We start from the raw sequence: 72,089 nt of genomic DNA on the forward strand, positions 1-72,089 counted from the left end.
CCCGATCAACAAGCGTTGAAGTGGAGGCTCCTGAGATCAACCTAAACAAGGAAGATTCCCTCTCATCTGATACGGATTCCAAAGGTGTGGCTGGTCGCACTTCTGCGTCCACAAAAGAAGGGGCTGCAGCCACATTTCAGAATGAGACGCCATCCACAGGTGAGACTCATGGCACAACAGTGATACGTCCATTTTGCATCATGCTTTTATATCGATATTTATTGCATTATGGGATGTTATTACACATTATGTCATAATACTTATGCCTTTTCTCTCTTATTTACAAGGTTTACATGAAGAGGGAGAATGCCGGCACCTGGAATTCTGGGCTGGAAAAGGAGCAAATATTAGAGACATATTCTACACAACTCCAAAAGTCCTGAAAATCCATGAAAGTTAGTATTGGAATATATTAAAAATATTAGGCGAAGAAAGCACCAGAGGGGAGCCAGCCACTGTCCATGAGGGTAGGGGCGCGCCCTACCCCCCTGGGCGCACCCCCTGCCTCGTGGGCCACCTGGCAGGCCTCCGATGCCCATCTTCTGGTATAAGGTGTCTTTTGCCCTAAAAAATAAGGAGGAAGCTTTCGGGATGAAGGGCCACCGTCTCGAGGCGGAACCTTGGCGGAACCAATCTATGGCTCCGGTGGAGCTGTTCTGCCGGGGAAACATCTCTTCGGGAGGGGGAAATCGTCATCATTGTCATCACCATCGATGCTCTCATCGGGAGGGGGTCAATCTCCATCAACATCTTCACTAGCACCATCTCCTCTCAAACCCTAGTTCACCTCTTGTATCCAATCTTTGTCTCAAAACCTCAGATTGGTACCTGTGGGTTGCTAGTAGTGTTGATTACTCCTTGTAGTTGATGCTAGTTGGTTTATTCGGTGGAAGATCATATGTTTGGATCCTTTATGCATATTAATACCCCTCTGATTATGAACATGAATATGATTTGTGAGTATTTATGTTTGTTCCTGAGGACATGGGAGAAGTCTTGCTATAAGTAGTCATGTGAATTTGGTATTTGTTCGATATTTTGATGAGATGTATGTTGTCTTTCCTCTAGTGGTGTTATGTGAACGTCGACTACATGACACTTCACCATTGTTTAGGCCTAGGGTAAGGCATTGGGAAGTAATAAGTAGATGATGGGTTGCTAGAGTGACAGAAGCTTAAACCCTAGTTTATGCATTGCTTCGTAAGGGGCTAATTTGGATCCATATGTTTCATGCTATGGTTAGGTTTACCTTAATTCTTCTTTCGTAGTTGCGGATGCTTGCGAAGGGGGTTAATCATAAGTGGGATGCTTGTCCAAGGAAGGGCAGTACCCAAGCACCGGTCCACCCACATATCAAATTATCAAAGTAACGAACGCGAATCATATGAGCATAATGAAAATTAGCTTGACGATAATTCCCATGTGTCCTCGGGAGCGCTTTCCTTTATATAAGAATTTTTCCAAGCTTGTCCTTTGCTACAAAAAGGATTGGGCCACCTTTCTGCACCTTGTTTACTTTTGTTACTTGTTACCCGTTACGAATTACCTTATCACAAAACTATCTGTTACCGATATTTTAGTGCTTGCAGAAAATACCTTACTGAAAACTGCTTGTCATTTCCTTCTGCTCCTTGTTGGGTTCGACACTCTTATCGAAAGGACTACGATAGATCCTCTATACTTCTGGGTCATCAAACAGCTCCAGCTGCTGGTGGTCCAGAGGCTGCTACGGCGACCGTTGCGCGAGCTGGTCTGCCACCTAGGTGGCGTAGCCCCCGCAAGCATCCTGCAGACATATCCAATGCACCAGATGTAGCTAGGAGCAGCAGAGATGACTCTAGTTATGTGCCTGCTTCCACACTATTCCCACCTCATGTAAAAAGCAATGTTATGGAGAAAACGGAAGTCCGGGGTACAACTGATGCAAGTGGCAAGCCGTGCATAACTAAAGGAGGTGAACGTCCGAAGCAGACTGTGCCTTTCACCGCCGTGGAGAACCCCAGCTTAAATCTGCGCACTTCTAAGCTCCCAGTCAACATTGGCGTCCCCTACAACCCAAACAAGAAGATTGGCAAGAAAGTTGCGATTGAGACTGCTGACAGCACGCCCCACCCTACTAATAAGCCCGATGATTCTGCAGCAGACGAGGCAGAAATGTTTGTTGATCTGCCACCTCTGGATTCTGCCAAGCAACTTGTTCGCGATTCGGCTGGTAGGCAGGAGAGGCACCCAATGGCTTTCACCCCACCAAGCTTTAGCCTTGGCATCGATCGCAGTCAAGATGGACTAGTGGTGCAAGATGTTGTGCCTGTTGCCTTTGCTTCCCCGGCAGGCACGGCCCCAATGATGGCGTAGCCAATGGCTGAAGGCAGGAAGGCTGTGAAGTTTGTAGAGCCGATAGTTCAAGGTACATTTTTTCTGTGTTTATTATTTTGTTTCTACATTTTTTGTCTAACGTTTGTCACAAGCTTTTTTGGTTTCTTACCGGTGATGGCAAATCTCATGAGATGCACATGGCAACTGCAGTTTGCTACCACATGGCACCTACAGTTGTTGCCATGTGGCAATTCCATTCGAAAAGCACATGGCAAATGTAGTTGCTGCAACATGGCAACTCTAGTTCAATGTACTTGGCAACTGCGGTTGTTGCCACATGGCAACTACAGTGCAATGCACATGGCAACTGGAGTTGTTTCCACGTGGACACTTTCTAATTTGCACCTACAGTTCACATTCTACACTTTTTTCCACAATAACTTGTTGTTACCAAGTTTCTAACCCACTGTTTTATCTTTCCAGCCACCCCTGAGGAGATTTTGCCGTCACTTGATGAAGCTTACTGCAGGATTGAGGAGGAAGCATTGAAGAGGATGTCCTCACGGGGCCAGGGGCAATCAAGTTCTAACGTGCCCGCTGAGTCTGTATCCGAGGATATCATTAGAAGTGCCACCCCTGGATTTGTGAGGCGGAACAGGGTAGTTCACGCACCACCCGCGGATGACTATGAGCCCGAAGTTAAGGCCACAAAGGAGCAGAACCATCTGTACGATATTGTCAAGCGTTTTGGAAATGCGAGGTTGAACAGCAAGCACATGAAGGAGCTGAAAGCGTAATGTCCACACCACATAACCCCTCAATTGCTTTTCTCTGATATTTCCCTTTTTGTTATTGCAGCCACGCGTCATTTATGTTTTATTTTTTATTTTTTTAGTAGACATGATTCTTTCATGTTATATCATTTTCATACAGCTCATGTTTGGACAGAACCAAAATCATACAATGTGATGCGACATACGTCGACCTGGGTGATCTTGATGAGACCGTGAGGCCACTTGGTAAAATGTCCAAGAATGTAGTTGCATGTGGGATTGACTTCATCAACAGGCATATGGATATTTGCCCCGACAAGATGATTATGCAGTACAGCATGACCTGCAAAATATGGGATGGTGATCTTGAGGAAGCATTTCGCTGCGCATGGTGAATTAAAGCTCACACTGAAGAAATATGTGAGTGTTTCTTCTTGTTGTACATATTTCTTCCATGTTATGTTTTGTCAGTAGCCATGTTTCATATGTGGCAACAACTGCCATGTAAAATATGTTTGACCGTTTAATGCAATTTATGTGCCAAGTTCACTTAAAATATTGGGGAACTTTGTTTATACATCGATGGCAACTTCTTTTAATTACACATGGCAAAATAAACATTCGCCATGGGTGCATTTTTTGGACCCTTGCTGCTTTGTCATTCATGTACCTGTTACTGCATCCGACAATATTTTTACATATCATTATTCCAATTTACATCATTTCTATTTTTGATGTGAACTCTGCTTTTTCTTTCCTTCATTTTACTTGCAGGTCATGTTCCCCATGTTCCAGGAGCTTGCACCAAACAACCCAGATGACAAGTGTGGTCACCACTACGCGATTTGCCTTGACCTGAAGAACCAACGATTTGAGGTGCTCGATTCAATGCGTTCAGAAGCTGATGAAGACCTTACTACACATGCTGAATTCTTTACCAACAACCTGAAAGAGACATGGAACCATCACTATGAAAACTCAAGGGTCCAGATCAGTCCTTTTCCAATCGAGTATGTCACGACTACGAAGCAAGGAAACAGGTAATTACTATCTTTTTCATGTGTCCTCCACATCAATCCTAAACCTTTGTCACATCTGCATTGAAGTTTATGATTTTTTCTGCTCTTGAGTTCACCTGATTCTTTTCTTTATAGGCATGACTGTGGCTTTCACACGTTGGAATACCTTGCAAAGTGGGAAGGTCGACGGGTCCCTATCGTCACAGCTGCAATGGTTGTCGAACTCCGTAAAATATACACATGGAACTGGTTGATGAATGAAGATTTCAACACGCGGGCAAACACAAGAAAGTTCATATAGGAAGCTGTGAAAAAGGCCAACAAGAAGTACAAGTGATTATGTGATGCTCCATACCGCATGCCTACCTTACATTCTATGGTTGAGGAATGTAAGGTATCAACTTGTTCTTTTAAAACTATGTCTGTGTGCTATGTTATGACTGCATCCCCCGTAGTCTAGTATATAGTGGTGGCGTGTGAGTGCCATTGAATATTTGTAATATATGTGTGGATCTGAACCTGCTTAGGTGTGACAACAACTAGGTTTATGTTCAGTACTATTATGCGTTTGTGGTTGGTAGTACTAGTTGGGTGCTTGAATGCGTCTATGATGCCTGTCGTGGAATTGTCACGGAGATGTCCTCATGGAAGGACTTAGTCGTGGAGCCATCACTATGGGTTAGCTTGAAGGGGTTAAACCGGACAAAGGGACACGAGAGTTTATACTAGTTCGGCCCCTTCGATGAAGGTAAAGGCCTACGTCTAGTTGTGATTGGTATTGCTGGGGTTTCGAAGACCAGGGAGCGAATCCGCTTTGTCTGGCTTCGAGTTGTTGTTTTTTCTGTCCCTGAACCGCCGCCGGGTCACCCCTTTATATATTCAGGAGGATCCCGGCCGGTCTACAGAGTCCCGAGGCTGGCTCATACAAGTGTCCGCCTCGGTCTCTTCTTTCTTATCTTACAATGCAAGTTTATACAATCATGGTGGTTTACTATCATGGGCCCTAAACCGCCTGTGGGCTCTGGGCCTTTAAGCTTCATCTGTAAAGCGCCATCTTCTGGGTTTCCTTGGGCTTCAGTATAACTGAAGGTGAACCGGCCCCTCCTGGGCGGTTTACCCTCAATGGTTATATCCTCAACATTAGGCCCCAGATTGATTTGAACCTGTTCATGTCAGTCTTCAATCCTTGAACTTCTGGCAATTCTCGTAAACCGCCATATTGTCTTCTCCCTATGAACTTTGATGAGTCGCCATGATGTCATCTTCTGTTACTGTAGTAAATCATTGTGACATCATTCCTGTATAAAAAAGTTTTATAAAGATTCCCTTCTCTTTAATTAATTCCCGAAGATCGAGGCGACAGCTGCATCCTCTTTTGCCGCCTCCGATTCCTCGATTTTCGCGCCTGCTGTTTTATCCTACTTCCTTATAAATAAAACCGGGGCGCCTTCCATTTTCTCCCTTTCCAAACCGCATCGTCTTCCTCCTCGCGACCCGAAGACCTCAAGTATCGCCGCCACTGCCGTCGTTGATCTTCTAGTCCGCACCGACTCAGGCCGCTGCATCGACCTGACTCTGACCAGAAATCGACGGCGAACCTCCGCAGCTCGTCCACATCCATGAGTTCTTCTCCTTCCCCTTCTCAGATCTGCATTGGAACTTTTTGTTGAGTTCGTCGGCGGTCATTGCCGCCCGAAGCAAACCATTGTTAGTTTTCACCTCCAATACCCTGTTTAGATTGTAAAAACAACATAGAACTGCTGCAGCAATTGTTTGCGCTTATCTTGCATAAAAATAGATCTCATTTCCATTGTTTGGAAGCCCTCTTTGAGTGTATGAACTTCTCTGTACTGTTTTAGGTCTAGAAATTTTTCCTTCCAGAGCGATCGTTTGATCCAAAATAATAATTGCAACTTGTGAAACCTGTTTGATCCACACTTAACAAATTTCCAGCTTGGGGTTCTGCCTCCAAAAGGTGGTTTATCCTTTAGTGTTGATAATCCGTCGTATGTCATTAGCCCTCTCTTTAAACCATCATCTAGACTTTGAACGGCCATGCCCGGTTCACTTCATACGTATACCTTGAATTGCCGGTTTAACATTTTGACAAACACATACGAACCGCCAATCGTAAACCGTCCATTTTCCTTTTACAGATTTTGTAAGATGACGAAACAATTTGCTGCTTGCAACTGGGTTCCGTCTCGGATCACAGAAACGCAAATCAATGAATATATCACCACCGGCGCTTTGGCTTCAAAAAATGTCCTCCGTTGGCGAGTTCCTGGCCCTGAGTGCCCCCCTGAACCTCAAGATGGAGAAGTGATTGTATTCTTGCAACATTTAGCTCGAGGTTTCAGTCCTCCCGGATCAAAAAAATTCCGGGATGTTCTTGCCAGGCTCCAACTTCATCCTCAAGATATTGGACCAAATTCTGTGTCCAACATATGCAATTTCCAAGTATTCTGCGAGGTTTATCTGCAAGAAGAACCAACTGTTGACCTCTTTCTAGATCTCTTTCACTTAAACCGCCGGACGGAATTTTCTGATGGACCTAATACTGAACTTGGCGGTGTATTAATCCAAAAGAGGAAAGAAGTTGATTTTCCTCATGCCAACTTCATGCCATCCAAAAGACTGGAACCAAACCTGGTTCTATTGTCAGAATACCGCCCCTGCTGAAGAGAATCCCTTGCCGGGCTACTGTCCGCAACGGCTCAGCAATAATCACCCTTTACCTCAGAGATTGCCTGCCAAAGATCGACAAGCCTATGCACTTCAACTCACCAAACTTCGGGCTCTTCTTGCCAACGGTTTAACTAGTGTTGATCTCGTCCGTTGCTGGATTTCATGGTGCATTCTTCCTTTAAGCTGCCGGCCCGGATTGATGTTCGAATACACTGGCAACACCAATGATCCTCAACGGTTTAATTCAATAGAACTGACGGACGATGAAGTCAGTGAAAGTGTAAAGAAAATACTCGATGAACCGCTCGCCGTATGTACTCAAATTGGTCTGCGTCCTTTTTACGTCTCCAACAAACCGCCAGGGGTAAATATTTTAACCTTGTACTTTTCCTTATCCTTCTCCGCTTTGAAACTGCTATAATAATACCTTTGTGCAATCCCATAGGCCAGTAGCTCTTTTTGGAAAAAGAAAACTCAAGACAAAGTAGCTAAGGCTCCTCGTAGTAAGACCAAGGTCATCAAGAAAGCTGCCAAAAAGAAAACTGCTGAGTCTTCAGAACCACCAGAAGATGTCGATGACTCGGCTGAAGAGGTAAAGTTTGACTCCCTTGACTTCTATCCATATATTTTACTGACAATGATTATTTCCAGGATGATGTGGAGGCCAGCCATGCAGATCATGTTGAGGTAATTTGTTTTTCTTCTGACTCGAAACATGTGTCGGTTCAACGATTTGGCCATGCAGTTCAAAAAGTGAAATGCTCTCACCCTGTTGCTCATTTGGATCAAAAACTTTCTTTGAAGACATAGCAAACCGAAGGGCGTCGCACAACCCGGCACAATGGTCAACAGGTCACTTCTTCCGGTTTACCTCATACCCCAAACCGGAAACATTGTCCAGAGGTTGCTTGTTCTTCTGAAAAACGTTATCTTTTGAAAGTTTTCTTCCGATGCCCTCTCAATTCATCTAATTCAAATTATCAGGCATCTTCTAATTCGTCTGGCGGTTCATCAACCACTCAGCTGCCTCCACTGAAAACCATCCCTGGGTAAGTGTGTAGTCTTCCCTTCTCTTTCATAACTCAGTTGACCATGCTAATCTTTGTTTTAATATTAGTGCTCAAGCTCGTTTGAGTAAGAAGGCCAAGACCAGCGCCCCTACCTGTGAAGTTGAGCCGGAGAAAGCTCCTGAGGATCTTGATAAAAATCTCGATAATCTCATGGATGATTTTACCCTGCCAGAGCCAACTATCAATGCTAATCTGCCGGAAGCTGATCCGGCCATACATGAGGATACCTCAAGTCCACATGCTATGCCTCCAAGTCTGGCTGCTGATCCACTGAAGTCAAGTGCTAATCCGCCAAGCCCAGCCAAAGACGATGACGTTATTGTTACTGGCACTGCTTATACCGCTCCGGGTGATCCAGTTGTCTTGGCAAAACATACTGCTAAGGATGAGTTTATTTCAATGGGCAAGAGGAAGATGGAAACTGATATGTCAAAATATGCTAATCTTTCTGCCCAGGATCTTCATTCCGGTTTCTTGAACCGGCTTTATACAAGTCGAGATAATGAGGCTGACTTGGTAAATCTGATGAAGGAACGTTATGAGGTAAACATTTTCCTCCTTATCTTTGTATTTGCACTGCCTTGTATCATGTAGCCCCCAAGGGTCGGTTTAATTTGTAAAAACAAACCGGGACTTTGAATTTCCAAGCTGCACATTGTTGACTTTTAAGTTTTTTGAACAAACACACATTAGCCCCCAAGTGCCAGGATTGAAACTTGTATGAATCCTTGGGACTTTGAATAAGCAGTAAGAAAGAATTAATCCGCATTAGCCCCCAAGTGCCAGGATTAAAACTTGTATGAATCCTTGGGACTTTGAATAAGCAGTAAGAAAGAATTAATCCGCATTAGCCCCCAAGTGCCAAGTGTAGAACCAATTGTATGCTTGGGACTTTTGATAAAATATTGAAATGCTCCTCTTGATTTTGGCAGGCTGACATAAACCATCAACGGACGCAGATTGCTGATCTTCAAGAAATTATCAAATTTCAGCAAGAAGAATCTTCCAAAGCCAAAGATGAACTTCGAGCCGCTTTAACTTCCATAGAACGACTGAAAGAAGAATTCAAGACGGAACGTGCCAACTGGGACACTGAAAAGGGGACATTGCTGAAACGGGCTGAAGACGCCGAATCTGCACTTAAACCGGTGGCAGAAGAGCTTTCTGGGTTAAAGTGCCAAGTGAACGCCATGACCTCCGCGGTATTTGGTAAGTACTCCTAGCAAAGTATTTGAAATACCCATGTTGTAAGGTGCCGGTTGAAATATGAAATTCTAAAACCGGTGCAGGGAGCCGCATTACTCATCTGGGCTCAGATGTACGGATGAAGCTGAAAGCAGCATATACTCTTCTGGAACAACTTTACACCGGTGCTCAACGGGTTATCTGTGCAGCCTCCTATGACAATCCGGCCCCAACACTGATCAAGGATACTCTGACAAGGCTATCCATGGTACCAGCATAGCTAGAAGAGGTGAAGCAATCTGCTGCCAGGGCCGGCGCTTTGTTGGCACTTACCCGAGCCAAAGCATGGATAGCTGACTTGGATCCGGTTGACCTTGCCATAGGCTTTCCAAGCACACAAGAAAACGGGGAAGATTTTGATGATGCAGCCCTTAAAAGAGTGACAAGGGAAATGTGTCCTCTGGCGAGTCAGCTGGCAGAAGATGCTAACTTGACGGTTCACCGGTCTTATTATGATGCCAACAACAAACGGGCTAACCCTGTCATTCCGGAGGCGCAAAATCTTATTCCAGGAATCCGTAAGCACACTTATGCCCCTGATATTGATCCGTCAGAACTTATCAATGAAGAAGCTATCTTTCAGGCCTTAACCCGGATTGACTGGACCACCACAAACTTCTAGCCGCTAGGTGGGGAAGAAGAGGCTGAACCGACGCCAGATGACCCATCAACTTCGCATCAACATGGTAATGAAACTTGATCCGACAATTAGAGTGATGCTCCAGAAACCTTGTTCTGCTGGAAATACCATATTTTGGGCCTTCAAGTGCCTTGTAATAAGCTAGTGGAAATACTTTGATCCGTTGCCCTCATGCAGCAGAATACACTTTGCGTTGATTTATCATGAGAATTTCAGTACTGGCTTATGTATTTTTACAATATTATGCAATCCCTGTGCCTGTATAAGGAAAATCTGTCCAGGCGGTTTACCACCGGACGGGTCAAAATACCCAACACAACTTGGTAAGCAACTACGGTTGCAGCAATAATAAATCATACCTGTGATATAAAACATTGTTGTTGGTTTACCAATTGTGATTTGAAGAAAAGGTGAAAACCCAACTTCCACCATGCCATGTTGGCATATATGATATAAAACCGGGTTGTGATGAACACCGGCCAATTGTTGGAGACAAAGTGTCAAAGCCAGACCGGTTTTGAGGGATGCCGGATTACCTTTAATTGTATACTTTAACAGAAGATCCATAAGCCATGCCGGGTTAAGAAACTCCGGTTTAACGTAGACCTCACGAAAAACAAAAACTTGGCAGAAAAAAGCAAACAAAAAACTATAGTCGAGGCTTTTCGAGGGCTGCCAGGACCAAATCGAGGCTTTTCATGGGCTGCCAGGCCACTGAGTTAAACCATTTTGGCAAAGCCTTTTAAGATGGCCCTTCAACTAACCAATCATCATTTTAACTTTGACAAGTTCAGGGTCTCAATGAGAGTAACTGTCAAACGTTCGACGGGTCGTGCCAGGATTACCTGGATAGGAGTGGCTTACTTGATGAAGGCAGGTTAACCCGGGGGGTTAGGTGAATACACCAGGCTTCCAAGCCGTAGGTCGATACCCAGCTACAAGGGTCCTTTCAAACTCTTTGGTATTTGACGCAAAGAGCCCCCAAGTAACTTTGTGAGCTGTGCTCAATGGGTGCCTATGTTTGAGTTGTGCGTAGCAACAAGACTCTCTTTGGCCCCTTGGGTGTGAAGCTTCCAAGCTTTGTTGTGGCGTGATAGCTGCATCAGGAGGGTAGTAACGCTATGTTATCTTTGGTGAATACACCTATGTTTGAACAGGAAGACCCCATGTTAACAGATATTTGAAGGGAAAAAAACGGCGGAGGCCCTGCTTGATAGCAAGGATGCCGGTTTATTATATTAATCATAATATATACATTGTTGAAATATGTACATATGAAAAGCCTGTGGCTTCAAGTGTAATAAGGCCGTAGGAGAGCTATGTTCCATGGCCGCCGGGTCTCCTCCTCAGAGCTACTTGAGTCTTCTCGAACGTCAATGAGGTAGTATGATCCGTTGTGCAGATTTTTGCTGACCACAAAAGGCCCTTCCCAAGGTGGGGATAACTTATGCATATCAGTCTGGTCTTGAATGAGCCAAAGTACCAAATCGCCTTCTTGAAAGGTTCTTGTCTTAACCTGGCGGCTGTGATAACGCCGCAGGTCTTGCTGATAAACCGCCGACCGAGCCAAAGCCATATCTCGCTTCTCATCTAATAGGTTCAGTGCCTCTTGGCATGCTTGCTCGTTATCCGCTTCAACATAATTCGCGACCCTGGGCGAGTCATGACGAATATCACTTGGGAGGACAGCCTCAGCCCCATAAACCAGGAAAAAGGTGTATATCCCGTAGATCGGTTTGGGGTGGTATTTATGCTCCATAACACAAATGGTAATTCCTCCACCCAACAATCCGGCATCCGCTTCAAAGGGACCATGAGCCGAGGCTTGATACCCTTCAGGATTTCTTGATTCGCCCTCTCAGCTTGACCATTGGACTGGGGGTGAGCCACGGACGCTACATCAAGCCGGATGTGCTCTCGTTGGCAGAACTCCTCCATCTCACCTTTAGAAAGGTTCGTACCATTATCTGTGATGATGCTATGTGGGAAACCGAAACGGAAAATAATCTTTTTGAGAAATTGAACTGCCGTGGCTGCATCACATTTACTAACGGGCTCCGCTTCAACCCATTTGGTGAACTTGTCAACCGCCACCAACAGGTGGGTCTTCTTGTCCTTAGAACGCTTAAAGGGTCCAACCATATCAAGCCCCCAAGTAGCAAACGGCCAAGTGATGGGGATCATGCGTAACTCCTGAGCAGGAACATGAGCACGACGTGAAAATTTCTGACAAGCGTCACACCGCTTTACCAAGTCTTCTGCATCAGAATGAGCTGTCAACCAGTAGAACCCGTGTCGGAAAGCCTTAGCAACCAAGGACTTTGAGCTGGCATGGTGACCGCAATCCCCTTCATGGATTTCCCGTAGAATCTCTTGTCCTTCTTCAGGAGAAACACAACGTTGGAAAACTCCTGAAACACTAGAACGGTGCAACTCGCCATTGTGAACAACCATAGACTTGGACCGCCGGACTATCTGCCTAGCGAAAAGTTCGTCTTCTGGTAATTCGCCCCAGTTCAGATACGCCAAATATGGAACCGTCCAATCCGGAGTGGCATGTAAAACGGCTACCAACTGGGCCTCCGGATCAGGAACAGCTAAATCCTCCTTTGTAGGCAACTTGATAGACGGGTTATGCAAGATATCTAGAAAGGTATTAGGTGGTACCGGTTTACGCTGAGATCCCAGTCGGCTTAGAGTATCTGCTGCTTCATTCTTGCGCCGGTCGATGTGCTCCACCTGATAACCCTTAAACTGACCTGCTACAATATCCACCTCACGCCTATAAGTTGCCATGAGCGGATCTTTAGAATCCCAAGTACCAGAAACTTGTTGAGCCACCAGATCAGAATCTCCAAAGCATCGAACCCGGTTTAAGTTCATTTCCTTAGCTACACGAAGACCGTCGAGCAAGGCCTCGTACTCCGCTGCATTGTTAGTACAAGGAAACATTAAGCGGAGAACATAACAAATCTTATCTCCTCGAGGGGAAGTGAGGACAACTCCAGCCCCCGAGCCTTCCAGCTGCCTGGATCCATCAAAGTGAATGGTCCAGTATGTATTATCCGGTTTGTCTTCTGGTGCCTATAACTCAGTCCAATCATTGATGAAGTCCACAAGCGCCTGAGATTTGATGGCTGTTCGGGGTGTATACTTCAAACTATGGGGACCGAGCTCGATCGCCCACTTCGCAACCCGGCCAGTTGCCTCTCTATTCTGGATTATATCACCCAAGGGAGCAGAACTAACCACTGTAATAGGATGGCCTTGAAAATATTGCTTGAGTTTCCTACTTGCCATGAAAACTCCATACACTAGCTTCTGCCAATGCGGATATCTTTGCTTTGATTCGATCAGTACTTCACCGATATAATAAACTGGTCGTTGAACCGGATATTCTTTCCTAGACTCCTTACGCTCAACCACAATCGCCACACTAACCGCTCGGGCATTGGCAGCCACGTACAACAGTAGAGGTTCATTATCAATTGGAGCAGCGAGGACTGGCAGTTCAGCTAGCTGCCTCTTAAACTCTTCGAATGCCGTATCAGCGGCGTCACTCTAGACGAATTTATCTGTTTTCTTCAACATCTGATACAGGGGAATCGCCTTCTCTCCCAAACGGCTGATAAATCGACTGAGGGCTGCAATCCGGCCCGCCAGACACTGAACATCATTGATACATGCCGGTTTAGCCAAGGATGTGATTGCTTTGATCTTTTCCGGATTTGCCTCAATACCTCTGTTAGACACAAGAAAACCCAAGAGTTTGCCTGCTGGAACACCAAAAACACATTTGTCCGGGTTGAGCATCATTTTGTAAACCCGAAGATTGTCAAACGTCTCTTTGAGATCATTTATCAGGGTTTCCTGCTTTCTGGATTTCACCACAATGTCATCCACATAGGCATGAACATTACGCCCGACCTGCTTGTGAAGACAATTTTGCACACAACGCTGGTAGGTTGCTTGGGCACTCTTGAGCCCAAAGGGCATAGAAACATAGCAGAAGGCTCCAAAGGGAGTGATGAAGGCTGTCTTCTCCTGGTCCTTAACTGCCATCTTAATCTGATGATAACCTGAATAAGCATCCAGGAAACTCAGGCGCTCACAACCCGCCGTTGCATCAATGATCTGATCAATACGCGGGAGAGCGAAAGGATCTGCCGGGCAAGCTTTATTCAAATCAGTGTAGTCTACACACATACGCCAAGTGCCATTTTTCTTAAGAACAAGAACCGGATTAGCCAACCATTCGGGATGAAACACTTCGACAATAAACCCAGCCGCCAGTAGCCGGGCTACCTCTTCGCCGATGGCCTTGCGTCTTTCTTCGTTAAAGCAGCGAAGGTACTGCTTGACCGGCTTAAACTTAGGATCAATATTTAGGGTGTGCTCAGCGAGTTCCCTCGGTACACCTGGCATGTCAGAAGGTTTCCATGCGAAGATGTCCCAATTCTCACGGATGAACTCGATGAGCGCGCTTTCCTATTTCGGATCCAGATTTGTACTGATACTAAACTGCTTGGATGAATCACCAGGGACGAAGTCAATGAGTTTAGTCTCATTAGCCGGTTTGAACGTGAGGGCCGAGTCATGCTCCGTCGTAGGCTTCTTCAGGGGGGTCATGTCTGCCGGATCAACATTGTCTTTATAGAATTTCAGCTCCTCTGTTGCACAAACCGATTCAGCATAGGCCGCTTCACCTTCCTCGCAATCCAAGGCAATCTTTCGACTCCCATGTACTGTGATTGTCCCTTTATGACCTGGCATCTTGAGCTGTAGATAGACATAACAGGGCCTCGCCATGAATTTCGCGTAAGCCGGCCGTCCAAATAGCGCGTGATATGGACTCTGGATTTTCACCACTTCAAAGGTCAAAGTCTCAGACCTGGAATCAAACTCATCTCCAAACACAACTTCCAAAGCAATCTTTCCCACAGGGTAGGCCGACTTACCTAGTACCACACCATGAAAGATAGTGTTTGACAGTTTAAGATTCTTATCCGTCAAACCCATGTGACGGAAAGCCTCATAGTACAGGATGTTGATACTGCTCCCTCCATCCATCAGAACCTTGGTAAACTTATAGCATCCCACCTGAGGCGCTACCACCAAGGCTAGTTGGCCCGGATTGTCAACCCGGGGCGGGTGATCCTCCCTGCTCCACACAATAGGCTGCTCCGACCATCGTAGATAATGTGGTACAGCCGGTTCAACAGTATTGACTGCCCTCTTGTGAAGTTTCTGATCCCGCTTGCACAAGCTGGTAGTGAACACATGATACTGTCCGCTGTTCAACTGCTTGGGGTGACTCTGGTAACCTGACTGTTGCTGATTCCCTTGGTTATTCTGCTGGTTATTACCATGGTTATTCTGATGGCCCTGGTTGTTCTAAAATCCAGAGCTTGAACCACCGCCCCCATGGAAACCTGGGCCTGAACCGCCGGGTGGATCCTGATCATACCGGTATAAATCAAAAATTTTGAACTCCCTCATTATGTGACAATCTTTCCAAAGATGTGTGGCAGGGGCCTCCTTGGTTCCATGCTTCGGGCAGGGCTGGTTTAACAAACGCTCCAGATTCATGCCGCGCTGGGGCGGTTTACCTTTGCGACGCTGCATATTTGTGTTAGCCACCAAATCTGAATTATCTGCTTTACGCTTACTGTTATTCCCATGGCCCCCTTGGTTGTGGTGCTGCCCTTTTGCACCGCCGTTCTTCTTTCCCTTCTCCGGTTTGTCCTCCTCTGAATCCGGATCCTTGGTATTATCTGAATCGGCATACTTAACTAAAGCGGCCATGAGTGTTGACATGTCGTTGCAATGACGTTTGAGCCTTCCCAACTTCTGTTTCAACGGCTTAAAACGGCAATTGCCCTCCAACGTTAATACCGCGGTATCTACATTAATACGATCTGACGAATGCAAAATCGTCGAGACTCATTTAACCCAATGGGTCGTGGACTCCCCTTCCTCTTGGACACAAGCGGCCAGATCCACAATTGACATCGGCTGCTTGCACGTATCCTTGAAGTTCTGGATAAACCGGTGCTTTAATTCGGTCCATGAGTCGATAGAGTTGGTTGGAAAGCTCTTCAACCAAGTGCGAGCTGTTCCTTCCAGCATCATGGTGAAATATTTAGCACAAACCGCCTCATCCACATCTAACATCTCCATTGCCATCTCATAGCTCTCCACCCACGCCTCTGGCTGCAACTCGGTGGTGTAATTTGGTACCTTACGAGGTCCCTTGAAATCCTTGGGCAATCGCACATTACGCAGTGCGGGAGTTAAACATGGTACTCCTAGGGAACTGAACATTACCCCTGGCTCCACGGAGGCAGTGGGGTGAACCGGAGTATGATGTCATGCTTCGTGTCGAGCTGTCAACTCGGCCCCCCGTCGTGCGCGGCCGTGGTCCACAACATCTTGCGCATTAGCACCTCCCCCGGCCGGGTTGTTCTCCCGTGGCGAATTTCGGTGGCGTGCGCTACTGGATACGGCCGGTTCGTCCTCCACGTGTCTGCTATAACTCTGGCTTGGACAGGGAGTGGAATGAATCCTCTCACTGCTATGTGAATACGCTTGCTGTTGATTCAGTGCTGTCTGAAGGAGATCCCTGGCCCGACGCGCTTCCACTGCAACTGGTGATTCGCCGTCGGTTGGGAGAGCCGCCAGGCGTGAAGCGGCGGCCACAATATTATCCAACGGGTTGGAATAATGCCTGGGCGGCGTTGATAATACAACGTTGTTCTAGCGAGGCAGGTTTGTTGCGCGTGGCTGAACCGGCGCTCCTGCTTCCGGTGCCCCCGCCCGGTTTGGCACGGGTTGGTTACCAGCTCCTGCACCTGGCATGTTGAAAAGATTTTGCGGCTCATAAACCGACGGGAGACGTGATCGGTACCTTCTTCTCATGACCTCTTCTGAAGCATTCTGATCTAGTCTAATCCGGTAAGCCTGTGCTTCCAACTCGGCCCGCTCTGTGGCCATCCTAGCGTTCTCTGCTGCCAGGTCCGCTTTAGCCTGGGCTATCTGATCTTTCACTTTTAGAATCTCCGCATCGTGCTGATCCTTGGCTGCTGCGTCTACCTCCGCGGACATCAGTGCCGCTAGAGCGTCGAACAAATCAGACAAGACTTGGGCCGGAGGCGGCGCCGAGCTTCCTGCACCTGCTGGCGTGGCCGTCATTGAACCGGAGAGTACCGCTGCGGCGGTAGATGAATGAGGCGTTGGTCGTGTGCCGGCCATGAAGACAACGGCCCGGTTTGGCAGACCGGGGGAATCCGGAATACTGTTGCCCTCGGATGCTTCCTCAATCCGGCCGTCGTACAACTGGTAAAGCGATTCGGTTTCTCCGGAAGACTCATCATTACTGCGGACTACGGTTTGTCCATCGAAGATCGGTTCCTCCTCATAACCTGAACCGTGGACGACACCCACGAAAACATGCCTGGCCTCAGGCTGAACCGGTGAAGAACTTGCATGCCGAGCCGTCTCGATGATGTCGGTGCAGGTGTCCAGCTCGGGGGCCGGTTCGCCGATCTTGCCGATGAAGACGTGAATCCCACCAAAGGGGACCCGATACCCGTATTCGATTGAATTAGCCTCGAGACCCCATCCTGCGTTGTCTATGTAGAGCTTGCCGTGGCGACTCTTCGTCTTCCAGCCCACAGCGTATCCCCTCAGTCCATCGAAGTTGCCCTTCAAGAACTCGAAACCATCGTGCGATGGCCCCACGGTGGGCGCCAACTGTCGTGGAATTGTCACAACAGATGTCCTCATGGAAGGACTTAGTCGTGGAGCCATCACTACGGGTTAGCTTGAAGGGGTTAAACCGGATAAAGGGACACGAGAGTTTATACTAGTTCGGCCCCTTCAATGAAGGTAAAAGCCTACGTCTAGTTGTGATTGGTATTGCTGGGGTTTCGAAGACCAGGGAGCGAATCCGCTTTGTCTGGCTTCGAGTTGTTGTTTTTTCTGTCCCTGAACCGCCGCCGGGTCACCCCTTTATATATTCAGGAGGATCCCAGCCGGTCTACAGAGTCCCGAGGCTGGCTCATACAAGTGTCCGCCTCGAGTCTCTTCTTTCTTATCTTACAATGCAAGTTTATACAATCATGGTGGTTTACTATCATGGGCCCTAAACCGCCTGTGGGCTCTGGGCCTCTAAGCTTCATCCATAAAGCGCCATCTTCCGGGTTTCCTTGGGCTTCAGTATAACTGAAGGTGAACTGGCCCCTCCTGGGCGGTTTACCCTCAGTGGTTATATCCTCAACAATGCCTGAAACACGGCAAATATAGTTGATCAGGGACGGTTAGTGAAAGTAATCGTTCTATTTTTTTGGTTTTTGGGTTTTTTTTGCATCGCTAACTGTATCGGTTAGCATGGTAGGTAATCCATAAGCAAACCGTTCTCTTGTGTTTTTGCACGTGATCGTTTCAAATAGTTTGTTCATAGTATGTGTACAATACAATATGTGTGGAAAAAATGCGTATTCTGAAAATGGAAATGTACGCGATGGCAGATTAAGTAGAAATTACATGGCAGATTAGATGGAAGCTGTATGGCAAATTTAGTAGCACATACGTGGCAATTATAGTCATTCATACATGGCACTTTCTTTAAATTTTGATGTCCACCAACAGTCATTCTCCCATTTTTTAAAAATCTCTGACCATCTACCTTACAAAAATGTCACCAACACCCAAGTTACAATCCTCCACAGTTGCTTATGGGTTGCCATCCCTTTCTTTGTTTTCTTGTCCTTTGCTTGAATTTTCAACCCTGATTTGTATGTCACCTCTTTTGGACGCCCTTTTGTGATGAAACGGGGCAGGTTCCTGACCTGGGTTTGCGTGCTTGCTGTTCCAGACCCTACCTCAGAGTTTTCAGATGATGGACCCGTGGACGAAGGCACACTTGAGGTGCGGGGGAACCTGTGTAAGGCTTCTTCAACCATCCTCTTTTTGATCTCATCAAGCTCTCTTTTCAGGGCCTTCCTGTGTTTTTCTGCCACCCTCGCTGTCTCATCACTCTTGCATGCTTCATCTATTAGTTCAACATAGTTCTTGGTCAACACAACGTGCCTCACGGCGTCCATGGTTGCCTCTGGTCTCTCATCATAGCCAAAACTGCATTTGATGTTTGTGGCCCCAAGGCATCGTCAGCGTCCCAAGTCCATCGCTGCTGTATGAAATGGCGGGGCAATCGCGTTACCGCATGGATGTCCATTACTTTCAGTATGTGATAGCACATAATCCCGTCCCATTCGAATTTGCAGCATTGGCAGTAGTATTCGCCTTCGTTTACCGAGGCCTTCACAAAGTAGTTCCTTCCCTTATCCGGATCTTCAAGTTCTGAATCGGACATGCCCAAGAGAGAACACACCTTGAACGTATGTTCGTCCACCTGGTAAGTTGTGTACATGCTGGCACGCTTTATTTCTTCCCGGAATCTGCATGTTTTTGGGCTTTTGTTAAACTCTTGTATGATGTTTGTAGCACCTTATGTCGAGGTAGGTCGTAACATAGCAAACATATCTAAAATCAATGATGGCATGGAAATCCTTATTTTTCCCACATTTTTCTTGGGTTGTTTGTTTCCACATGGCAACTGCATGATATTTCACATGGCAACTGCATAACATTCAACATGGCAAATGCAGTTCATTTAACATGGCAAATGCAGTTCGTAAAACATGGCAAATGCAGTTTTGTCTCACATGTCAACTACATATCATTTTCACATGGCAACTATAGTCCATTACACATGGAAACTACAGTTCAACACACATGGCAACTATAGTTGATTTCACATGGCAACTGCAGATCATGCTTATAATGTACTCAGTGGATATTTTCGATAGATGAGCAAGTTAAAAAAGTTGGCAACTGCATTGCAATCTACATGGAACCTAATACCTTCATGCTTGTGCAAATAAGACAGTAAGATAATCCACTTGTTAAAAATCTTGTTGGTATATATCTTGCTCATCTGCCTCTTCATCGGTAAATATGTTAGCAATTTAGGTTGCTTGAGCGCAGTGTTTGCTTCTTGCTGTAGCTCAGATCCCAGTATTTTCTGTTGCAGAGCTGTGTACTGCTTGGAAAACTGCAGCAATGAGTTGCAAGGGCTCACATACCGCTTCAAAACAACAATGAACCCCTCGCTGCGCTGAGTAGTCTGCATAAATGGGAAGAAGCACTACATGAAGTAGGCCGGCACCCAATACATTCGCTTCTCCCACAGGCTAGTAAGTGTCTCGTTGTCTTGGACTTGGTATGTTTCAATCATAGTCGTCCAGCTCCGTTCAAACTCCTCCACCGTCAAGCTGTGGTCCACGCACAACTCGAATGCCTTGTGTAGCTCTAGACGGTCAACAAAGAATGGTCCTAGCGTCTCCTCAGCCTTCTTAATAGTATGTCACCTGCAGTGCATGTGCACTGCCAACGGCTCTATGCCTGCAAGCATGCTAAAATCCTGGTCTATTATTATGTTCATTGGAGCAAGTCCACCCATGCACTTCAAGAAGGTTTTGAACAGCCAAGTGTAACCATCCGTATCTTTGTTCCGAATGAGTCCGCAACCGAACTGCAATGACTGATTGTGGCTATTTATTCCTATGAATAGAGCATAGGGCATCTTGTACATATTAGTGAGATATGTCGCGTCGAAGTAAATGTAATCACGGAAATGTTTGTAGGCTCTTCTTGCAGCACCATCCACCCAATACATGTTTCTGACACGGTCCTCATCATCCAATCTTATCCTGTAGAAGAAATCAACATCTTCTTTTGCTTTCTCTTTGAAGTAGGCTATCGTGTCTTCTATGTCAGCCAACCTGCTCTCTCTACGGTACTTTGCCTTTAGGTTTGTGACGTCTGCTGGTATGTAGGGCATGCTACTCAGTCTACCATCTCCGATGTGAATCAGGGACAATATTTGTACCATTCTTGATGGACCGACGTTACAATCATGTAGCAATTTTACGAATTTCTTCTCGAGGGGGCTGAATCCTCTGTGGGCGCTCAAAAATTTTACCAGGTCAAACTTCTTTATGAGTTCGTGGTTGTGTTCGTCGAAATATCCGGTGACCACCCACCGTGATCCGTCTGTGTTTAGCTTACACCGGACAAGGCATTCCGTCTTGACAATGATACCTCTCTTTCGTTCCGGCACGACAGGCGCAACACCTTTACCCTTCTTGTTCCTTTGTGCCTTGCAGCACCTTATCTCACCTCTACTGTACTCGTTAGTTTTTTTATTTTCCTATGGTATTCAGTGTTAACCGCAAACCCATGGAACATTGCATATCTCTGGTAGAATTCCTTGGCATCTTCAAACAAATCAAATCTCTGCCCAACATATGGTGGTTGAGGTATCATGATTTCCGATTGCCCATCTTCTTCATCCCCTTGTGCTTTGTCATCTGTTTCATCATCCACTTCAGTATCGGCAGCTGTTTCATCTTCTTGAGTGTTGCTTGTGTTGGTGTGCAAAGGTGTGATTGTCGTCATTGCTGGAACGATTGCCAGTTCCGACACTAATTCTGCATTGTTTGTGGCAACATTGTCGACTTGCTGGTGGAACGCTCCTTCCGTGTGCTCAGAGGTTCCAGTAGTAGATGTCCCCGTGCCGTTGTTGATTGTAGTTGAAGGTCCTGCAAAAAAATAGGTACGTGTTTATGCATTGCTTGAATGGCAGGTTTATCGTAACGGAATATAGCAACTACATCTGATTTGGCATGATATCATTCATACAGCAAGCCATGTCATCTGCATCTGGCCATGCATGGCAACTACAGTTTTTTAGCCATGGCAGCTACAGTTCAACAAACATGGCAGCTACTGTTGTCAAGACATGGAAACCAACATCTTTAGCATGAAAACTTGCATTCTAGGTATGAGCCCACTAGGCAAATGGAGTTAATCACAAATGTTGTACACACGCAGACAGTAATTGACAAATCCTGTAGACAAGCCACTAGATGACTATTTTGCACGTGTCCACTTGGTAGCATTTTGTTGTTTTCCGCCACCACAGTGATAAATCTACTTTCCCCCATGCTTTTCCACAAAAGCAAATGCAATATTGTTTTGTTGGTTCACATATTTTTTACCTTGTTGTGTCGCATGTGCTAATCGAAGCTGGTCTGTCATTCCAATTTGTTGTGCTCTATCTGCAATAGTGTTGGCCTGCAACGGTGAAGCTTGCCACAATACATTTGCCGATGTGGTTCCACCATAACAACCTGCGATCATTAGCAGTTGGTCAATGCATGGCAACTGTAGTTTGTACAACATGACACATGTAGTGGTTGAACCATGGCAAACAGATTTGTTCACACTTGGCATCCACAGTTGTTTAGACATTGCAATTATAGTTGATTAGACATGGCAACTGCAGTTGTCCATACGTGGCAACTGCGGTTGTCCAAACACGGCAACTGTGTTTTGTCAAGTCACCATGTAAACACCAATGTCACCTATGTTCCTTCTCCCGATTCACTGTCCACAAAATCACTTCATACGACTCACCTGTGTACGACGTCAATGGCAGGTACATGGTTGCCACCTGTTGCCACGTGCTGCATGATGGTCCCACGTTTCTCCATAAAACTCGCAAGTCTTTGCCATCGTTGCAAGTTTAATTTCATGGCCACATCAGTATGCTTTTTTTGTATGCGTTACCTTGATTTGCCACATTGGCTACTTGAAGTTGGTCTCCCGTACATCTGTCAGCATTAGCGCCTTGTGTTTGAACTTGTCATGGAATCCCTGTGTGTGTGTGTGGTTGTGTCATAAGAACCTGCGAAAAATGACATCCATTTTCCTCGTCACAAACATGTCAACTGTCCCTTTTTTGATCATGCATCGTACCGATGCTCGTGTACTGCTCTAGTAGTGGCAGCAACGGCCCTGCGAAAATGAGTTGATTGTACTCTGCTGCATCCCAAGGGGGCGCTTCCGGCCTTTGAGAAAACCAAGGATCAGTGCTGTCTTCATGATTCATTTTTCCGCTTTTTCTCCCACTGTGTTTCCAGTCACTGCATAAACAAGAACGCATGAATATTCGAAAATGCATTCTTGCTGTTTGCACATACAAAAAAACACGACAATTTTATCACATTTCTTGCATAGATAACCAATACATCACGGCAAGTAGGACATGCACATTCATTCTCTTTCCTAAAATCTGGATGCCAACTATCATTTTGAACCGATGGCAACAGCCAAGATAATATGATGGCAAGTAACAACATAACATGGTGGCAGCTAACGGCAAACATAGGTGGCAACTAACGATAGATATAGATGTCAAATAATTTTCTCCCTCCCTATGCACCACACAAATTCCTTCTTTCTTTCCCTAATTTTAGTGAATCCTACACATCCTTCTGGAGCAACTACTCGCGATAACCCAACCCAGAAGCTTAGATCAATATATGATAGAATGTGGCAAATCTGGCGTATGTTGGTGGGCAGAGGGGAATACACACAAATCTGTGGTGTGTTTGCCATGATAGTGTGGATCTAGTCCCATCTTCGTGGGCAATCTGGAATTTCAATTTTCTGGGACAGAAGAAGGACGAGAAACATGGGGAGATCGGAGATCGACCTGTTAGCCCGTCGTCGCGGGGGCGGGCTGGGGGAAGGGGTGGGTGGGGGGGTTGGGGCTGGTGGTGGGTGTGGGGGGGGGAGGCGCTAGAGATCTGGTCTGGTTGCCATGGCAACTAGAGAAGAAAGACGATGGAGGTAGGGGATCGAGAGGTAGGACACGACGACGGCAAGTCGCACTGGGGTTCGAAGGCAGGCCGGGACGACGGCCGCGTTAGGTCATGTGGGCAGCGCGGTCGATCGTCCGGATGTGTGGGCGATTGCGCCACACACCAGACGTGTGGGCTGTGACTGCGTGCGCCCGGACGACGTCATGCGGGCGGGGTTGTCTCCGTGCCACACAGGGCGTGCGACACAACCCCCTAGATACCACACGTGTGGCAGTTATCGTCGTTCATTTCTTTATTACTTAAAGAGCCAAAACGATCAGTTCGGTTAGACCGGGCGCCTAGTCTATCCGAAATACCATGCAGTGACAAAAAAGAACAATTTCCATGCAGTGACCAAAGGGATCCATCAAGAGGATGACCAAATCAAAAGCATCAGTCAAAATCTCAAATTATAAACCCCAATTAATCGTGAGAGAAGCCTAGTGAATTAAAGTAGCACACTATGCTATACTGTTTATCGCTAAAGAAAGGGGCTAGGCTGTAGTGTGACAACCTGAGGCGACGCCGGGCATTGAATATTTCCCTTGGTATGGCACATAAGACGACCGGCCGGAGATCCGGTTGGTTTACCCGGAGTCGTCGTCGTCGTCGCCCTGTTGGTTCGCTGGTTGGTCACTTTTTCTTCCACGGCCAAGGTGTCACCAGGCACCAGCCTTGACTAACCGGAGAAAACCCAGCCATGGCTTGAGTGCGTTTGATCTTCAGCAGCGACATGCACCTACGCACAGTCTACCACTCATGTGCACAGTGCACGCGCCCATCTCTCGCTCGGAACGATGTGCTACGAACTTGATGCCTGTAAAAAAGTTAGTGGAAATTGAGGGGCCAGTGGCCACTGTGATCTTTTATTCTCTCCATCAGGATCATGTCCGTCTATAAATACGACCCTCCGGTAAACAGCAGGACACACGCAACGCAAACTCACACGAGCTAGCAAACCAGCCCACACGAGCTCCATCGGATGGGGTCCTTCGCCAGAGCTGCGCGCTTCCTGGTGCTCCTCCAGATCGTCCTGTTCGTCATCTCCGCCGTGCTCATGAGCGGCCCCGTCTGCCATGGAGCCCGCCCAGGGATCGGTGGTTAGTGCTTACAAACTGTTCGTTCCATCCTCTCGTCGTCTCCTAGCTACTTGAAACAAGGTTTTTATACCAGCCTTTCGAAATTTAGTACTCCCTTCATCCCATAATATAAGAGTGTAGTGTTAAAGAAAAAAAAAGACGCTTTTATATTATAAGACGGAGGGAGTAGTAGTTACTTGCAACTGAATATCCATGGATGTTTGTTTTTTCCTTCCAGGTAGAGCTCTCGACCCTAACCGTCCGACGGTTACAGTGCCGCCTGGTGACCCCTACACCGGTCGTCGGTGCAGCAGCTTGTACAGGTGCCCACCAAGTGTTCAGCCCTGATACCCGCAGAAACACCTCTCCCGAACAATGGAAGGTGTTGACGATTGCACCGCCTGGATGCATGCCTCCATCTAGTTAGCAATACAAGCTATTGCCACGACCTTATGTTGAACCCATAGTAATATCGTCTCGTGTGCTTAAATGTTTACTAGTCCGAATAAAACTGGATGTCTGTTGTTTGGTTCAGAAATAATAAAGATGGACGGTGTTTCTAACGAATAAATACGGACAGTGAGTGAGGCTGTCTGGTTAGGTATCTTGCTACCTATCAGACTCGCTCTATCTTTACAGGGCTCTTCTCACCCATGCGCATGAATAGAAGTTATGCTAGAAGGGCGATACGGTGAACTGCCAGCGGCGCCCTTTTATCCATCCATCCAACTTTTATAAAGGGGTCAACGTCATAAACGCAACAGAACATTGTCGAGACCTTCATCTTCGTCATCCACAACAACCCTAGCCACTGTCATTTCCCATCTTCATCACCATAGTCATCTTCACCATCATCACCGCAACATTCATCCTAGTTAGTCATAATTTGTAATCGTGTATCGCATCCAGCAACTATTGTAAGCCGTACTATCAATCACTTAATCTTCATGATGTGTTCTTCAATGGTTTCTTCTTGCGTTCTGATCGCTATATGTGAGTAATTCCCTAAGGTCATGGGTTGAGGTGTAACCTTGCAACCCGATCTATTTGTTGGAGTGATTGATCAAAGTATTAGATATCTTGTATGTGTGAAATAAATTTGTTTCGTAGTTGCCTTTTGTCTCGTTCACGGTCTTTGTCCTTGCAGGTTACCAAGGATCATAGAGATCGAGCCATGGAGAGGCTAAGGGCAGAGAGACTGTGAAACGCTATTCTGAACACAAGTGACAAAAGGTTTAGTACGGTAGCGTGGATCCTACCTCTGGGGATACAAGAGGTGTAGTCATTAAACGCTCAATGCTTTTGTCTGATTTATCATAATTACCTAGGTAATCTCGCGCGAGGGATAGTAGCATTTTTAGAGTACCGACTTTTTTTTGCCACGCCTTCTAGGAATGTGATTCCATGACGAATTTTGCCAAGCACTTGAAACTTTTCTCAATTTTGTCACAAAAAATTCAGATTTTTTTTTCGATTTTACAGTTCATTTGAGCTCGGGCTCAGAAACTCTGCGTCCCAAGCAGAACTGCTTTTAAAAATAGCAAAGGAAGAAAAGATAGGCTCTGCACGAACTAACAAAATCATCATTTAGTGTTTCATTAGAGGCAAATCCTGTGCATTTACAATGTCAATCGCTTGTGAAAAACGTTAATAGAGAAAATAACAAATACTATAAATATAAAATTAAAAAGCGTATAAGTGTCGTAACTTAATTACTACCTGGCAATTAAACGACGTAGGTGCTTCGTGTGGGTTGAAAAACAAGCACGTGCTTGATGCAAGGTCTTGCGCGGACGCTACACCTAGCACTAGGATTCAAGACATAATCGCCAATAAGCCAAGGATCTGATCCTGGCGTCGTGTTGGAGCTGCCGTAGCACTAGAATTCAAGACATAATCGCCAATAAGCCAAGGATCTGATCCTGGCGTCGTGTTGGAGCTGCCCTTACGTCCCGAGCGCGTGGTTTTTTTTTTTTTTGCGGGGGAAAACATTCATTAATCAAGTGGTAACAGTTTTACAATCATCTGTAATGATAGTGCTAATCTCCCGTGGTACAATTGCTAGCCAACAAGTTGTCCTATCGCAGCCATGGCATGTCCAGCTTTGTTCTGCAATCGGCTAATCTTACAGACTTCAATTTGTCGCTCCTTAAGCAGATCAGAGATATCTCTTACTTGATGCATGTTAACAGCCGAGCGCATGGTCTTAATAGGCAAACTCTCAACCAGCACGTCTGGGCCCGGTCTATTCTGCTTTTCAGTCTTTCTTTTCTCTTCTTAATTTCTTTTGTCAATTTTTTAAATCTCTCTTAATTTATTTTTTATTTTTATTTCTTTCTAGACTTGAACGTTTTTCCCGCGGTATGTATGATCAACTTTTCTAAAATGTATGTTTTTTCTAAAAAAAAGGACAGCAACGTTTAGTACTTAAATGTAACTTTTCTATACATGAACATTTCTCAAATGCGTGATGCAAATTTCATTTCATATATCAAAAAATCTAGGCCCATGAAAAGTTTTTCATTTTCCTCAATATAGTTTTTCCTTTTTTAATTTAATTTTGCCAACATTTAATAAACCTTTTTGAACAAAAGAATTCAAAATACATACTCCCTCCGTTTCGAATTACTTGTCTTGGATTTGTCTAGATACGGATGTATCTAGACTCATTTTAGTGTTAGATACCTCCGTATCTAGACAAATCTAAGACAAGTAATTCGAAACGGAGGGAGTATAAGCCAACAACTATCAGGTCGGTCGCCAAATAAGTTATGCCCATGGTAAGGTTACTTTAGGTGTTTGCATGACTATTCCCACAACTAGCACGGAATATAGGACAACTCTGCACCGGGTCTGATGCCAACATATATGCCAACAACTATCAGGTCGGTAGCCAAATAGCAATTTACAAACACAGTTCAAATCATAAGGTCACACGGCACATGGTGTCTTGGAATTACCTAAGGCCTCCCTAATTCAACGAGCTCCCGGACGCGGAGTTTCTGCACCCGAGCTCAAATGAGCTCGAGTGAATAGTAAAATCAAAACTAAATCAAAAAAAATTAAAAAATCCAAATTTTTTGGGAGAAATATTGACAAAAGTTCTAAGTGCTTGCAAAAATTCGTCATGAAATCACATTTCTAGAAGGCGTGGCAAAAAAAATAAAATCAGTACTCTGAAAAAGCTACTTTCAAAAGCATTTTGGAGCACTGAATTTGTTTTTTTGCCACGCTTTACAGGAATGTGATTTTATGATGAATTTTTGCAAGCACTTAGAACTTTTGTCAATGTTTCTCCCAAAAAAAAATTGGATTTTTTTGAATTTTTTTGATTTTTTTTTCGATTTTACTGTTCACCGAGCTCAAATGAGCTCGGGAGCAGAAAGGCACTTTCACGAGCTCCCTTACTTCTCCCTACTTATGATGATTCACCGGGAGCAGCGGAGCGCACCAATCCACCTAGTATGCATAAATGTTTGCCAGAGAGCACAATAGGCGAATACATAAGTAAATACAGCCGTGTTGTGTACGAAGAGCAGCAAGGTGGGTCCGTAACATATACACAGGTGGGTCCAGTGGGGACTCATAATCATCTTGGCACAAATATTAACCTCAGACGACCAGTGCTTCAACATAGAGTGCCATAACTCTTACTATAAGTTAATGTAAGTCTCTCCACGGGGTAACCAGCCAGCTTCTCAGGTCATTCTTAGGAGTGAGCGGTTTGTTCTCCATCAGCCTCTTGGAAGGGGTTTTTGATCTCCTCTGTTCCCTCGGTTGGCGATACGAGCATCACCGCTGTGCCCCTGCAGACCTGCAGTTAGTAGTTGTTAGAGGATGTTTTGGTTGCTGTTTAATTACGAATATGGTTGACAAAAAAGATTTCGAGGAAAAGCGGCCACGGCAACACTTCAGTGCCCTGAAAAAGAACCATGGAGGGCGAAATCCACTACTCCTGACATCACAATCGCCAAACCAATAGAGGAGCGATAGCACTTAAGTCGATACTGTAAAAAAAACTTACAATGAGACCAAGCTGTCTGGTTTTTGTCGACAGTTTCAGTGGATCATCTTGCTCTGCAAAACAAGATGACATGGGTGAAGTGTGATAGTCATCAGGCATTGTCCATATCTTTACAAGTGCACTACAATTAGGTATTTCTTTTTTCCATTCGATCCAAAACGGATCGGGTTCCACTATCAGTCGATAACGGAACATTGAGCAAAAGAACACAAAAAGCGTCTTGGCGCAGTGAAAACGAGAAGACAACAATTAGGTATTTACTGGTTGATAAATGCAGACACCAGTTATGGTATTTTGGCCACCTCATTTGTTCAAGCAGCGATAGCAGCAAGTCCTCTGTCTGGTCAACCAATATGCTAGCGTCGTGCTAACTAAGGCGATGCACGACCTATGGTAATTTTTCCGAGACCAAGCTCCAAATAAAATGCATAACTTCGCCTCTTTTAAGGGCACAAGATGAGATCAAATTAAACTATATCGAGTTGTACCTCTTTCAAACTCAATCGCTTCATCAAGCACCAAGTTCAGAAGCTGGTCATAGCCCTTCAAAGTTCCTGTAACTGCAGGTGTACAGATGCATGCCAAAGTCAGCACGTGTCGCGCTGGGATAAACTGCAAGGCAACAACAACAACAGTTTCTGCCGCAAGGTATACAGATGCCAAAGTCAACACATGCCGCGTTGCGATAAATTGCAAGGCAACAACAACAATAGTTTCTGCCGCAATGCATACAGATGCCAAAGTCAGCACGTGCCGCGTTGTGATAAACTGCAAGGCAACAACAACAATATTTTCTGCCGCAATGTATACAAATGCCAAAGTTCACAGCCTTTGTTGTGTTGCGACTTACTGCTGGATAACAAGACTAGTTTCTGCCTTCTGGCCTTTTAGGAAACCGGAATCATTCTAGGAGCATGCATATTGATATTGGATCAACAACCAACACACACACACAACATATCAGAAACTAACCCTCGCTTGACAAGGTATACATAGCCCTGGTACCAAATCCCGCGACATGAGAACAAATGAAACTAAAACCAAGTCACGCTGAATGCTGAACACCCACCTATCCCGCTGCCATCACAATCATTTTCACATTCATCACCCCTACCACAGTTCAACCAGTCATGTGAGCCAGCGTATGAACATCTATCTAGAGTTCTAAACTATCTAAACCAAATCGAGCAGGCAGTCCTGTAGGTAAAATGGTATATAAACTACTCCATTCAGATGAGGGCATTGAATAGCATGAAACAATTGGGGGAGGGGGATCTGGCGAGGGATGTACGGACGGACGGACGGACCTTGCCTGCCGCCGGTGAGCTTGACCTGGACGCCCTTGTCGACGAACTTGGCCAGGTCCAGCACCGTCTCCTTCCGCCCCGACTGCACAGCACAACAAAGACACAAACAAGAAACAACCCACTCCAATCAGATGGGATCGAAACTCCAATCTCCCACCAGGCGCGGGACTGGGGACGGGCGAGAAGCGGGATTGATCGATCGATCGATCCGAGCTCACTCACCATGATCGATCGGCGACGGCGAGGGCGCACCGGAGTAGGGATGGAGGCGGCCGCTGATGAGGGGCGCTCTGCTGGCTGCTGCTGTGCTGTCCTCCTCTCTCCTACCTTTTCTCCTTTTCAGAGTTTTTTTTCCTCTCCTCTTAATTCGTTCATTTTTTGACGGTTATGCGCTGGGCCTGTTTCACCGGCCTCGGGCCTTGAGCGCGGCCCATCTCCGCGTGTCTTCCTTCCCTTCTACTCTTCTCTTCTCTTCCTCCTTCCAAAGGAAGCCAGAGACGCACACGAACTGTCACTCACTCCCACTCGCTACTGCCCGTCTGCCCCTGCTCATCCTCCCATCTCACTCGGCACACCTCCAGATCGGGAAGGCGGGGGCATCCGCGATCGACAGCGGCCAACAGCCGGAAGCAAAGCAAGCGATGTGAGTAGTTCGTAGCTCGAAGCCATCCTTTTTGCCTTCCCCTCCGTAGCCTCTGTGGAGTTCTGCTATGGCTGTGACTGTTCTCATGCCGCGGCTGCTCCCAGGGTTGAGGCGCCGTGTATGGGTAGATAAGATCCACAATGCTTCCGCGTGATTTTACGGGGTTTTCAGTATGATTTTGGGGTTCATTATTCTCATCAGTCCGTACGTAGTTCTGTATTATTTATGCATGTATTTAGTTTAGTATGTTCATCTCCCTGCTCAAAATAAATTTAGTACGTACTCCCTTCGATCCATAATAGTTCAAAACTGCGACACTCACTATAGATCGGAGGGTGTACTATTCACCAACAAGCATATCGGTTTATTGGAGGAAAAATGTGATCCGTATAGGACACATTGCATCTAAAGTCTAAAGAAACTGGCCGGGTGTATCATATGTGCAATATATGCATACACAATCGATGGGAAATATAGGGTTGGAGCCTTGGAGGTACACGTACTGCTGAATTGCTGTGATTCCTCATACTGGTCATGGTCACTCCCACCTCCACATGACCGATCAGTATAACATGCATCTAGACTTACATATCAAGTTGATTTGCTCTAATAACATGCATGGTTGAACTGTTGCCCAAAATCTTTATGCGGATAGCTGTACTAATCATCTATACATGGCTTACTAAATCATTGATGGCGCGCATTGCCGCGCCCGTTCGTTTGTCTAATGTAACAACAAGAATTTATGTGAATATAAGGTGGCATGAGCAAGAGCCAATAAGCTCTTGATTCGTGACATCAATGCGGAGTCATATAAATGTGTATGTGTAACACACACATAAGCTGGACAATCGATAACAATGTTGTGAACCGATACCACGGTCTAGTATAGTTGCTCATGGTACCACACTACATACTTTGTATCATATATACCTCAATGGTATAAGGAACCAACTGTTTATCCTTATGAAGAAATGAACGCTAATAAGAAAAAAATATCACAATATGGATTGAGAATTTATACAAGATTATATAGTTACATGGGGGCTTGGGGAGCAAATATTGGAAAGAACTAGAGGATACCCCACGCATTTACCGCGGGAATTGGTTGATGAAAATTTAGGTTGATAATATGAGAACAAAAATTAAAAATACATATGACTTATTATATTTGATTATGTATAGTTGTAATAATATTAATTGAATATAAGTAGAATAATTGAATGGAAAATATTTTTTCATGCATGGTTGAATGTTGTAGTGGGTGCATGCTGAGATGGCGCTTATCCCATTCATAGTTGTATGGTGAGGTGGCATGATTGCATGTTGAGATAAATAAGTTAGTGAGAATGACTCTCTTAGCCTCTTAGGTGTATAGAATTAGTGAAATATGACCAAATCCACATTGTGTTATAAAGCAGTACATCTTGTTGGCAGATACAATGCCATCATGTTGTATCTGTACTGAACATCTTGTTAACATGAGTTCTGGACCTTGGACGACATCCCCACCAAACTTTGATCAAGAGTTAAGATCACTCCAGAGTCTTGGAACCAAAATTGTTGACCAAATTCCATGTCATAAGCTATGTGGTTTAACACGTGAGCAACATTCTGGAATCAAATGCCCCAAATTTGAAGAAATATTTGGAATAGCAACTTGAGAACTGTTGACAATGTATGATCAAGTAAATGATTGCCTATAGACGAACCTAGACAAACTTAGTAATATAGGAAATGAAGAAACAAAAACGACATTAACCTGAATGCCATATTCTGCTTTCAGTAAATTTTCCTAATAGAGGATGGTAAATGTAAAGGTAAACTAAAAAGGTATGTCTAAATCATTGCGAGTGCCCCCAATCATAAAGAAATCACATAGCTTAGCCACATTCCAATATTTGGCTGAAAATACACAATGTTTTGTAGGGTTCAAGTGAGGGTTTCTCATGATACAATTTCGAAACAATTTCTGTATGTTTCATGCCAAAATAATAAAGCTAGACTTCTCATTGCTTTCATCATATAAGTAACCATATTAGTTGATTTTCTCGGGTTCTAAAATTCCTTTATCATACCCATTGCAGGTGAGAGCCACTTTGTTAATAGAATCGTAGTAAATTCTCCTTCTACCAACAATTTATTTATACTACAAGCGTATATGCCTCTCAAAAGGTTCTTGGAGGTTATTATGGGGTGGGGGGGGGGGGGGGGGGGGGGTTGACGGGTACCAATTGTAGGCTAGCATATCTTTTACGGACCGGTAACCCGAATCAATGCATCGTGCGGTTTTTCTACCGGAATAGTTATGCTTAAGACATCAGGCTGAGGTGCTTCGACGGCCAAGAACGACCCAGTCAAACAATCATACAGCCCCGGGGGGGGGGGGGTGGAGACGTAAGAGGGCTGGAAAGTTTCTTTTTCGTTTTAAATTATAAGCTACAATTACATCATTGAAAAATTTAATTATCCCCTAAAAATTCAGATGATAAAGAGATGGCACTGTGCATCGATTCTTAATCTAGTGGCAGGATGCCATTTTATCCGTTTTACTCATGTCAGCGGGAGAGGATGACAGAGCATTATTATTGGATACAGTCCGAGTTTCTGTAAGGCCAGAGGTCGGATTATGTTTTCGCCTCTTGTCTCGATATACTGGGGTCATCTCAACATGAGTTGATGACTCATTTTAAACCCTTTGTGTTTGAAATACTTGTCTCGATATAGTGAGATCGTTGTTGTGTGCCTATGGTAGCAACATTTTTTCATGTAAATTTTGTTGTCCCTTGTTTTATCTTGATATAAATTTTTATATGCTTGTCGGTTTATATGATTATTTTCCTTTGGATTGCTAATATCCGTCATTGAGACTTTCTTCTGACTCAATCAATAAAGCTTAATTAGACATTGGATAAGCCCCGGGTTCATGGATTGTTCATCCATGGGTCTAAAATCTTAAATTATTTTGTCTAAGGCAGAAATCCTAGGCAAGCTTCCATTTTGCGAAAGTTTGCAAGGCAACTAGTAACTAGAATGAGAGTTTCCTTTGTTTTGTTGCTAGTACTCATCTCAAGGGTATTAATCGAGTACTCTCTCCATATCAAAATATAGTGCATATTAGATTTTTCCTAAACCAAGTTCATAGGAAGAACCCTGCAAAAAAAGTTTATTGGAAGGAAAATGAACATGTATAATACCAAATATATATGACGGGAAATAAGTTTGTAAATTTTGACCAAGTTTATTAAAAAATTATAAACATTTACAATACTATATAGGGTAACGCTATTCTAAGGGTGAGCGTAGAATAGATTATATGTATACATATAGCTTATACGTATAGCCAATTGGCAGACCTAGAAGATGCTACACGGATCTCAAAGCGAGATCAGATGGAAGACAGATGGGTGACAATGTCCCCGGGTGGCAAAGGCATAATAATCATGTATATATTGTCTATTGATATAGTATATTGTAGATGTTGACCATATAAATGTTTCCATAAACTTAATCAAAGTTTATAAAGTTTGACTCATACTAAGATAAATTTTGCCTAAAGAAAAAATTAATCTGACAAAGAAACATCGTTTTCTTCCCAAACAGACCCTAAACGCATATGCATTGGCAGCTGTACACCTGCTATATACTTACATCCCAAAATATTCCACCTGCAACAAATACTTGGCAAAACTGTTGTACTAAAACGCAGTTAGCTGTTGCATGCATGGGGTGTTCTTCTTCAGGAAGGCAGCAGGAGAAGCTGGAGGAAGCAGCACGCTGCGGATACTGGTGGCGACCGATTGCCACCTCGGCTACCTAGAGAAGGACGAGCTGCGCCGGTCCGACTCGTTCGACACCTTCGAGGAGATCTTCTCACTGGCAGAGAAACACAATGTCAACTACTGCTACCTATTGATCTTCCTGTCCTTGCATGTCTACAATTCTAAGTACATACATAAGCGTGTTCGACGATGATTAATTGGCAGGTGGATTTCCTGCTCCTCGGCGGCGATCTGTTCCACGAGAACAAGCCGTCACGCTCGACGCTGGTGAGGACGATCGAGATCCTGAGGCGGCGCTGCCTCCACGACCGGCCGGTGCAGTTCCAGGTGGTCAGTGATCACGCAGCCAGCCTGCAGAACTTGTACGTACTTGCTTACACCAATTAGCTAGCAGCAGTTACCTACTAGTCACCTATAATCGATGGCTGAACTCTGGACAGCCTATATTCTTTCTCTCATTGGTTTGAGGTTTGCATACATGCTTCAGGTTTGGTCGACCGAATTTTGAGGACCAGAACATCAACGTCGGCTTGCCTGTGTTCACCATCCATGGCGACCATGATGATCCTACAGGAGTGGTATGTATGCATACCCGGAGTTACATATGGAATTTATATTTGTTCAGGAGTTATATCCGGTGTTCAGTAAAATGGACAAAGTTAAATTTGGATTCATTTTATTGAACATCTAAAAGTTTCACCTTGTTCTCCATCACGTGCGTACCACAGGATAATATGTCCGCCATCGATGTCCTTGCGGCTGCCGGGTTCGTGAATTACTTTGGAAAGGTGGATATCGGAAGTTCTGGCATCGGTCACATGTCAATTCATCCTATCCTTGTTAAAAAGGTCAATTTACTACTTTGCACTCTGTAGTATTTTCTTTTTTTGGAAAAGGAGGCTCGTCCCCGGCCTCTGCATCTGAAAGATGCATGCAGACATATTATTAAAAAGTTCAAATAAAAACATAGTCTCAGTTCCATTACAGCTCGCAAAGGAGCAGAAATAAAAAAGAGAACTCATTGGCACAACCGGTAGGATAATAGGACTAGAACACTAGACGTCTATCCTATTATGAGACCGCCATCCAAACCGGTTGAATATAGCCCGTGCTACCAGTTCCCACTGGTTGCACCCAGTAACCAAAGGCTGCCTGGAGTCCGTAGGAGTGAGTAAGGACCACGTATGGATCCATGCCGTAGCTCTGAAGATGACCTGGAAGAAGTCCGTAGGAGTGAGTAAGGCACTCTGTAGTCTGTACGATGCCAAAGTACATGTTGCTAACTGGCTCTGGAACTTAACTGTGCTACTTCAGGGTGCAACTTCTGTTGCACTATATGGCTTGGGGAACGTTAGGGATGCAAGATTGAGCAGAATGTTTCAGGTATATTTCAGTGTATAAGATGGTCAATTGTCGCAGCCGGGGTGGTTGGTTGACTTGTTGATGCTGAATATATTGCATCTTATGTCTTATTCAGACACCAGGTGCAATAGATTGGATGAAACATGAGAGTACAGAGGATATGCCACTGTCCGACTGGTTCAACATTCTGGTTCTTCATCAAAACAGGTACACAAAAGCGATTGAACCGATCGGTCACAGTTGTTTATTTAACCGGTTTTTGAACTATTGATACTATTATGTGCTACTGCAGGATAAAGGGAAGTCTCGACAACGGCATCAACGAACATCTGTTACCGAACTTTCTGGATTTAGTAATATGGGGCCATGAGCATGAATGCCTTGCTGATCCCAAGGTAATGTTCTCCATTCTGTCAATCGTTCTCCATTTAACTAATTCTGATAAACTTCTTGTAGGAGGTTCCTGGAATGGGTTTCCACATCACGCAGCCAGGATCTTCAATTGCCACATCGCTGACCAGCGCTGAAGCAAAAGAAAAGCATGTGCTTTTGTTGGAAATAAACGTAAATATGTTTTGAAAATCACGGACTTAATGAAGATAAAAACTTCTGCAACTTTCTGTCCTAACCATCAACGTTTCCTATGTTCGACTCGATAGGGAATGAAATACAGGCCAACTAATATACCTCTGAAGACTGTTAGACCTTTCGAATATGCCGAGGTAAGCCACTCCTTGTTTTCATGTTTAGTTCAGTGACAATCCCATCATAAGAATGCAATTCAGGTTGTGTTAGAAGACCAAGAAGGCGTCGACGCCAATGATGAAGCGTCCGTGGATGCACATTTGAATAAAGTAGTAGGTCTTAAACTCCATAAGCTGTGCTAAAAACTTTGTCCAGTTTTTTTCCGAAAAACATGGCCAAACATTGGTCGACTGAGCTGGTTGGCGTGGAGTTTCAGTTGTCTGATATTTGTAATTTTTGCTCTCTGATTACTCCTACCGGCTACTGACTGAGCTGCTTTAGGTGGCCAATCTTATTGAGAAGAATGACACGGCAGCAGGCAGTGGATCAGAGCCCAAACTTCCACTTGTTAGGTTAAAGGTAAAGAAATCAGGTCACTTTTGATAGTAGTTACGTCCCATTTTCTTTCCATGATTATCAAATGAAAGACTTCATCTTGTTCTGCAGGTCGACTACTCTGGGTTCTTAACAATACACCCACAGCGGTTTGGTCAGAAGTATGTTGGGAAGGTACCTCAAGAACCATGATCCCCCTTGTTAGTACTACCTGGGTAGTTTATTACTCTGTTTACAACCTTTCCTTGTAGGTTGCCAACCCACAAGACATGATTGTTTTCTCAAGGTCAGCAAAAAGGCGCCAAAATCCGCAAGGTCAGCAAAACTAAACTTGAATCAATTTGTAATGATAAGGAAATGTGACATATTTAGAATAAATTTCAATGAATTACAAAAGCAGAGATGGGACTTTATCTGAGAAATGCATCTTGCTATCCTGCAGACAACACTGGCGGTTTCGGAGAACTCTACCCAAATGAGCTTAATCAACACACGGTCGAAGCTCTGGTGGCAGAAATTAACTTGGTACTTCCTCCATTACAAATTAATTGCATTGAAGTTCTACCTTTGCTCCAAGCCAATTTTATCAAGTCTGTAGAAAAATATAATAATATCTACGACAATAAATGTATATACTGTATGAAAAAAAATTGCCACATTAATATTTTCTTTGCAGAATATGCAGGTTCTTCCACTAGATGACCTGGACACCGCCCTTCATGTTTTCGTCAACAAGGAAGACAATATGGCATTTCACTCTTGCCTGCAGAAGAACACCGAAGAGGCAATAGTAGGCAAAACTACCAATATATTAGGCTCCACTCTACCAATTGAGAACTGAAAAGAAATTTCTCCGCTTGAATTCGCAGAACAAGTTGACCAGCACCAAGGTGGATACTGACATCGAAGATGAAGATGCAATGTTAGTACACGGTTTGGGTCAGTTCATGCAGGTGTGGTTCCCATTGTCACTTAATACTTGGTACTAGGATTTAATCTGACAAGAAATCAGAGAAAATGGTTGTGCCCTTATGTTTTCATAGTGTCATTTTTGTTCTCTTAATGTACAGGCACGAGAGAAGGGAAGAACCCAGACGGCAGCAAGCGTCCAGAGCCTCGCAACCAGCACATTGGAGGAGCTGAAATGCTCCTCGGATCCGGATCCGGACCAAGATATCGGCGACGACTCGAATGAGCTCATTGAAACATCGGTACGTCTCCCTTCTTCTTCCATCCATGGCGGCCAGGCAATAGAATTCCGGCGCTGCTGCCGCCAAAATGGCATGCTGAGTTCAGCTGATGGACTGCTTCTGTTCCTCCGTGCGCAAGGATGGAGAGTGCCATCATGAGAAGATGGCAAGGCCGGGGAAGCGGCCGGCCCCTTCTGCTACGGCCGGGGGCTCTGCGTCTTCACCTTCTTCCTCGACCCGGGGGAGGAAGACGGACCTGGCTTCGTTCTGCGCGCCTGCGGTGAAGGAGGAATTGGACGACCGCGGGACCAAGAAAGTACGACCATCGCCTCATGTGCGTGCGATCGTGAGCCATGCCCTTCCTCCCCGGCCTCTGTGTGCGACCTCATGTGCATGTGATTCTTGTGCATGCTCTGGTTGTTTTCTTTCAGGGTTAGTTTAACTTGGCGGTCGGCTGATTTGGTGGCATGTCGTCATGCATTGCAGGTTGCTGGGAGGTATGGCGCGGTACGGAGGAACCGGTGAGAACGAGATCAACGCGGGTGGCTCCAACGGGACATGAATCCACCTCGCTCAAGGCTGCAGTTTGCTTGAGGAATTCATACAGATACTTCCTAGACCGATGAAGTATGCATGCATTATGTGCGTGCCTCGCGCTACTCTTTTCTGAAAACCATTCCGGGATCCTTTATAATTTACTAAGTCTAACGGATCGAAAATGCTCAATGGAGCTCGGCCTTCGTGGAGGCCGAACTTGAAATAATCAAAATTTGACCATTTTCCTATTCACAAACGAGTGTCCGCCTCTAACCGTCTTACTATTGTCACCGAGCTTTGCTACACTTATGACATGGGAACTGTTGATTAAAAATCAGATGGCCCCACTCTATCAGGAGGTGGTGGGAGATTAGCATGTTCTCCGTAGGTCTAGGATTTTTGATCGTCACCGCTCCAAACTAAGTCATAAATGATCTTGCCAATTTTGATGCGGGCCCACCGTTGGGGAACGTAGTAATTTTAAAAAATTTCCTACACACACGCAAGATCATGATGATGCATAGCAACAAGAGGGGAGAGTGTGATCTACGTACCCTTGTAGATCGACAACGGAAGCGTTAACTTGGTTGATGTAGTCGTACGTCTTCACGGCCCGACCGATCAAGCACCGAAACTACGGCACCTCCGAGTTCTAGCACACGTTCAGCTCGATGACGATCCCCGGACTCCGATCCAGCAAAGTGTCGGGGAAGAGTTCCGTCAGCACGACGGCGTGGTGACGATCTTGATGTACTACTGTCGCAGGGCTTCGCCTAAGCACCGCTACAATATTATCGAGGACTATGGTGGAAGGGGGCACCGCACACGGCTAAGAATATGATCACGTGGATCAACTTGTGTCTCTAGGGGGTGCCCCTGCCTCCGTATATAAAGGCTCAAAGGGGGGGCGGCCAAGAGGAGGCGCGCCAGGAGGAGTCCTACTCCCTCCGGGAGTAGGACTCCCCCCCTTTCCTAGTTGGAATAGGATTCGTGGAGGGGGGGAAAGAGGAGAGAGAGGAGGAAGGGGGGCCGGCCCCCTCTCCTTGTCCTATTCGGACCAAGGGGGGGAGGGCGCGCGGCCCATCTCTGGCCACCTCTCCTCTCTTCCACTAAGACCCACTAAGGCCCATATACCTTCCGGGGGGGTTCCGGTAACCTCCCGGTAATCCGGTAAAATCCCGATTTAACCCGGAACACTTCCGATATCCAAACATAGGCTTTCAATATATCAATCTTTATGTCTCGACCATTTCGAGACTCCTCGTCATGTCCGTGATCACATCCGGGACTCCGAACAACCTTCGGTACATCAAAACGCATAAACTCATAATATAACTGTCATCGAAACCTTAAGCGTGCGGACCCTACGGGTTCGAGAACAATGTAGACATGACCGAGACACGTCTCCGGTCAATAACCAATAGCGGGACCTGGATGCCCATATTGGTTCCTACATATTCTACGAAGATCTTTTATCGGTCAGACCGCATAACAACATACGTTGTTCCCTTTGTCATCGGTATGTTACTTACCCGAGATTCGATCGTCGGTATCCTATACCTAGTTCAATCTCGTTACCGGCAAGTCTCTTTACTCGTTCTGTAATACATCATCCCGCAACTAACTCATTAGTTGCAATGCTTGCAAGGCTTAAGTGATGTGCATTACCGAGAGGGCCCAGAGATACCTCTCCGACAATCGGAGTGACAAATCCTAATCTCGAAATACGCCAACCCAACATGTACCTTTGGAGACACCTGTAGAGCTCCTTTATAATCACCCAGTTACGTTGTGACGTTTGGTAGCACACAAAGTGTTCCTCTGGCAAACGGGAGTTGCATAATCTCATAGTCATAGGAACATGTATAAGTCATGAAGAAAGCAATAGCAACATACTAAACGATCGGGTGCTAAGCTAATCGAATGGGTCATGTCAATCAGATCATTCAACTAATGATGTGATCCCGTTAATCAAATAACAACTCTTTGTCCATGGTTAGGAAACATAACCATCTTTGATTAACGAGCTAGTCAAGTAGAGGCATACTAGTGACACTCTGTTTGTCTATGTATTCACACATGTATTATGTTTCCGGTTAATACAATTCTAGCATGAATAATAAACTTTTATCATGATATAAGGAAATAAATAATAACTTCATTATTGCCTCTAGGGCATATTTCCTTCAGTCTCCCACTTGCACTAGAGTCAATAATCTAGATTACACAGTAATGATTCTAACACCCATGGAGTCTTGCTGCTGATCATGTTTTGCTCGTGGAAGAGGCTTAGTCAATGGGTCTGCAACATTCAGATCCGTATGTATCTTGCAAATTTCTATGTCTCCCACCTGGACTAGATCCCGAATGGAATTGAAGCGTCTCTTGATGTGCTTGGTTCTCTTGTGAAATATGGATTCCTTCGCCAAGGCAATTGCACCAGTATTGTCACAAAAGATTTTCATTGGACCCGATGCCCTAGGCATGACACCTAGATCGGATATGAACTCCTTCATCCAGACTCCCTCATTCGCTGCTTCCGAAGCAGCTATGTATTCCGCTTCACACGTAGATCCCGCCACGACGCTTTGTTTAGAACTGCACCAACTGACAGCTCCACCGTTTAATGTAAACACGTATCCGGTTTGCGATTTAGAATCGTCCGGATCAGTGTAAAGCTTGCATCAACGTAACCATTTACGATGAGCTCTTTGTCACCTCCATATACGAGAAACATATCCTTAGTCCTTTTCAGGTACTTCAGGATGTTCTTGACCGCTGTCCAGTGATCCACTCCTGGATTACTTTGGTACCTCCCTGCTAGACTTATAGCAAGGCACACATCAGGTCTGGTACACAGCATTGCATACATGATAGAGCCTATGGCTGAAGCATAGGGAACATCTTTCATTTTCTCTCTATCTTCTGCAGTGGTCGGGCATTGAGTCTGACTCAACTTCACACCTTGTAACACAGGCAAGAACCCTTTCTTTGCTTGATCCATTTTGAACTTCTTCAAAACTTTGTCAAGGTATGTGCTTTGTGAAAGTCCAATTAAGCGTCTTGATCTATCTCTATAGATCTTAATGCCTAATATGTAAGTAGCTTCACCGAGGTCTTTCATTGAAAAACTCTTATTCAAGTATCCCTTTATGCTATCCAGAAATTCTATGTCATTTCCAATCAGTAATATGTCATCCACATATAATATCAGAAATGCTACAGAGCTCCCACTCACTTTCTTGTAAATACAGGCTTCTCCAAAAGTCTGTATAAAACCAAATGCTTTGATCACACTATCAAAGCGTTTATTCCAACTCCGAGAGGCTTGCACCAGTCCATAAATGGATCGCTGGAGCTTGCACACTTTGTTAGCTCCCTTTGGATCGACAAAACCTTCCGGTTGCATCATATACAACTCTTCTTCCAGAAATCCATTCAGGAATGCAGTTTTGACATCCATCTGCCAAATTTCATAATCATAAAATGCGGCAATTGCTAACATGATTCGGACAGACTTAAGCATCGCTACGGGTGAGAAGGTCTCATCGTAGTCAACCCCTTGAACTTGCCGAAACCCTTTTGCGACAAGTCGAGCTTTGTAGACAGTAATATTACCGTCGGCGTCAGTCTTCTTCTTGAAGATCCATTTATTCTCAATTGCTTGCTGATCATTGGGCAACTCAACCAAAGTCCACACTTTGTTCTCATACATGGATCCCATCTCAGATTTCATGGCTTCAAGCCATTTTGTGGAATCTGGGCTTACCATCGCTTCTTCATAGTTCATAGGTTCATCATGATCTAGTAGCATGACTTCCAGAACTGGATTACCGTACCACTCTGGAGCGGATCTCACTCTGGTTGATCTACGAGGTTCAGTAGTATCTTGTTCTGAAGTTTCATGATCATTATCATTAGCTTCCTCACTAATTGGTGTAGGTGTCATAGAAACAGTTTTCTGTGATGCACTACTTTCCAATAAGGGAGCAGGTACAGTTACCTCATCAAGTTCTACTTTCCTCCCACTCACTTCTTTCGAGAGAAACTCCTTCTCCAGAAAGTTTCCGAACTTAGCAACAAAAGTCTTGCCTTCGGATCTGTGATAGAAGGTGTATCCAATAGTCTCCTTTGGATATCCTATGAAGACACATTTCTCCGATTTGGGTTCGAGCTTATCAGGTTGAAGTTTTTTCACATAAGCATCGCAGCCCCAAACTTTCAGAAACGACAACTTTGGTTTCTTGCCAAACCATAGTTCATAAGGCGTCGTCTCAATGGATTTTGATGGTGCCCTATTTAACGTGAATGCGGCCGTCTCCAAAGCATAACCCCAAAACGATAGCGGTAAATCAGTAAGAGACATCATAGATCGCACCATATCTAGTAAAGTATGATTACGACGTTCGGACACACCATTACGCTGTGGTGTTCCGGGTGGCGTGAGTTGCGAAACTATTCCGCATTGTTTCACATGTACACCAAACTCGTAACTCAAATATTCTCCTCCATGATCAGATCGTAGAAACTTTATTTTCTTGTTACGATGATTTTCAACTTCACTCTGAAATTCTTTGAACTTTTCAAACGTTTCAGACTTATGTTTCATTAAGTAGATATATCCATATCTGCTTAAGTCATCTGTGAAGGTGAGAAAATAACAATATCCGCCACGAGCCTCAATATTCATCGGACCACATACATCAGTATGTATGATTTCCAACAAATCTGTTTCTCTCTCCATAGTACCGGAGAACGGCGTTTTAGTCATCTTGCCCATGAGGCACGGTTCAAAGTACCAAGTGATTCATAATCAAGTGGTTCCAAAAGTCCATCAGTATGGAGTTTCTTCATGCGCTTTACACCGATATGACCTAAACGGCAGTGCCATAAATAAGTTGCACTATCTTTATCAACTCTGCATCTTTTGGCTTCAACATTATGAATATGTGTGTTACTACTATCGAGATTCAATAAGAATAGACCACTCTTCAAGGATGCATGACCATAAAAGATATTACTCGTATAAATAGAACAACCATTATTCTCTGATTTAAATGAATAACCGTCTCGCATCAAACAAGATCCAGATATAATGTTCATGCTTAACGCTGGCACCAAATAACAATTATTTAGGTCTAATATTAATCCCAAAGGTAGATGTAGAGGTAGCGTGCCGACCGCGATCACATCGACTTTGGAACCGTTTCCCACGCGCATCGTCACCTCGTCCTTAGCCAATCTTCGCTTAATTTGTAGTCCCTGTTTCGAGTTGCAAATATTAGCAACAGAACCAGTATCAAATGCCCAGGTGCTACTGCGAGCATTAGTAAGGTACACATCAATAACATGTATATCACATATACCTTTGTTCACCTTGCCATCCTTCTTATCCGCCAAATACTTGGGGCAGTTCCGCTTCCAGTGACCAGTCTGCTTGCAGTAGAAGCACTCAGTTTCAGGCTTAGGTCCAGACTTGGGTTTCTTCTCTTGAGCAGCAACTTGCTTGCTGTTCTTCTTGAAGTTCCCCTTCTTCTTCCCTTTGCCCTTTTTCTTGAAACTAGTGGTCTTGTTGACCATCAACACTTGATGCTCCTTTTTGATTTCTACCTCCGCAGCTTTCAGCATTGCGAAGAGCTCGGGAATAGTCTTATTCATCCCTTGCATATTATAGTTCATCACGAAGCTCTTGTAGCTTGGTGGCAGTGATTGGACAATTCTGTCAATGACGCAATCATCTGGAAGATTAACTCCCATTTGAATCAAGTGATTATTATACCCAGACATTTTGAGTATATGCTCACTGACAGAACTGTTCTCCTCCATCTTGCAGCTATAGAACTTATTGGAGACTTCATATCTCTCAATCCGGGCATTTGCTTGAAATATTAACTTCAACTCCTGGAACATCTCATATGCTCCATGATGTTCAAAACGTCGTTGAAGTCCCGGTTCTAAGCCATAAAGCATGGCACACTGAACTATCGAGTAGTCATCAGCTTTGCCTGCCAGATGTTCACAACATCGGGTGTTGCTCCAGCAGCAGGCCTGGCACCCAGCGGTGCTTCCAGGACGTAATTCTTCTGTGCAGCAATGAGGATAATCCTTAAGTTACAGACCCAGTCCGTGTAATTGCTACATCATCTTTCAACTTTGCTTTCTCAAGGAACATATTAAAATTCAACGGAACAACAGCACGGGCCATTTATCTACAGTCATACATAAACAAGCAAGATACTATCAGGTACTAAGTTCATGATAAATTTAGGTTCAATTAATCATATTACTTAAAGAACTCCCACTTAGATAGACATCCCTCTAATCCTCTAAGTGATTACATGATCCAAATCAACTAAACCATGTTCGATCATCACGTCAGATGGAGTAGTTTCATTGGTGAACATCACTATGTTGATCATATCTACTATATGATTCACGCTCGACCTTTCGGTCTCCGTGTTTCGAGGCCATATCTGTATATGCTTGGCTCGTCAAGTATAACCTGAGTATTCCGCGTGTGCAACTGTTTTGCACCCGTTGTATTTGAACGTAGAGCCTATCACACCCGATCATCACGTGGTGTCTCAGCACGAAGAACTTTCGCAACGGTGCATACTCTGGGAGAACACTTCTTGATAATTAGTGAGAGATCATCTTATAATGCTACCGTCAATCAAAGCAAGATAAGATGCATAAAAGATAAACATCACGTGCAATCAATATAAGTGATATGATATGGCCATCATCATCTTGTGCTTGTGATCTCCATCTCCGAAGCACCGTCATGATCACCATCGTCACCGGCACGACACCTTGATCTCCATCGTAGCATCGTTGTCGTCTCGCCAATCTTATGCTTCCACGACTATCGCTATCGCTACCGCTTAGCGCGATTGCATTGCATACAATAAAGCGACAACCATATGGCTCCTGCCAGTTGCCGATAACTCGGTTACAAAACATGATCATCTCATACAATAAAATTTAGCATCATGTCTTGACCATATCACATCACAACATGCCCTGCAAAAACAAGTTAGACGTCCTCTACTTTGTTGTTGCATGTTTTACGTGGCTGCTACGGGCTTAAACAAGAACCAATCTTACCTACGTATCAAAACCACAACGATAGTTTGTCAAGTTGGTGCTGTTTTAACCTTCACAAGGACCGGGCGTAGCCACACTCGGTTCAACTAAAGTTGGAGAAACTGTCACCCGCAAGCCACCTATGTGAAAAGCACGTCGGGAGAACTGGTCTCGCGTAAGCGTACGCGTAATGTCGGTCCGGGCCGCTTCGTCCAACAATACCGCCGAACCAAAGTATGACATGCTGGTAAGCAGTATGACTTATATCGCCCACAACTCACTTGTGTTCTACTCGTGCATATAACATCAACATATAAAACCTACGCTCGGATGCCACTGTTGGGGAACATAGTAATTTTAAAAAATTTCCTACGCACACGCAAGATCATGGTGATGCATAGCAACGAGAGGGGAGAGTGTGATCTACGTACCCTTGTAGATCGACAATGGAAGTGTTAACTTGGTTGATGTAGTCGTATGTCTTCACGGCCCGACCGATCAAGCACCGAAACTACGGCACCTCCGAGTTCTAGCACACGTTCAGCTCGATGACGATCCCCGGACTCCGATCCAGCAAATTGTCGGGGAAGAGTTCCGTCAGCACGACGGCGTGGTGACGATCTTGATGTACTATTGTCGCAGGGCTTCGCCTAAGCACCGCTACAATATTATCGAGGACTATGGTGGAAGGGGGCACCGCACACGGCTAAGAATATGATCACGTGGATCAACTTGTGTCTCTAGGGGGTGCCCCTGCCTCCGTATATAAAGGCTCAAAGGGGGGGCGGCCGGCCAAGAGGAGGCGCGCCAGGAGGAGTCCTACTCCCTTCGGGAGTAGGACTCCCCCCTTTCCTAGTAGGAATAGGATTCGTGGAGGGGGGAAAGAGGAGAGAGAGGAGGAAGGGGGGCCGGCCCCCTCTCCTTGTCCTATTCGGACCAAGGGGGGAGGGGCGCGCGGCCCATCTCTGGCCACCTCTCCTCTCTTCCAATAAGGCCCACTAAGGCCCATATACCTCCCGGGGGGGTTCCGGTAACCTCCCGGTAATCCGGTAAAATCCCGATTTAACCCTGAACACTTCCGATATCCAAACATAGGCTTCCAATATATCAATATTTATGTCTCAACCATTTTGAGACTCCTCGTCATGTCCGTGATCACATCCGGGACTCCGAACAACCTTCGGTACATCAAAACGCATAAACTCATAATATAACTGTCATCGAAACCTTAAGCGTGCGGACCCTACGGGTTCGAGAACAATGTAGACATGACCGAGACACGTCTCCGGTCAATAACCAATAGCGGGACCTGGATGCCCATATTGGTTCCTACATATTCTATGAAGATCTTTTATCGGTCAGACCGCATAACAACATACATTGTTCCCTTTGTCATCGGTATGTTACTTGCCCGAGATTCGATCGTCGGTATCCTATACCTAGTTCAATCTCGTTACCGGCAAGTCTCTTTACTCGTTCTGTAATACATCATCCCGCAACTAACTCATTAGTTGCAATGCTTGCAAGGCTTAAGTGATGTGCATTACCGAGAGGGCCCAGAGATACCTCTCCGACAATCGGAGTGACAAATCCTAATCTCAAAATACGCCAACCCAACATGTATCTTTGGAGACACCTGTAGAGCTCCTTTATAATCACCCAGTTACGTTGTGACGTTTGGTAGCACACAAAGTGTTCCTCTAGCAAATGGGAGTTGCATAATCTCATAGTCATAGGAACATGTATAAGTCATGAAGAAAGCAATAGCAACATACTAAACGATCGGGTGCTAAGATAATGGAATGGGTCATGTCAATCAGATCATTCAACTAATGATGTGATCCCGTTAATCAAATAACAACTCTTTGTCCATGGTCAGGAAACATAACCATCTTTGATTAACGAGCTAGTCAGGTAGAGGCATACTAGTGACATTCTGTTTGTCTATGTATTCACACATGTATTATGTTTCCGGCTAATACAATTCTAGCGTGAATAATAAACTTTTATCATGATATAAGGAAATAAATAATAACTTTATTATTGCCTCTAGGGCATATTTCCTTCACCCACTTGGGCACGGGGATGGCCTATCATATGGAAGGTGGTCGTCGAAGTGGGCTTTGTAGGAGTCCGGATGGTCTATCATATGCAAACGGGGGGCTTTGCGGGAGTCCGGAACATCACCACGTCAGACTCCGACATCCTCGGCCCACTCAAATCCCCCTCTTGGTCTCATTGTTTTCCACTCCGTCCCTGCTCCCCCTTGCTTTCCATGCGTGCCCTTCTGCTCCGCCGCCGCCATTGTACCTCTCTGGCCGCCACCCACGCATTGTCGGACGTCCGTAGCCACCACCCAAGTGTCCGCTTCATGTACTACGGCATCATTGCACGCGGCCACCATTGAGATCATAAGCATTGCTTCTTCTTGCCAAACTTGTGAAGTAATTCATTCATTCACTTAATGTTGCTTTACAGGTTGTGTAGTATGTACGCGTTGCCCTGATGTACCACATGTGGGATGACAAACCATTCACTCACATACATTGTTGGATGAAGCTCAAGGGGTAGTATGTGTGGGACAACATGATCCATCCAAGAAACACATGTTCAACATTTGGTTAACTTTTTGAATTTGAACTAATTATCGTTGAATTTGAACTATTGTTGTACTAGACTTATTTTCATGCTATGCATGGATGATGTCGGATTGCGGCTTCCGGCAAACCCTTGAGGTTCGAACACTGGGGTGCGCACGAAGATCTCTCTCCCCCTAGCTCTCACTCTCGCAATGATCTCAAAGCCTAGCTCGCAGAACCCGAAGAACAAGGGACACAAGAGTTTATACTGGTTCGGGCCACCGTTGTGGTGTAATACCCTACTCCAGTGTGGTGTGGTGGATTGCCTTGTAGGCTAGGGATGAACAAGTACAAGGGAAGAACAACCTCCTGAGGAGAAGTGTTCTTGAGCTTGATGAGCTTGTGTGGTTGGGGATGATCTGAATCATCCGTCCTTTGCTATGGTGGTGGCTAGCCCTATTTATAGAGGCCCGGGTCCTCTCCCCAAATATTAGGCGGGAAGGTATCCCACAATGGCCAATTTGAAGGGGGACAACGAGTACAAGTTATCTTGACAAAAGGTGGTCTTCGCCTGCCAAAGGCTCTGGTGGTGACACCGTCGTGGGCTCCATGATGACCTTCGTCTTGTCATCCTGCTGGTCTTGGTCTCGTTGCACCGATATGGAAACCTTTGCCTGATGCCTCGGGACTCCTCGCCTGCGCCTGCCTCTTTAGCACCAAAGAGAAACTGGCACTCTACGCCCGCTGGCGCCCACCTGGCCTTGGTCGCCATGGCTCATGTCATGGGGACCTCATGAGGTGCCCCTCGCCTTGATCTATCCGCTCCTCGCGAGCCAGCCTAGTGAGGCTGCCCCTGAGGAGGTCTTGTGTCGTCTGTTTCACGAGGCTTGGTCCCTCGCGAGGGTCTTGAGCGTTGGTTGATGAAGATGGGCCATACCAGGCCACCAGTGGAGCCACGCCCTGGGCCTCTCGGTACCCCCGTTCCCAGGACGCCGACAGTAGCCCCCGGGTCCAAGGCGCGCTCGCGCTTAGCTTCGCGGCGAAGCCAAGGGTCAAGTGCGGAGCACCGCGGGCCCTAACAGCCTGTGGCCTTGATTGACGCGTGGCGATTGACGGGACATGGGCATCTCCGCTTCCCTAGGCTGCCTCGGCAACTGCCCGACTTGACGAGTCCTTGTTGCATGCAGAAAAAGGTCATTATTACCTTAGATCATGGAGGCCGGCGGTTGGCCTCCTCCTGGCTATAAATGGAAAGGGGGGCGGAGCCCCCGTCACCCATCTCTTCCTCCACTCCTCCTGCTTCTTCTTCTTCTTCTTCCTTGCCGCGACACCCATGGCGCCAGTGAAGAGGTTCTCGGCCACCGAGAAGGGGAAAGATCGCCAGAAGGGCCCCGCCTCGCCATCGCCTAAGAGGGGACGCGGCCGCCCGCGCAAGCATGTCGCGACCCCCGCTGCGGTCCCTCATGGGCGTGGGCGGACTCCCTCGGGGTCCAGCGCTGTCCTTGGCGGCCGCGATGGCGCTCCTTCGCGCAGCGGGAGCCGCCTAGGTCGGGCCAGCCCCGGCGATGAGGGGAGGCGCGCCATGGTCGCCCGGCCTCCTTGGCCGCGCTTCCACTCGGCGGAGGTGCTGCCGGAGTTTGTCGTATGGTCGGCGAACCTGGCCGGCACTTGGCTTCAACTTCCGCGCTCCTTCGTCGGCGAACTGCCGGCCCCAGGTCCCGGCGGCCTCTGGCTGCAGGCCATCGGTTGCTGCAGCAAGGCTTCGTGGGTCGCGGTGGAGGTCTCCGCTGCGAGCAACGTAGCCCTGGCCCGCGGCTAGCAGACGTTTGCCCGTGCGTGCGGCCTGGGCAGGCAGTGCACCCTCCACTTCAAGTACGACGGCGCAACGACCCTCTTCATGAGGGTGTTCAGGGAAGACGGTCGCCGCACCGGATGCTGCCTTGAAGATGACGACGATGGTGGCGAGGTGCTTGGCCTTGGCGATGGCCATGACGAGCACGAGGGTGACCTTGCCCTCGGCGGCTACCGTGGTTTGCCCAGCTACGGCAGCTCCTCCTCCGGCGAAAGCTCCAGCAGCGGCGACTACGACCAGCCGCCACACCGTCGGGCCCGCTTCGAGGATGGTGGCGGTTCATCTCGTCGTCGCGCCCTGGTGAAGCGTGAGGAGGGCTCTGGCTGAGTTCGGGGGCCGACCCTCGTGAGCAGCCGCGTCGTAGGAGTCGCTTTTGCTTGTCCTCTCTTTCCCCTTCCCCTGCATTGTCAGAAACGAATTTGGGGCCCTGCGATGGTGTGTAATGAACCGTGGTGTTTATGTTGTTTTTATGGTGTGTTTATTGTTTCCGGGTTGTGTTGTGAGATCTATGCCTTATACGGGTGTAGAGGGGTGACTTAGCTCAATGCATCCGGGGTAGCTTTGACCTCATGAGGGCGCGCATCTCTGGGCACCTGGTGGGGCTTCCTCATTGTCGATTCGGGTAACATCGCGAAGCTGCATCGTGAAACTGCAAAAACTTGTTAAGAAATCTTTAGCCCTTCCTGCGTGAGGCCTCGAGTATGGGCTGGTTATGGCCAAACGCACCGTGGTACCCGTGGGGCACAGACTAAAGGAGGGTGCGCCGATCAAAAACTCAGATGAGAACGCCCCGCGGAGACCAGGGGAGTGCGCATGCGCATACTGCCTGTGCAGCCCCCCTCGCGGGGCGTGCGAGGTATTTCGTCGGGCAACTGCCGACCTCCCTGGAGAAAAACAAAGGAACAAGGGAAGAACCAGAAAGAAGAGGCAAGCCATCAAGAAACGCTGGAGCTCCAAATTTCATTAAGGGAAAAGAGGCAAGCCAACTACAGAAAGCAAATGAACAGCCGCATCCGGCACCTAGTCTAGTCTTCTCACCAGTGCGGAGCTAAGTGCTGCCACTAGGACGTGGGAGGGAGCCCCCGAGGCCCGAGGGCGGCACTCCGGAGACTCCGGGGCATGTACAACCCCACTCATTATTACGTGAGAGTGTCACGAGTGAAGACCTTCACAGGCACTGGGCCTTGCTTCATGGGTAGAACTTCCGGAGGTGCTGGATGTTCCAGGCGTTCTGGATGGGGACCCCGTCCTGCGTCTCCAGGCGCGCGGTGCCAGTCCTGGAGACGCGGGCAATCCTAAACGGGCCCTCCCACATGGGTGAGAGCTTATGCAGTCCTTCCCTGGAGAGCACCCGCCTCAGACGAGATCGCCCACCTCAAGCATCTTGGAGCGGACGCTGCGACAGTGGTACCGTTGCAGCGCCTGCTGGTATCTTGCCGCTCGGAGCGAGGCTTCATGGCGGCGTTCCTCCCCCTGCACAAGGTCCATCCCCCGCATGGCGTCCTGCAACGTCTCATCAAATGCCAGGACCCGCGCGGAGCAATGCCTGACCTCGTGAGGGAGAACCGCTTCTGCTCCATAGACAAGAAAGAACGGGGTCTCGCCTGTTGTCTTGGTGGCGGTGGTGCGGATGGACCACATCACAGACTGGAGCTTGCCGTGCCAGCCCCTGCCGCAGGCTCCGAGCTTCTTCTTGAAGGTCCGGGTCTTGCCTCTCAGGACCTCGGTGTTGGCGCTCTCAGCTTGTCCGTTGCTCTTGGGGTGTGCCACCGAAGCGTAGCAAATCTGCGTTCCAAGGTTAGCACAATAGGTCTTGAAGAGATTGCTAGTGAACTGCGAGCCGTTGTCGGTGATGATGCATTTAGGGACCCCGAACTGGCTTACGAGGCCCTTGATGAACTTAACTGCTGACCCGGCCGGGATGGTGTGGGCGGCTTCAACCTCTGCCCATTTGGTGAACTTGTCGATGGCGACGTAGAGGTAGCGGTAGCCCCCAGGCGCTCGCGGGAACGGACCCAGGATGTCCAGCCCCCAGACCACGAAGGGCCACGAAAGCGGGATAGTCTAGAGGCCCTGAGCCGGCTGGTGGATTTGCTTGGCATGGAACTGGCAAGCCTCGCAGGACCTTACCAGCTCGGTCGCGTCGCTGAGTGCCGTGGGCCAGTAGAACCCGTTGCGAAATGCCTTGCCAACCAGGGTACGCGACGATGAGTGATGCCCGCGGTCTCCACCGTGTATGTCACCCAGCAGCTCGTTCCACTGCTCCCTGGAGATGCATCGCAAGGAAACATCATTTGGTCGTATTCTATACAGCTCACCGTCCTGGATGCAGTATGTCATAGCCTGCCGGGCCACACGCTCCGCGTCCTCCTCCTTCTCCGGCAGCGTCCCATGCACCAGATATGCCTTGAATTCCTTGGTCCAGCACCCCTCCCGAGGCTCGAGCTCCAGGATCAGACGTGCTCCTGAGGTCGGGCCGCAAGCGGGGGCTCCCAAGGCTGGTGGCCGAGGGAGTTCTTCTCAAGGTGATGTAGTTGAAGGAAATATGCCCTAGAGGCAATAATAAAGTTATTATTTATTTCCTTATTTCATGATAAATGTTTATTATTCATGCTAGAATTGTATTAACCAGAAACTTAGTACATGTGTGAATACATAGACAAACAGAGTGTCACTAGTATGCCTCTACTTGACTAGCTCGTTGAATCAAATATGGTTAAGTTTCCTAACCATAGACATGAGTTGTCATTTTATTAACGGGATCACATCATTAGGAGAATGATGTGATTGACTTGACCCATTCCGTTAGCTTAGCACTTGATCGTTTAGTATGTTGCTATTGCTTTCTTCATGACTTATACATGTTCCTATGACTATGAGATTATGCAACTCCCATTTACCGAGGAACACTTTGTGTGCTACCAAACGTCACAATGTAACTGGGTGATTATAAAGGTGCTCTACAGGTGTGTCTGAAGGTACTTGTTGAGTTGGCGTATTTCGAGATTAGGATTTGTCACTCCGATCGTCGGAGAGGTATCTCTGGGCCAACTCGGTAATGCACATCACTATAAGCCTTGCAAGCATTGTAACTAATGAGTTAGTTGCGGGATGATGTATTATGAAACGAGTAAAGAGACTTGCCGGTAACGAGATTGAACTAGGTATTGAGATACCGACGATCGAATCTCGGGCAAGTAACATACCGATGACAAAGGGAACAGTGTATGTTATTATGCGGTTCGACCGATAAAGATCTTCGTAGAATATGTAAGAGCCAATATGGGCATTCAGGTTCCGCTATTGGTTATTGACCAGAGAAGTGTCTTGGTCATGTCTACATAGTTCTCGAACCCGTAGGGTCCGCATGCTTAACATTCGTTGACGATATAGTATTTATGAGTTATGTATGTTGGTAACCGAATGTTGTACGGAGTTCCGGATAAGATCACGGACATGACGAGGAACTCCGGAATGGTCCGGAGATAGTTTGATATATGGGATAATAGTGTTTGGTCTCCGGAAGGGGTTCCGGATGTTTCCCGAAATGTTTGGGTACAAGAACACTTTATTTGGGCCAAAGGGGAAAACCCACAAGGTTTTTGGAAAGCGCAAAAGGAAGTTTTGTGGAGTCCAGGGGCCAGACGCCAGGGTCCATGGCGTCCGGGTCCAGACGCCGGGAACCCTGGCGTCTGGCCCTAGAGTCCGAGAAGGACTCTTGCCTTTCGGGTGAAACCGACTTTGTGGAGGCTTTTACTCCAAGTTTTGACCCCAAGGCTCAACATATAAATAGAGGGGTAGGGCTAGCACCCAAGACACATCAAGAAACACCAAGCCGTGTGCCGGCAACCCCGTCCCCTCTAGTTTATCCTCTGTCATAGTTTTCGTAGCGCTTAGGCGAAGCCCTGCAAAGATTGTTCTTCACCAACACCGTCGCCACGCCGTCGTGCTGCCGGAACTCATCTACTACTTCGCCTCTCTTGCTGGATCGAGAAGGCGAGGACGTCATCGAGATGAACGTGTGCTGAACGCGGAGGTGCCATACGTTCGGTACTTGATCGGGACGGATCGTGAAGGTGTACGACTACATCAACCGCGTTGATAAAACGCTTCCGCTTACGGTCTACGAGGGTACGTAGACAACACTCTCCCCTCTCGTTGCTATGCATCACCATGATCCTGCGTGTGCGTAGGAATTTTTTTGAATTTACTACGTTCCCCAACAGTGGCATCCGAGCCTGGTTTTATGGTAGATGTTATATGCACGAGTAGAACACAAGTGAGTTGTGGGCGATACAAGTGATACTGCTTACCAGCATGTCATACTTTGGTTTGGTGGTATTGTTGGATGAAGTGGCCCAGACCGACATTACGCATACGCCTATGCGAGACTGGTTCTACCAACGTGCTTTGCACACAGGTGGCTGGCAGGTGTCAGTTTCTCCAACTTTAGTTGAACCAAGTGTGGCTACGCCCGGTCCTTGCGAAGGTTAAAACAGCACTACCTTGACAAACTATCATTGTGGTTTTGATGCGTAGGTAAGAACGGTTCTTGCTCAGCCCATAGCAGCCACGTAAAACTTGCAACAACAAAGTAGAGGATGTCTAACTTGATTTTGCAGGGCATGTTGTGGTGTGATATGGTCAAGACATGATGCTATATTTTGTTTTATGAGATGATCATGTTTTGTGACCGAGTTATCGGCAACTGGCAGGAGCCATATGGTTGTCGCTTTATTGTATGCAATGCAATCGCCCTGTAATTACTTTACTTTATCACTAAGCGGTAGCGATAGTCGTAGAAGCAATAGTCGGCGAGACAACAATGATGCTACGATGGAGATCAAGGTGTCGCGCCGGTGACGATGGTGATCATGACGGTGCTTTGGAGATGGAGATCACAAGCAAAAGATGATGATGGCCATCACTTATATTGATTGCATGTGATGTTTATCCTTTATGCATCTTATTCTACTTTGTTTGACGGTAGCATTATAAGATGATCTCTCACTAAATTTCAAGGTAAAAGTGTTCTCCCTGAGTATGCACAGTTGCCAAAGTTCGTCGTGCCGAGACACCACGTGATGATCGGGTGTGATAAGCTCTACGTTCATGTACATCGGGTGCAAGCCAGTTTTGCACACGCAGAATACTCAGGTTAAACTTGACGAGCCTAGCATATGCAGATATGGCCTCAGAACACTTGAGACCGAAAGGTCGAGCGTGAATCATATAGTAGATATGATCAACATAATGATGTTCACCATTGAAAACTACTCCATCTCACGTGATGATCGGACATGGTTTAGTTGATTTGGATCACGTGATCATTTAGATGACTAGAGGGATGTCTATCTAAGTGGGAGTTCATAACTAATATGATTAATTGAACTTAAATTTATCATGAACTTAGTCCTGGTAGTATTAGAATATCTATGTTGTAGATCAATAGCTCGCGTTTAGCTCCCTTGTTTTATTTTTGATATGTTCCTAGAGAAAAATAAGTTGAAAGATGTTAGTAGCAAAGATGCGGACTAGCTCCGTGATCTGAGGATTATCCTCATTGCTGCATAGAAGTATTATGTTCTTGATGCACCGCTAGGTGATAGAACTATTCCAGGAGCAGATGCAGATGTTTTGAACGTTTTGACAAAAGCTCGGTATGATAACTACTTGATAGTTTAGTGCACCATGCTTTACGGCTTAGAACCAGGACTTCAAAAATGTTTTGAACGCCACAGAGCATATAAGATGTTCCAAGAGTTGAAATTGGTATTTCATACTCATGCCCGTGTCGAGAGGTATGAGACCTCTGACATTACTTTGCCTACAAGATGGAGGAGAACAGCTCAACCAGTAAGCATGTGCTCAGATTGTCTGAGTACTACAATCACTTGAATCATGTGGGAGTTAATCTTCCAGATAAGATAGTGATTGACAGAGTTCTCTAGTCACTATCACCAAGTTGATAGAACTTCGTGATGAACTATAATATGCAAGGGATAACGGAAACGATTCCAAGCTCTTCGTGATGCTGAAATCGATGAAGGTAGAAATCAAGAAAAGCATCAAGTGTTGATGGCTAACAAGATCACTAGTTTCAAGAAAAGGGCAAAGGTAAGAAAGGGAACTTCAATAAGAATGACAAGCAAGTTGTCATTCCCGTGAAGAAGCCCAAAGCTAGACCCAAGCCTGAAACTGAGTGCTTCTACTGCAAAGGAAATGGTCACTAGAAGTGTAACTGCCCTAGATACTTGGCGGATAAGAAGGATGGCATAGTGAACAAAGGTATATTGGATACACATGTTATTGATGTGTACTTTACTAGTGTTTATAGCAACCCCTCGGCATTTGATACCGGTTCAGTTGCTAAGAGTAGTAACTCGAAATGGGAGTTGTAGAATGAACATAAACTAGTTAAGGGTGAAGTGACAATGTGTGTTGGAAGCAGTTCCAAGATTGATATGATCATCATCGCACACTCCCTAAACTTTCGGGATTAGTGTTGAACCTAAATAAGTGTTATTTGGTGTTTGCGTTGAGCATGAATATGATTTGATCATGTTTATTGCAATACGGTTATTCATTTAAGTTAGAGAATAATTGCTGTTCTATTTACATGGATAAGACCTTCTATGGTCATACTCCCAATGAAAATGGTTTATTGGATCTCGATCGTAGTGATACATATTCATAATATTGAAGCCAAAAGATGCAAAGTTAATAATGATAGTGCAACTTATTTGTGGCACTGCCGTTTAGGTCATATTGGTGTAAAGCGCATGAAGAAAATCCATGCTGATGGGCTTTTGGAATCACTTGATTATGAATCAGTTGATTCTTGCGAACCATGCCTCATGGGCAAAGATGACTAAGACTCCGTTCTCCAGAACAATGGAGCGAGCAACTGGCTTATTAGATATAATACATACTGATGTATGAGGTCCGATGAATGTTGAGGCTCGCGCTGGGTATCGTTATTTTCTGACCTTCACAGATGATTTGAGCAGACATGGGTATATCTACTTGAAGAAACATAAGCCTGAAACATTTGAAAAGTTCAAAGAATTTCAGAGTGAAGTGGAAAATCATCGTAACAAGAAAATAAAGTTTCTACGATCTGATCGCAGAAGCGAATATTTGAGTTACGAGTTTGGTCTTCAACTAAAACAATGTGGAATAGTTTCACAAACTCATGCCACCTGGAACACCATAGCGTAATGGTGTGTCCGAACGTCATAACCATACTTTATTTGATATAGTTCAATCTATGATGTCTCTTACCGATTTACCACTATCGTTTTGGGGTTATGCATTAGAGACAGCTGCATTCACATTAAATAGGGCACCATCTAAATCTATTGAGACGACGCCATATGAACTGTGGTTTGGCAAGAAACCAAAGTTGTCCTTTCTTAAAGTTTGGGGTTGCGATGCTTATGTGAAAAAGTTTCATCCTGATAAGCTCAAACCCAAATTGGAGAAATGTGTCTTCATAGGATAACCAAAGGAGACAGTTAGGTACACCTTCTATCACAGATCCGAAGGCAAGACATTCGTTGCTAAGAATGGATCCTTTCTAGAGAAAGAGTTTCTCTCTAAAGAAGTGAGTGGGAGGAAAGTAGAACTTGATGACGTAACTGTACCTGCTCCCTTATTGGAAAGTAGTTCATCACAGAAATCTGTTCCTATGACTCCTACACCAATTAGTGAGGAAGATAATGATGATGATCATGAAACTTCAGATCAAGTTACTACCGAACCTCGTAGGTCAACCAGAGTGAGATTCGCACCAGAGTGGTACGGTAATCCTGTTCTAGAGGTCATGTTACTTGACCAAGGCGAACCTACGAACTATGAGGAAGCGATGATGAGCCCAGATTCCGCGAAATGGCTTGAGGCCATGAAATCTGAGATGGGATCCATGTATGAGAACAAAGTGTGGACTTTTATTGACTTGCCCGATGATCGGCAAGCCATAGAAAATAAATGGACCTTCAAGAGGAAGACGGACGCCGATTACTATCTACAAAGCTAGACTTGTCGAAAATGGTTTTGACAAAGTTCTAGGTGTTGACTATAATGAGATTTTCTCACTCGTAGCGATGCTTAAACCTGTCTGAATCATGTTAGAAAATTGCCACATTTTACGAAATCTGGCAAATGGATGTCAAAATTACATTCCTTAATGGATTTCTTAAAGAAGAGTTGTATATAATGCAACCAGAAGGTTTTGTCGATCCTAAAGGTGCTAAAAAATGTGCAAGCTCCAGCGATCCATCTATGGACTGGTGCAAGCATCTCGGAGTTGGAATATACGCTTTGATGAGTTGATCAAAGCATATAGTTTTATACAGACTTGCGGTAAAGCCTGCATTTACAAGAAAGTGAGTGGGAGCACTACAACATTTCTGATGAATATATGTGAATGACATATTGTTGATCAGAAATAATGTAGAATTTTTCTGGAAAGCATAAAGGAGTGTTTGAAAGGAGTTTTTCAAAGAAAGACCTCGGTGAAGCTGCTTACATGTTGAGCATCAAGATCTATAGAGATAGATCAAGACGCTTGATAAGTTTTTTCAATGAGTACATACCTTGACAAGTTTTGAAGTAGTTCAAAATGGAACAGTCAAAGAAGGAGTTCTTGACTGTGTTGCAAGGTGTAAAGTTGAGTAAAGACTCAAAAACCGACCACGGTAGAAAATAGAAAAGACAATGAAAGTCATTCCCTATGCCTCAGTCATAGGTTCTATAAAGGATGCTATGCTGTGTACCAGACCTATTGTGTACCTCACCATGAGTTTGGCAAGAGGGTACAATAGTGATCTAGGAGTAGATCACTGGACAGCGGTCAAAATTATCCTTAGTGGAATAAGGATATATTTCTCGGTTATGGAGGTGATAAAGAGTTCGTCGTAAAGAGTTAAGTCGATGCAAGCTTTTACACCGATCTAGATGACTCTAAGTCTAGATCTAGGTACATATTGAAAGTGGGAGCTATTAGCTAGAGTAGCTCCGTATAGAGCATTGTAGACATAGAAATTTGCAAAATACTTACGGATCTGAATGTGACAGACCCGTTGACTAAAATTATCTCACACGCAAAACATGATCACACCTTAGTACTCTTTGGGTGTTAATCACATAGTGATGTGAACTAGATTGCTGAATCTAGTAAACCCTTTGGGTGTTGGTCACATGTCGATGTGAACTATGGGTGTTAGCCACATAAAGATGTGAACTATTGATGTTAAATCACATGGCGATGTGAACTAGATTATTGACTCTAGTGCAAGTAGGAGACTGAAGGAAATATGCCCTAGAGGCAATAATAAATTTATTATTTATTTCCTTATTTCATGATAAATGTTTTTTATTCATGCTAGAATTGTATTAACCGGAAACTTAGTACATGTGTGAATACATAGACAAACAGAGTGTCACTAGTATGCCTCTACTTGACTAGCTCGTTGAATCAAAGATGGTTAAGTTTCCTAACCATAGACATGAGTTGTCATTTGATTAACGGGATCACATCATTAGGAGAATGATGTGATTGACTTGACCCATTCCGTTAGCTTAGCACTTGATCGTTTAGTATGTTGCTATTGCTTTCTTCATGACTTATACATGTTCCTATCACTATGAGATTATGCAACTCCCGTTTACCGGAGGTACACTTTGTGTGCTACCAAACGTCACAACGTAACTGGGTGATTATAAAGGTGCTCTACAGGTGTCTCCGAAGGTACTTGTTGAGTTGGCGTATTTCGAGATTAGGATTTGTCACTCCGATCGTCGGAGAGGTATCTCTGGGCCCACTCGGTAATGCACATTAATATAAGCCTCGCAATCATTGTAACTAATGAGTTAGTTGCGGGATGATGTATTACGAAACGAGTAAAGAGACTTGCCGGTAACGAGATTGAACTAGGTATTGAGATAGCGATGATCGAATCTCGGGCAAGTAACATACCGATGACAAAGGGAACAACGTATGTTGTTATGCGATTCGACCGATAAAGATCTTCGTAGAATATGTGCGAGCCAATATGCGCATCGAGGTTCCACTATTGGTTATTGACCGGAGAAGTGTCTCGGTCATGTCTACATAATTCTCGAACCCGTAGGGTCCGCACGCTTAACGTTCGTTGACGATATAGTATTTATGAGTTATGTATGTTTGTAACCGAATGTTGTTCGGAGTTCCGGATAAGATCACAGACATGACGAGGAACTCCGGAATGGTCCAGAGATAAAGTTTGATATATGGGATAATAGTGTTTGGTCTCCGGAAGGGTTCCGGAATTCACTGGAAGGGGTTCCGGATGTTTCCCGAAATGTTTAGGTACGAGAACACTTTATTTGGGCCAAAGGGGAAAGCCCACAAGGTTTTTGGAAAGCGCAAAAGGAAGTTTTGCGGAGTCCAGGGGCCAGACGCCAGGGTCCCTGGAGTCGAGAAGGACTCTTGCCTTTCAGGTGAAACCGACTTTGTGGAGGCTTTTACTCCAAGTTTCGACCCAAGGCTCAACATATAAATAGAGGGGTAGGGCTAGCACCCAAGACACATCAAGAAACACCAAGCCGTGTGCCGGCAATCCCGTACCCTCTAGTTTATCCTCCATCATAGTTTTCGTAGCGCTTAGGCGAAGCCCTGCGAAGATTGTTCTTCACCAACACCGTCACCACGCCGTCGTGCTGCCAGAACTCATCTACTACTTCGCCTCTCTTGCTAGATCGAGAAGGTGAGGACGTCATCGAGCTGAACATGTGCTCAACGCGGAGGTGCCATATGTTCGGTACTTGATCGGGACGGATCGTGAAGGTGTACAACTACATCAACCGCGTTGATAAAATGCTTTCGCTTACAGTCTACGAGGGTACGTAGACAACACTCTCCCCTCTCGTTGCTATGCATCACCATGATCCTGCGTGTGCGTAGGAATTTTTTTGAATTTACTACGTTCCCCAATAGTAGTCTCCGCGGCCGCAGGGTTCGCCGAAGGCCTAAAGAGTCGCTCTTCGAAGACACCGGGTTCTTGGGATAGCTGCCTCGACGCCTTCTTGGCGATTTCGTCAGCCTCCTTGTTGGTGCCGCATGGCACATGCTATAGCTCTAGGTCTAGGAATTGCTTCTCCATCTTGCGCACTTCCGCGAGGTATGCCTCCATATGATCGTCCATTGGTTCGTACACCTTGTTGGAGAAGTTGACGAGGAGCTGCGAGTCACCCTTGATGGTGAGATGCTTCATCCCCAAGGCTGCGGCGGCCTTGAGGCCAGCGATCAACCCCTCATACTCCACGATGTTGTTGGAGACCTTCTCACCCCGCTGGAAGTAGAGCTGTGATACGTCCATTTTGCATCATGCTTTTATATCGATATTTATTGCATTATGGGCTGTTATTACACATTATGTCACAATACTTATGCCTATTCTCTCTTATTTTACAAGGTTTACATAAAGAGGGAGAATGCCGGCAGCTGAGATTCTGGGCTGGAAAAGGAGCAAATATTAGAGACCTATTCTACACAGCTCCAAAAGTCCTGAAACTTCACGGATGTCATTTTCAGAATATATAAAAAATACTGAGCGCAAGAAGTTCACCAGGGGGGGCCACACCCTGTCCACGAGGGTGGGGGGCGCGCCCTACCCCCCTGGGCGCGCCCCCTACCTCGTGGGCCCCCTGGTGGCCCTCCGATGACCATCTTCTGCTATATGGAGTCTTTCGATGAGGAAAAAATCATAAGCCATCTTTCCGGACGAGACTCCGCCGCCACAAGGTGGAACCTTGGCGGAACCAATCTAGGGCTCTGGCGGAGATGTTCTGCCGAGGAAACTTCCCTCCGGGAGGGGGAAATCATCGTCATCACCAACGCTCCTCTCATCGGGAGAGGGCCATCTCCATCAACATCTTCACCAGCACCATCTCCTCTCAAAACCCTAGTTCATCTCTTGTATCCAATTCTTGTCTCCAAGTCCGGGATTGGTACCTGTGGGTTGCTAGTAGTGTTAATTACTCTTTGTAGTTGATGCTAGTTGGTTTATTTGGTGTAAGATCATATGTTTAGATCCTATATGCATATTAATACCCCTCTGATTATGAACATGAATATGCTTTGTGAGTAGTTACGTTTGTTCCTGAGGACATGGGAGAAGTCTTGCTATTAGTAGTCATGTGAATTTGGTATTCGTTCGATATTTTGATGAGATGTTTGTTGTCTCTCCTCTAGTGGTGTTATGTGAACGTCGACTACATGACACTTCACCATTATTTGGGCCTAGAGGAAGGCATTGGGAAGTAATAAGTAGATGATGGGTTGCTAGAGTGACAGAAGCTTAAACCCTAGTTTATGCGTTGCTTCATAAGGGGCTGATTAGGATCCATATGTTTCATGCTATGGTTAGGTTTACCTTAATACTTTTGTTGTAGTTGCAGATGCTTGCAATAGAGGTTAATCATAAGTGGGATGCTTGTCCAAGTAAGGGCAGCACCCAAGCACCGGTCCACCCACATACCAGATTATCAAAGTACCGAACGCGAATCATATGAACGTGATGAAAACTAGCTTGACGATAATTCCCATGTGTCCTCGGGAGCGCTTTACATCATATAAGAGTTTGTCCAGGCTTGTACTTTGCTACAAAAAGGATTGGGCCATCTTGCTGCACTTTATTTACTTTTGTTACTTGTTACTCGTTACAAATTATCCTATCACAAAACTATCTGTTACCTATAATTTCAGTGCTTGCAGAGAATACCTTGCTGAAAACCTCTTATCATTTCCTTCTACTCCTCGTTGGGTTCGACACTCTTACTTATAGAAAGGACTACGATAGATCCCCTATACTTGTGGGTCATCAAGACTCTTTTCTTGCGCCGTTGCTGGGGAGTGAAGCGCCTTTGGTAGGTGGAATTTGGTAAGGAAAAATTTATAGTGTGCTGAAATTTACTGTCACTTGTTACTATGGAAAGTAATCCTCTGAGGGGCTTGTTCGGGGTATCTTCACCCCGACCAGTAGAGCAAAGAGTTGCTCCTCAACCTACTGAACCTACTGAAAATGAAAATGAAAATGTCTGCTTTGAAATTCCTTCGGGTATGATAGAAAAACTATTAGCTAAACCTTTTGCAGAAGATGGAACATTACATCCCGATGAGCACCTAATATATGTGGATGAAGTTTGTGGATTATTTAAGCTTGCAGGTGTGCCCGGAGATGTTATTAAGAAGAAGGTCTTCCCTTTATCTTTGAAGGGAGATGCATTGACATGGTATAGGCTATCTGATGATACGGGGTCATGGAACTACAAACGATTGAAATTGGAATTTCATCAGAAGTTTTATCATATGCATCTTGTTCATCGTGATCGCAATTATATATATAATTTCTGGCCTCGCGAAGGAGAAAGCATCGCTCAAGCTTGGGGGAGGCTTAAATCAATGTTATATTCATGCCCCAATCATGAGCTCTCAAGAGAAATGATTATTCAAAATTTATATGCTCGGCTTTCTGATAATAATCGCACCATGCTCGATACTTCTTGTGCTGGCTCTTTTATGATGGAGACTATTGAATTCAAATGGGATTTATTGGAAAGAATTAAACGCAATTCTGAAGATTGGGACCTCAACGAAGGTAAGGAGTCAGGTATGACACCTAAGTTTGATTGTGTTAAATCTTTTATGGATACCGATGTTTTCCGTAAATAGCACTAAATATGGACTTGACTCTGAGATAGTAGCTTCTTTCTGTGAATCTTTTGCTACTCATGTTGATCTCCCTAGGGAGAAGTGGTTTGAATATCATCCTCCTATAGAAGTAAAAGTAGCTGCACCTATTAAAGTTGATGAAAAGACTATCACTTATAATGATCCTATTGTTCCTACTTCTTATGCTGAGAAACCACCTTTCCCTGTTAGGATAAAGGATCATACTAAAGCTTCAACTGTGGTTCGTAAAAGCAATATTAGAACCTATACACCTCCTGAACAAATTAAAGTTGAACATAATATTGCTATTGTTAAAGATCTCTTGTCTGATAATATTGATGGGCATATTATTCATTTCCGTGATGAGACTACTAGAATTGCTAAACCTTGTGCTAAAGATAAACCTAGATCTTTGGTAGGCATGCCTGTTATTTCTGTTAAAATAGGAGATCATTGTTATCATGGCTTATGTGATATGGGTGCCAGTGCTAGTGCTATACCTCATGACTTATACAAAGAAATTATGCATGATATTGCACCTGCTGAGATAGAAGATATTGATGTCACAATTAAACTTGCCAATAGAGATACTATTTCACCAATTGGAATTGTTAGAGATGTTGAAGTCTTGTGCGGGAAAACTAAATATCCTGCTGATTTTCTTGTTCTTGGTTCCCCACAAGATAACTTTTGTCCCATTATATTTGGTAGACCCTTCTTGAACACAGTTAATGCTAAGATAGATTGGGAAAAGGATGTTGTTACTATTGGTTTAGGTGATATGTCTCATGAATTTAATTTCTCTAAATTTCGTAGACAACACCATGAAGAGGAATTTCCTAGTAAAGATGAGATTATTGGTCTTGCTTCTATTGCCGTGCCTCCTAGTGATCCTTTAGAACAATATTTGCTAGACCATGAAAATGATATGTTTATGAATGAAAGAAGGGAAATAGATGAAGTATTCTTTAAACAGGAACTCATCCTGAAACACAATTTGCCTATTGAAATCCTAGGGGGTCCTCCTCCACCCAAGGGTGATCCCGTGTTTCAGCTTAAACCATTACCCGATACTCTTAAATATGCTTATCTCGATGAGAAAAAGATATATCCTGTTATTATTAGTGCTAACCTTTCAGAGCATGAAGAAGAGAGATTACTGAAAACTTTGAAGAAGCACCGTGCTGCGATTGGATATACTCTTGATGATCTTAAGCGCATTAGTCCCACTCTATGTCAACACAAAATAAATTTGGAGGAAGATGCCAAACCAGTTCGTGATCATCAACGACGGCTGAATCCTAAGATGAAGGAAGTGGTAAGAAAGGAAATACTAAAGCTTCTTGAGGCAGGTATAATTTATCCCGTTGCTGATAGTCAGTGGGTAAGTCCTGTCCATTGTGTCCCTAAGGGAGGTATTACTGTCGTTCCTAATGATAAAGATGAGTTGATCCCGCAAAGAATTATTACAGGTTATAGGATGGTAATTGATTTCCGCAAATTAAATAAAGCTACTAAAAAGATCATTACCCCTTACTTTTTATTGATCAAATGCTAGAAATATTATCCAAACATACTCATTTTTGCTTTCTAGATGGTTATTCTGGTTTCTCTCAAATACCTGTGTCAGCCAATGATCAATCAAAGACTAATTTTACTTGCCCTTTTGGTACTTTTGCTTATAGACGTGTGCCTTTTGGTTTATGTAATGCACCTGCTACCTTTCAAAGATGCATGATGGCTATATTCTCTGACTTTTGTGAAAAGATTTGTGAGGTTTTCATGGACGATTTTTCCTTCTATGGATCCTCTTTTGATGATTGCTTAAGCAACCTTGATCGAGTTTTGCAGAGATGTGAAGAAACTAATCTTGTCTTGAATTGGGAGAAGTGCCACTTTATGGTTAATGAAGGTATTGTCTTAGAGCATAAAGTTTCTGAAAGAGGTATTGAAGTTGATAAAGCCAAGGTTGATGCTATTGAAAAGATGCCATGTCCCAAGGACATCAAAGGTATACGAAGTTTCCTTGGTCACGCCGGTTTTTATAGGAGGTTCATTAAGGACTTCTCAAAAATTTCTCGGCCTCTGGCTAATTTATTACAAAAATATATAGCATTTGTCTTTGATGATGATTGTGTAGAAGCATTTGAAATACTTAAGAAAGCATTAATCTCTGCACCTATTGTTCATCCACCTGATTGGAATTTACCTTTTGAAATTATGTGTGATGCTAGTGATTATGCTGTAGGTGATGTTCTAGGGCAAAGAGTTGATAAGAAATTAAATGTTATTCAATGTGCTAGTAAAACTCTAGACAATGCTCAGAGAAATTATGCTACTACTGAAAAAGAATTTTTAGCAGTTGTATTTGGTTGTGATAAGTTCAGACCTTATATTGTTGTTTATAAAGTAACTATTCACACTGATCATGCTGCTATTAAATATCTTATGGAAAAGAAAGATGCTAAACCTAGACTTATTAGATGGGTTCTCTTGCTACAAGAATTTGATTTGCATATTATTGATAGAAAGGGAGCTGAGAACCCCGTTGCAGAAAACTTGTCTAGGTTAGAAAATGTTCTTGATGACCCACTACCTATTGATGATAGCTTTCCTGATGAACAATTAAATGTCGTAAATGCTTCTTGTACTGCTCCATGGTATGCTGATCATGCTAATTATATTGTTGCTAAATTTATACCACCTAGTTTCACATACCAGCAAAAGAAAAAGTTTTTCTATATTTTGAGACATTACTTTGGGGATGACCCACATCTTTATAAAGAAGGAGTAGATGGTGTTATTAGATGTTGTGTACCTGAGCATGAGCAGGAACAGATCTTACGCAAGTGTCACTCCGAGGCTTATGGAGGACACCATGCTGGAGATAGAACTACACACAAGGTATTGCAATCCGGTTTTTATTGGCCTACTCTCTTCAAGGATGCTCGTAAGTTTGTCTTATCTTGTGATGAATGTCAAAGAATTGGTAATATTAGTAGACGTCAAGAAATGCCTATGAATTATTCACTTGTTATTGAACCATTTGATGTTTGGGGCTTTGATTATATGGGACCTTTTCCTGCCTCTAATGGATACACACATATTTTAATTGTTGTTGATTACGTTACTAAGTGGGTAGAAGCTATTCCAACTAGTAGTGTTGATCATAACACTTCTATTAAGATGCTTAAAGAAGTTATATTTCCAAGGTTTGGAGTCCCTAGATATTTAATGACTGATGGTGGTTCACATTTTATTCATGGTGCTTTCCGTAAAATGCTTGCTAAATATGATGTTAATCATAGAATTGCATCTCCTTATCACCCTCAGTCTAGTGGTCAAGTAGAATTGAGCAATAGAGAACTCAAATTAATTTTGCAGAAGACTGACAATAGATCTAGAAAGAATTGGTCCAAGAAACTTGATGATGCATTATGGTCTTATAGAACTGCATATAAAAATCCTATGGGTATGTCTCCGTATAAAATGGTTTATGGAAAAGCATGTCACTTACCTCTCGAACTAGAACATAAGGCTTATTGGGCTATTAAAGAACTCAATTATGATTTCAAACTTGCCGGTGAGAAGAGGTTATTTGACATCAGCTCACTGGATGAATGGAGAACCCAAGCCTACGAAAATGCCAAGTTGTTTAAAGAAAAAGTCAAAAGATGGCATGACAAAAGAATACAAAATCATGAGTTTAATGTAGGTGATTGTGTATTATTATACAACTCTCGTTTAAGATTTTTTGCAGGAAAATTTCTCTCTAAATGGGAAGGTCCTTACGTTATCGAGGAAGTCTATCGTTCCGGTGCCATAAAAATCAACAACTTCAAAGGCACGAATCCGAAGGTGGTGAACAGTCAAAGAATTAAGCATTATATCTCAGGTAATCCTATAAATGTTGAAACCAATGTTATCGAAACCGTAACCCCGGAGGAATACATAAGGGACACTTTCCGGAATGTTTCAGACTCCGAAAAGGAATAGGTATGTGGTACGGTAAGTAAACTGACACCAAAACAGTTCTAATGGAATTTTTCTTCCGTTTTGGAATATTTAGAAAAATAGAAAAATAGGAAGCAGTCCAGGAAGGACACAAGGGCTCCACGAGGGTGGAGGGCGCGCCCTACCCCCCTGGGCGCGCCCCCTACTTCGTGGGCACCTCGTGTGCTCTCCGGACTCGGTTTCTTACACGTTACGTATTTTGGTTGGTAAAAATTCATTATATAATCTCCCGGAGGTTTTGACTCCTGTATCACACAATTATCCTCTGTTTGTGTTTCGAGCTGTTGCTGCTGCAGATTAGAGCAAGATGTCTTCGCAAGAGTCGGTCGGGGAGAGCCGGGTGTCTCATCCGGCACCGAGATCAATGACAAACAACAATGTTGACCACTTTGGGCCAGCAACGGAGGAAGAGATGGAGGCTGATTTGAAGAGGATAGATGGCATGGAGGAGAATCAAGAAGTCACTTTCCGCTTCCGAGCTGGATTCACAATGGGGGAACTGCAGAGCTCGGCTATTCCAAACTCGGTTATCCCTTCCAATGTTAGATTTCTTTCTTATGAGAATATGAAAAAGAGTGTCACTGGTTCTCCCGCAGCTATGCAGCACCCTTGGGTGCAGCGAGCTTTGGCTGTTATAGGAAAACTTCGAAAGGAAATAATGGACCTCAAGCAGCAAGTCAATAAGCTCAAGGAGGAGAATCGCATCCTGAGGGGCATCATCGCCAAGAATATCACATCACCATCCCCGAAAAGAGAGACATAATCACATGGGTATGGGCACTCCCTTTGGCAACTGCCAAGCTTGGGGGAGTGCCCCGGTATCGTATCACCATCACTTCTATCTTTACCGTTTTTCTTAGTTCGATCCTGTTGGTAATATCTTGATCTAGTAGAATAAAAGCTTTTTAGTATGATCTAGTTGTGAGTTTTGCTTTATGATCCTTCTATGTAATCAAGTCCGTGAGCTATATAATAAAGATTAGTGTTGAGTTAAGGGCTTGATTATTTTGCCATGATCTTGAGTGAATAAAAGAAAAGAGAAAGAATGAAAAGGAAACAAAGAGATCATATGGATCTTATAGGGATTAATGACTTCACATAGAAAGAGTATGACGAATAAAAGTTGTTGAGAGTTGACAAACATAGTTTTGGTCATCATTGCAATTAATAGGAAGTAATAAAGAAAGAGAGGTCTTCACATATAAATATACTATCTTGGACATCTTTTATGATTGAGAGCACTCATTAAAATATGACATGCTAAAGATTTGACATTGGACAAGGAAGACAACGTAATGGGTTATGTTTTCTTACATCTGAGATAAATTATATTGTCATGGATCATCCAACATGATTGAGCTTGCCTTTCCCCCTCATGCTAGCCAAATTCATCGCACCAAGTAGAGATACTACTTGTGCTTCCAAACACCCTTAAACCAGTTTTGCCATGAGAGTCCACCATACCTACCTATGGATTGAGTAAGATCCTCCAAGTAAGTTGTCATCGATGCAAGCAATAAAAATTGCTCTCTAAATATGTATGACTTATTAGTGTGGGATAAAATAAGCTTTATACGATCGTGTGATATGGAAGAAATAAAAGCAACAGACTGCATAATAAAGGTCCATATCACAAGTGGCAATATAAAGTGACGTTCTTTCTGAAGGAAATATGCCCTAGAGGCAATAATAAAGTTATTATTTATTTCCTTATATCATGATAAATGTTTATTATTCATGCTAGAATTGTATTAACCGGAAACATAATACATGTGTGAATACATAGACAAACAGAGTGTCACTAGTATGCCTCTACTAGACTAGCTCGTTAATCGAAGATGGTTATGTTTCCTAACCATGAACAAAAGAGTTGTTATTTGATTAACGGGATCACATCATTAGAAGAATGATGTGATTGACTTGACCCATTCCGTTAGCTTAGCACTCGATCGTTTAGTATGTTGCTATTGCTTTCTTCATGACTTATACATGTTCCTATGACTATGAGATTATGCAACTCCCGTTTACCGGAGGAACACTTTGTGTGCTACCAAACGTCACAACGTAACTGGGTGATTATAAAGGAGCTCTACAGGTGTCTCCAAAGGTGAATGTTGGGTTGGCGTATTTCGAGATTAGGATTTGTCACTCCGATTGTCGGAGAGGTATCTCTGGGCCCTCTCGGTAATGCACATCACATAAGCCTTGCAAGCATTACAACTAATAAGTTAGTTGCAAGATGATGTATTATGAAACGAGTAAAGAGACTTGCCGATAACGAGATTGAACTAGGTATTAAGATACTGACGATCGAATCTCGGGCAAGTAACATACCGATGACAAAGGGAACAACGTATGTTGTTATGCGGTCTGACCGATAAAGATCTTCGTAGAATATGTGGGAGCCAATATGAGCAACTAGGTTCCGCTATTGGTTATTGACCAGAGACGTGTCTCGGTCATGTCTACATTGTTCTCAAACCCGTAGGGTCCGCACGCTTAAGGTTTCGATGACAGTTATATTATGAGTTTATGAGTTTTGATGTACCGAAGGAGTTCGGAGTCCCGGATGAGATCGGGGACATGACGAGGAGTCTCGAAATGGTCGAGACATAAAAATCGATATATTGGACGACTATATTCGGACATCGGAAAGGTTCCGAGTGATTTGGGTATTTTCGGAGGTACCGGAGAGTTACGGGAATACGAGGAAGAAGCAATGGGCCTTAATGGGCCTTAGTGGAAAGGACCAGGAGGTGGCGCGCGCCCCTCCCAAGCCCAGTCCGAATTGGACAAGGGGTTTGGGGCGCGGCCCCTCTCTCCCTTCCTTCCCCTCTTCCCCCCTTTCCCCCCTTCTCCTAGTTGGACTAGGAAAGGAGGAAACCTACTCCAACTAGGAGTAGGAATCCTACTCCCTGGCGCGCCCCTCCTAGGGCCGGCCTCCTCCCCTTGATCCTTTATATACGGGGGCGGGGGGCACCCCTAGACACACAAGTTGATCCACGTGATCATATTCTTAGCCGTGTGCGGTGCCCCCTTCCACCATAATCCTCGATAATATTGTAGCGGTGCTTAGGCGAAGCCCTGCGATGGTAGAACATCAAGATCGTCACCACGCCGTCGTGCTGACGGAACTCTTCCCCGACACTTTGCTGGATCGGAGTCCGGGGATCGTCATCGAGCTGAACGTGTGCTAAAACTCGGAGGTGTCGTAGTTTCGGTGCTTGATCGGTCGGGCCGTGAAGACGTACGACTACATCAACCGCGTTGTGCTAACGCTTCCATTATCGGTCTACAAGGGTACGTAGATCACACTCTCCCCTCTCGTTTCTATGCATCACCATGATCTTGCATGTGCGTAGGAAATTTTTTGAAATTACTACGTTCCCCAACAGTGGCATCCGAGCCTAGGTTTTATGTGTTGATGTTATATGCACGAGTAGAACACAAGTGAGTTGTGGGCGATATAAGTCATACTGCTTACCAGCATGTCATACTTTGGTTCGGCGGTATTGTTGGACGAAGCGGCCCGGACCGACATTACGCGTACGCTTACGCGAGACCGGTTCTCCCGACGTGCTTTGCACAAAGGTGGCTAGCGGGTGACAGTTTCTCCAACTTTAGTTGAACCGAGTGTGGCTACGCCCGGTCCTTGCGAAGGTTAAAACAGCACCAACTTGACAAACTATCGTTGTGGTTTTGATGCGTAGGTAAGATTGGTTCTTGCTTAAGCCCGTAGCAGCCACGTAAAACTTGCAACAACAAAGTAGAGGACGTCTAACTTGTTTTTGCAGGGCATGTTGTGATGTGATATGGTCAAGACATGATGCTAAATTTTACTGTATGAGATGATCATGTTTTGTAACCAAGTTATCGGCAACTGGCAGGAGCCATATGGTTGTCGCTTTATTGTATGCAATGCAATTGCGCTGTAATGCTTTACATTATCACTAAGAGGTAGCGATAGTCCTGGAAGCATAAGATTGGCGAGACGACAACGATGCTACGATGGTGATCAAGGTGTCGCGCCGGTGATGATGGTGATCACGACGGTGCTTCGAACATGGAGATCACAAGCACAAGATGATGATGGCCATATCATATCACTTATATTGATTGCATGTGATGTTTATCTTTTATGCATCTTATCTTGCTTTGATTGACGGTAGCATTTTAAGATGATCTCTCACTAATTATCAAGAAGTGTTCTCCCTGAGTATGCACCATTGTGAAAGTTCTCCGTGCTGAGACACCACGTGATGATCGGGTGTGATAGGCTCTACGTTCAAATACAATGGGTGCAAAACAGTTGCACACGCA

At 45.0% G+C, this 72,089-nt stretch overlaps 3 protein-coding genes across 6 annotated transcripts; 2 read left to right on the top strand and 1 right to left on the bottom strand.

Moving 5' to 3' along the window:
- Positions 1-24,444: 24,444 nt before the first annotated feature.
- On the top strand, positions 24,445-25,170 carry LOC125519053 (protein WIR1A-like). The gene is made up of 2 exons (XM_048683945.1): positions 24,445-24,620; positions 24,838-25,170. The coding sequence occupies exons 1-2, from the start codon at positions 24,503-24,505 to the stop codon at positions 24,945-24,947; spliced, it is 228 nt and encodes a 75-aa protein (XP_048539902.1). The 5' UTR covers positions 24,445-24,502; the 3' UTR covers positions 24,948-25,170.
- Positions 25,171-28,103: 2,933 nt separating this feature from the next.
- Positions 28,104-30,289, bottom strand: LOC125519052 (sm-like protein LSM7). The gene is made up of 5 exons (XM_048683944.1): positions 30,153-30,289; positions 29,931-30,012; positions 29,112-29,183; positions 28,624-28,676; positions 28,104-28,413 (listed from the first exon to the last, which is right to left on the bottom strand). Exons 1-5 carry the CDS (start codon positions 30,153-30,155, stop codon positions 28,309-28,311), a joined length of 315 nt encoding a protein of 104 aa, XP_048539901.1. The 5' UTR covers positions 30,156-30,289; the 3' UTR covers positions 28,104-28,308.
- LOC125519051 (double-strand break repair protein MRE11-like) lies at positions 30,209-38,780 on the top strand. Of its 4 annotated transcripts, none has more exons than XM_048683939.1 (20): positions 30,209-30,573; positions 34,317-34,467; positions 34,560-34,717; positions 34,843-34,933; positions 35,084-35,203; positions 35,670-35,738; positions 35,833-35,924; positions 36,010-36,112; positions 36,174-36,281; positions 36,377-36,439; positions 36,491-36,574; positions 36,744-36,821; positions 36,909-36,971; positions 37,049-37,112; positions 37,240-37,322; positions 37,474-37,587; positions 37,667-37,750; positions 37,868-38,008; positions 38,127-38,321; positions 38,474-38,780. In XM_048683939.1, exons 1-20 carry the CDS (start codon positions 30,209-30,211, stop codon positions 38,510-38,512), a joined length of 2,265 nt encoding a protein of 754 aa, XP_048539896.1. In that variant the 3' UTR covers positions 38,513-38,780. The 4 variants fall into 4 exon arrangements, with proteins under 4 accessions (XP_048539896.1, XP_048539897.1, XP_048539898.1 ...); XM_048683940.1 differs by having other exon boundaries at positions 37,474-37,581; XM_048683941.1 differs by having other exon boundaries at positions 36,503-36,574.
- Positions 38,781-72,089: the final 33,309 nt, after the last annotated feature.

This window comes from Triticum urartu, chromosome 7 (genome assembly GCF_003073215.2).
Source record: "Triticum urartu cultivar G1812 chromosome 7, Tu2.1, whole genome shotgun sequence".
Taxonomy (NCBI): domain Eukaryota; kingdom Viridiplantae; phylum Streptophyta; class Magnoliopsida; order Poales; family Poaceae; genus Triticum; species Triticum urartu.

Excerpts from the sequence above, each read along its gene's own strand:
- LOC125519053 (XM_048683945.1), top strand. The coding sequence starts at position 24,503 with ATGGGGTCCTTCGCCAGAGCTGCGCGCTTCCTGGTGCTCCTCCAGATC. Across the intron at positions 24,621-24,837 it reads AGCCCGCCCAGGGATCGGTG|GTAGAGCTCTCGACCCTAAC; the intron begins GTTAGTGCTTAC and ends TTTTCCTTCCAG.
- LOC125519052 (XM_048683944.1), bottom strand. Across the intron at positions 29,184-29,930 it reads GCTCACCGGCGGCAGGCAAG|TTACAGGAACTTTGAAGGGC; the intron begins GTCCGTCCGTCC and ends GTACACCTGCAG. Across the intron at positions 28,677-29,111 it reads AGCGATTGAGTTTGAAAGAG|AGCAAGATGATCCACTGAAA; the intron begins GTACAACTCGAT and ends CTTGTTTTGCAG.
- LOC125519051 (XM_048683939.1), top strand. The coding sequence starts at position 30,209 with ATGAGGGGCGCTCTGCTGGCTGCTGCTGTGCTGTCCTCCTCTCTCCTA. Across the intron at positions 35,204-35,669 it reads ATCCTATCCTTGTTAAAAAG|GGTGCAACTTCTGTTGCACT; the intron begins GTCAATTTACTA and ends GTGCTACTTCAG. Across the intron at positions 37,588-37,666 it reads AGAACACCGAAGAGGCAATA|AACAAGTTGACCAGCACCAA; the intron begins GTAGGCAAAACT and ends TTGAATTCGCAG.